The following is a 72,089-nucleotide window of genomic DNA, read 5'->3' on the forward strand; positions in this document are numbered from 1 at the left end:
GATCAAGGGCAGCAAAGTATCCACCTTCGAGGGGCTCCTCGACCTCATTGCCTACGAACATTTGTCCCTGAATTGCTTTGTGGAACTCCGACAGCACCTCCTGGACAGCAACTTGGCTGACCCCTGGAAGCTGGCCGTCGAGGCCGATCGCTGGGTGAGCTCCAGAGTCCCCCGGGGGCCGGGGGAGATTCTGGCCGAAATGAACAGGGATCGTCCCGCCAGAGGGGAGGGGGAATCAGAATAGACAGAGGGGTTCCCAGGTAGGGTCCCCGCGTAGTCCCCCCACAGCGCGCGCAGGGTTTCCCCCAGCTAAGCCAGGGCCCGAGTCAGCCAAGCCTGCTACCATTGCCAGAAACCCGGGCACTATGCCAATGACCCCCGCTGCCCCTTGTTTCAGAAGCCTGCCGCTGCAGGGCTCCCAGTGCGCCACATTACCTCAGTAGCTCTAGAAGAGGAGGGGGAGGAAGAGTTCGAGGGAGCAGACCCCGCAGCTATGATGTTAGTCTCGATGGGTGATAGGGAGATGGTCCCCGGAGCTCCCCTACCCGACAACACAGAGAAATACCGACAGCAGGTGACTGTCAATGGCCATCACATAGGGGCGCTCCGAGACACTGGGGCCAGTATCACCGCCGTCAAACGGCACCTAGTCACCGAAGCCCAGATTGTTCCCCACATCTCCTGCAGGGTGATCGCAGCTGATAACTCCGTCCGCACCTGCTGGATAGCTCAAGTCCCGTTCGAATGGGGGGGCGTCTCTGGGGAGTTACGAGTGGCAGTCCGCTCCGACATGCCTGTGGACTGCCTGCTCGGCAACGATCTAGAGAGCTCCCCATGGCAGCGGGTTGAGAAAAGGACCCACTTAGAGATGGTGGGCCTACCCGAGTGGGCCTGTGTGAGTACCCAGGACCACCCCCGAAGGGGCGACCTTAGAGGCGGCACCGGCGACCCCCGAGGACCCCGAGGTCCCTGAATCCTTTGAGACCCCTGAGCTGTTCCCCAGGGAGAGCTTCCCCCCGATGCAGGTCCCCTCGGCCCTGGTGTCGAACCGACCCCGAGCTTGGACGACCTTCCTGAGCTGGCCCAATGGCGCCAGGAAGGGGAACCGTCCCGAGAAGAATTCTGCCTAGAGCAGACAGCATGTCCATCCTTGGTGGGCCGCGGCAGCAGGCCGCCGCCCAGGCCGCCGGTGACCAGTCTGGCTCCCACTTTGTCTATTGGGAAAACGGCCTCTTATACAGCGAGCAAAAGTCCGCCGAACTAGGGTCCGGCCGAGTGCTGGTGGTCCCCCTACACTTCCGCGGCTTTCTCCTGAACCTGGCCCATGACGTGCCCCTGGCGGGACACTTGGGACAAGACAAAACGTACCAGCGCCTGGTCACCCACGTCTACGGGCCGGGCATGCGCTCCGATGTGGAGGCCCACTGTAAGTCCTGCCCCACTTGTCAGTCCAGCGGAAAGAGCGGAGGGAAGTGCAAGGCTCCTCTCCAACCCTTCCCCGTGGTCAGTACCCCCTTTGAGACGGTGGGAATCGACATTGTGGGCCCCCTCGACCCCCGGACCTCCTTGGGGCACCGCTTTATCCTTGTCTTGGTGGACCATGCCACCCGATACCCCGAAGCCATTCCCATCCGAACGGTGACCGCCCCCGTAGTGGGGCGGGCCCTCAAGGCCATCTTCTCCCGGGTGGGATTCCCTCGAGAAGTCGTCAGCGACCGAGGGACCAACTTCATCTCGAAATACATGAAGTCCCTTTGGCAACAATGTGGGGTGACGTACAAGTTCACCACCCCATATCACCCCCAGGGTAACGGTCTGGTGGAACGCTTCAACCGGACCCTCAAAGGAATGATCATGGGACTCGAAGAGCCCCTGAGGCGTAAGTGGGACGTCCTCCTTCCCTGTCTCCTCTTCGCATACCGTGAAGTCCCCCAGAAGTCCCTGGGGTTTGCCCCTTCGAGCTGCTCTACGGGCACCCCGTCTGGGGACCCCTCACCCTGGTCAAGGAAGGGAGGGAGACGGCGGCCCCAGAGCCCCCTCCCGATGTGTTTCGATACATTTTGGCCCTCCGGAACCAGACGAGAAAGTTCCGAGAGCTGGCCGAGGCAAACCTCGAGGCCAGCCAAGAAGAAATGAAACGGTGGTATGACCAAAATGCCACTCTGGTCGAGTTTCAGCCCGGACAGCGGGTCTGGGTGATGGCCCCCGTGGAGCCCTGTGCCCTGCAAGACAAGTGGACAGGGCCCTTCAAGGTGGTAGAACGCAAGAGTCAGGTGACTTATCTCATCGACGTGGAGTCCCCCCGGAACCCCTTGCGGGTCCTTCACGTAAACCGCCTCAAACCCCACTTCGCCCGATCCGAGATGAGCTTACTCCTCGCCACGGACGATGGGGAAGAAGAAGAAATGGAGCCTCTCCCCGATCTCCTGTCCACAAAAGAAAAAGATGGCTCTGTAGAGGGGGTGAGTCTCTCCTCCTCCCTCTCTCCCGAGCAGCGCGAGGACTGTCGCCAGTTACTGGGACAATTCTCGGACCTTTTCTCCCTCACCCCCGGCGTCACCAACTGGTGCGTCCACGACGTGGACACCGGGGACAGCCCACTGGTACGGCACAGAGCCTACCGCGTCCCTGACCGAGTCCGGGCCTGCATCAAGGCCGAGGTATCGAAGATGTTAGCTCTCGGGGTGGTCGAAGCCTCTGACAGCCCATGGGCTAGCCCCGTGGTCCTGGTTCCGAAGGCAGCCGCCCCCGGTGCTGTTCCCGAGCTGAGGTTCTGCGTTGACTACCGCGGGCTCAACGCAGTCACCAGAACCGATGCTCATCCCATCCCCCGAGCCGACGAGCTTATTGATCGCCTCGGGCTGCTCGTCTCCTCAGCACATTCGACCTGACCAGTGGGTACTGGCAGATCGCCCTCACCGAGGGAGCAAAGGAAAGATCCACTTTCTCCACCCCGGATGGTCACTACCATTTCCGGGTGATGCCCTTCGGAATGAAGAACGCCCCCGCCACCTTCCAGCGACTGGTGAACCAGGTCCTGGCGGGGTTGGAAGAGTTCAGCGCTGCGTTTCTGGACGATATCGCAGTGTACAGTTCCCACTGGCCTGAGCACCTCCAGCACCTCTGGGTGGTGCTGACCGCCCTGAGGAGGGCGGGTCTCACCATTAAGGCAAGCAAGTGCCAGATCGGACAAGGGTCCGTAGTCTACCTCGGGCACCAGGTTGGAAGCGGCCTCGTAGCCCCCCTCCAGCCCAAGATCGATGCCATCGTGGCCTAGGAGGCCACCACGACCCAGACAGAAGTGCGGGCGTTTCTAGGGCTCACGGGGTACTACCGCCGGTTCATCAAGAGTTACGGCAGCATCGTAGCCCCCCTCACGGAGTTAACCTCCAAAAACCAGCCGAAGAAAGTCAGCTGGACCTCCGCCTACCAAGAGGCGATCGAAACGTTGAAAGACGCCATGTGCACCGCCCCCATCCTACAGGCCCCCGACTACTCACGAGAGTTTGTAGTCCAGACGGACGCGTCCGAGCATGGCATCGGAGCTGTCCTGTCCCAGGTGAATGAGAACGGCCTAGACCAACCAGTGGCATTAATTAGCCGGAGGCTACTCCCTCGAAAACAAAGGTGGAGCACCATCGAGCGGGAGGCCTTTGCGGTGGTTTGGGCCCTGAAGAAGCTGAGGCCCTACCTGTTCGGTACTCACTTCCGGGTCCAGACCGACCACCGACCTCTCCGGTGGCTAATGCAGATGAGAGGGGAGAACCCCAAATTGCTGCGCTGGTCCATCTCCCTCCAGGGGATGGACTTCACTGTTGAACACCGGCCTGGCTCTGACCACGCCAACGCAGACGGCCTGTCCAGATTCTTCCGCCTCAGCGAAGAGAACGCCCAAGAGGATGGGTAGTTCTCCCCGCCTTCAGCTGGTGGGGACGCGTGTTGGACCCGGCCTCGTGGCGTGGTTCGCCTCTGTCCCTCCACACCCTGTGAGCGTAGGCCTGTACCCCGAGTCCCCTGCGCAGCCTCCCCGTTAGGGTAGCCGGCAACCCGAGCCTGGTCGTCCTACCCCAGTTAAGCCTAGATCCCCCTGGGACCTCGACCAGGCCTGCCTTCCCCGCTCCACTCCCGGCTCCGAGCGCCTAACCTTGCATGCCCCACAAGGCCCGGATGTCATCTTCCCTTCCCGACATCCCTGTCTCCCTGGGCCTAGCGTGACCCCGGCCCCCGCGAAACCCAGACTCCAAAGGCGCGCCAGTCCCGGCTGGGGGGTAAAAAGCTCCCGAGTGAGATAAGCCAGGGAGTTTCGATGGCACCTCCGGCCTCCCCTGAGGGGCTGGTTTCTGTCACACCTTTGTCCCTCCCCTGTGGGCCAGTTTCGATCACCCCTCTGGCCTCCCCGAGGGCTGGCTCCAGACCCGCTGGGCGTCTGGGAATTGCCGGACCCATCTTTCAAAGGGATCAAAGAGCCAACCGCCGGACCTCGCCAACGACCAGCCCCCAGGGCCTGAGACCTCCGCCTGCGAGGGTCCGGAGATCACAGAGCGGAAGGACTATAACTGGGGCGGCCCGACAACTAGCGGGCAGTTGTATCTTGGACCTGAAGCCCTGCTGATCTGATCGCGGCTGACCCTAAGAAGACTCATCCTGAACCTCTGAGCCCTGCTGACGCAGTCACGGCTCAAGCTGAACTTGTAACCATCGGAGCCCTGCTGACGCTGTCGCGGCTCAAGCTGAACCTGCAACCATCAGAGCCCTGCTGACGCTGTCGCGGCTCAAGCTGAACTTGCAACCATCGGAGCCCTGCTGACGCTGTCGCGGCTCGAGCTCTATGACCATCGGAGCCCTGCTGACGCTGTCGCGGCTCAAGCGGAACCTGCAACCATCGGAACCCTGATGACGCTGTCGCGGCTCAAGCTGAACCTGCAACCATCGGAGCCCTGCTGACGCTGTCGCGGCTCAAGCTGAACTTGCAACCATCGGAGCCCTGCTGACGCTGTCGCGGCTCGACCTCTAAGACCATCGGAGCCCTGCTGACGCTGTCGCGGCTCTCACGAACCTCTCCAGATCGAGCCCTGCTGACCTCGTCGCGGCTCGAGGAGTACTCTGGCCCGGCTGGACCATCGAGACCACCATCACGACCGAGCCGACTCGACGGAGGTGAGGCAGCTAGTACGACCATCATCCCGTACCCCCTGGCTCGAGGATTGAGAGCTGTGCATAGGGTACGCCGCGTACTGACCCAGAGACTAAAAGACTGTCCCGCTTCCCCCTTCCCGAATCCTCCAAGACTTTGTGGTCCCTTGACCACTGTGTATACAAGAGTGCTTCCTTCGTTATTTGCTATATAAAGAACTTGTTACTAGAATCCAACGGTGTGGTGTCTGTTCGTAGTGTGGTGTGAGCTCAGTGTGTACGATCCTAGACCCGAAGTCCTCCCCGGTGGGGACCTCCCAATCAAGACTCGGCAAGTTCTGTGGGAGAGGTGGATCTTGGGGTGACCAGGTGAGCACAACCTGGCCCTCGGAGATCGGCCCTTCCAACACTTTCCATTTGTGTATTTCATGTATAGCAAAAGAGAATAACTTATTATAAGACATTTTCAAATGTAAGGGGCCTGGTATACTGTGAAATGCCAGCAGCCAGATAAGCAAAGGACACTTCAAAAGGACTTTACAACTGCATTGGCAGGTGGTAGGAACTGATAAAAAGTGGAATATGGCCTGTGCTCACATCTGCTTTTTTAGTTCCTGCTTTCACCTCAGGCTCTAAACACAAAGGCAACACTAAGGTAATTATAAAGTTAAAGCAAAAACACTGGCACCGAAGGGAACTACCTGGTGAAAGGAAGTGTTCTTTCTGAAAGAGCAAAATGCAGTCACTCAAGATAACATTTACTAGTGGCTGAATGCTGCCTCATGCTATATGCTTGAGTGGGCAGAAACAAAATGTGAATAATGCAAGAGCATATCAATGGAAAAGAGCGGGGGCTGAAAGCCCCTTTAAGTGACTATATTACAAATATAATTTTAGTAAAATCCAAAGATCTTGTCTAACGCCACATAACAGACTAAAATAAGCGAAAGGAACCATACACAGGTTAAAGTGTAAACAAACAAATGAGGATACAATATCTGTTAGATTCTGTTAGTCAGAATGTCTAAAATCCATTTTAACACCAACTCTTTGAAAACAAGCTCACCAAGTTTAGATGTTAAGACCTGATAGCCTATAGTTTCAAATACTGTTGACAGCTCTAATAGTAATACATCTGCAGTTGAGCCTTCTTTTAAAAGACAGCACGGTTCTTCTAACTCTGCCACAAGAACTGTCCATCAGTCCTAGAACTCGAACGTAAATCTGCTTGCATGGAATATAATATTCCTTGCAGAAGATCTGTCAGGCCATAAAAGGCTTTTATTAAGTTTAGCCGGTAGAACACTTGCTGAAAAATCGTTGGGTTTGCTTTTATCCACAAGCTGGGCAAAACATTGTTACAAGCACAGAGAAATGTAATGGAGTACCAATAATTGCAAACAAAGAAAAATAACACTTACACTTAGGTGTCCAATGATGCCTGTAAGTTGCTAAAGTGGTTACGTTATATGTTATTTTATGTGTGGCTACTTAACCATTGTAACCCATGTAATTAGTGACATGCTCATGATGTAGTCATATGTATCTTCAGTTCAGCTCCTCCCAATGCACATTGATGTCTTGCTTTTCTCTACCCTATTGTTATTTGGTGGGGGGGAGGTAAGGTTTCCTGCCACTTGCATCAATTTCAGGCCTGTGCAAAACTGATTATTTTTGTGAAAGTTCACAACATGTCATAAAAAGTTTGCATGTTCATATGTATGGCACAAAACTTATTTTGCAGGTATGGCACATAAAATGGTTACACCAGTGCATAGCTCATGTACTAAAATCATGCGACTTAGTACATTTTTTGTTTGCTCAAATCAATCTCTTGCAAGATAAAACAGATGCAAAGCTGCGTAATGCAACGTTTTGTGAACTGTAAATTTTGTATTATGCAACATTTTTTTTAAATCGTACCTGTTGTCAATGCAATTAAAAGGTTGCATTGACCTACTCAATTTCCACATCTACCACACTGATTCACCTTCAGTGTCCCTGCAGAAAAATGTGGTTTCTACACTAACAACATTGAAGCCTGTGACTGCACTCCACAACTGGGTCGTCACAACACGATGAAAACCGAGCAAATCCCAGGTCCGTTCTGGTACAGTTGCAGGTATGAAGAATTATGGACGCCTTAGACTGCTAACCGCAACCAAGACTGAATCAGTGCAAATGCAGTGGCAGCCTTGGGGCATCCCTGAATGATACTAGTTGAAAGTTATCTTTTGTAACGTACTCTGTATCAGCATCATCTGCATAAACTCTCAGCATAATACAGTAAACAGAACATCGCATACATCCAGAAGTCAATGTAGTTGGCTATTACTGTGCTTACAAAAGTATGCGTCTATAGTCTTGTGACAGAAGCATAACATCCAAAGGAACACACATCTAAAAAGGCACAGACATTTAATGTAGTTAGATACCATTGGCCCAGAGCTGCCTAGCGGGACACAGGACGAACTATCCTATAACAGGACAGATTAAGACTAAACTACCAGCACACATACAACACACATCAGATGTGCCATTTAGGGCTAAAGTGTGTTCCAGCATCACTCATTAGCACAGAAATACATGTATGCCGGACATTGGGAAGTCCTACTGCCCTGAAAATGTGAGATCAATTTAGTTTAGTGCACCGGTTTTACCAGTTTGGCCATATGCAAATCTGAACTGGGGTGGCTTGGTGAGCAAAATAACGATGCATTAAAGCCAGATCTGTGACTGGGGGTGAATGTTTTGCCTTTGTGCAACATTCCGTCCATCATCTTGTATGTTTTGCTGTTCACCCTATGTGGGAAGGGTATGCCCAGACGTGGGTTCTGTGCTCACTAAGCCACTGGAGTCAAGCTATCCTGGCTGAAGACGGCTGATAGCCAGAAACCGGTTCTAGGATGCTTGATTCCAGTCCAGGGAAAACATGGTTCGGCAGTTTGGGCTGGACTGTTACCATTAGGCACAGGGTCAAGACTGATTTGCATATGGCCATGTCTGAACTGGGGGGACTTGGTGAGCAAAATAACGATGGATTAAACCCAGATCTGTGACTGGGGGTGAATGTTTTGCCATTGTGCAACATTCCGTCAATCATCTTGTGTGATTTGCTGTTCACCCTATGTGGGAAGGGTATGCCCATACGTGGGTCCCTTGCTCACTAAGCCACTGGAGTCAAGCTATCCTGGCTGAAGGCAGCTGATAGCCAGAAACCGGTACTAGGATGCTTGATTCCGGTCCAGGGAAAACATGGCTTGGCAGTTCTGGCGGGACTGTTCCCATGAGGCACAGGGTCAAGACTGATTTGCATATGGCGATGTCTGAACTGGGGTGGCTTGGTGAGCAAAATAACGATGGATTAAACCCAGATCTGTGACTGGGGGTGAATGTTTTGCCATTGTGCAACATTCCGTCCATCATCTTGTGTGTTTTGCTGTTCACCCTATGTGGGAAGGGTATGCCCAGACATGGGTTCAGTGCTCACTAAGCCAATAGATTCAAGCTCTCCTGGCTGAAGACGGCTGATAGCCAGAAATGGGTCCTAGGATGCTTGATTCCGGTCCAGGGAAGACATGGCTTGGCAGTTCGGGCTGGACTGTTCCCATGAGGCACAGGGTCAAGGCTGATTTGCATATGGCCATGTCTGAACTGGGGAGGCTAGGTGAGCAAAATAACGAAGGATTAAACCCAGATCTGTGAATGGGGGTGAATGTTTTGCCATTGTGCATCATTTCATCTATCATCTTGTGTGTTTTGCTGTTCACCCTATGTGGGAAGGGTATGCCCAGACGTGGGTCCCGTGCTCACTAAGCCACTGGAGTCAAGCTATCCTGGCTGAAGACGGCTGATAGCCAGAAACCGGTCCTAGGATGCTTGATTCCGGTCCAGGGTAGACATGGCTTGGCAGTTCGGGCTGGACTGTTCCCATGAGGCACAGGGTCAAGACTGATTTGCATATGGCCATGTCTGAACTGGGGTGGCTTGGTGAGAAAAATAACGATGGATTAAACCCAGATCTGTGACTGGGGGTGAATGTTTTGCCATTGTGCAACATTCCATCCATCATCTTGTGTGTTTTGCTGTTCACCCTATGTGGGAAGGGTGTGCCCAGACGTGGGTCCCGTGCTCACTAAGCCACTGGAGTCAAGCTACCCTGGCTGAAGACGGCTGATAGCCAGAAACCGGTCCTAGGATGCTTGATTCCGGTCCAGGGAAGACATGGCTTGGCAGTTCGGGCTGGACTGTTCCCATGAGGCACATGGTCAAGACTGATTTGCATATGGCCATGTCTGAACTGGGGTAGCTTGGTGAGCAAAATAACGATGGATTAAACCCAGATCTGTGACTGGGGGGGAATGTTTTGCCATTGTGCAACATTCCGTCCATCATCTTGTCTGTTTTGGATGACACAAATGGTTGTCATGCCCATTTTCTTAATTCCACGCCTGGGTTTAAATCAAGCAGACCTGATCCCCAAATACTCCCAGTCAACACATTCTAGTATTATTACCACCTATTCGGTGGGAAAGTTATGTCAGCAGTGGTTGGAACATTCCACACTGTCTGCAGTGAAACAACATCTTTCTCTCCTGTCTGAGGACATGAATTTATCAGATTTTCTTTTAGGTCCCAGATCCCCAAGGTCTAAAAGATTTTTATATGCAAATTACAATGACATTTGGAAACTGTCCCAAATGGATACTGCTGTACGTTTAGGACAAATTGACCAAGATCATTTCGGTAAAGTTCCAGCTTTTGTTGTTAATAGCATTATTACATTGTCATCTCATATTTACAACTGTTCCAGTTTATCTGCAATAGATGCTACTTTTGCGGGCGCTCTGGAGCTGGTACTGCTCCAACACTACCGTAAGCATATGCTTCAAATCTTTGGAAGATTACTACTGCAGGAACTGCACCTTGATTGATCCCTAACATTTCTCCTGCCTGGTTTACCTGTGTGCAACATGGGTTCCACTGTATCATCTAAGGGGCACTTGACATATGCCTGGCTTTGAAGACACCTGCTACTTTGGACATTGAACTACTAATGAGACCCTTAGTGAACCATTTTCAAATGTTTTCCTTCGGTTTGCAGCTTCTTCACAATGTGACGTTAGAGCCACTAGATTACAAGGCAATAGGTGAATCAGCACATGCATCACTGGACACAGGCTTTGCTAACTTGGATGCAGGTTGCCCGGTAACTGTCTCAGCATCAGCTGTGACTGGAGATCATGTCTGTTCCCTGGAGCTCGTGACTTTGGCAGTTGACCAATCATCATGTGTGGACTCAGATTCCTTTATGAAGTCTCTAGCCTTTGAGATGATGAGTGTCGCAATGGATTCCTCCAAAGCAACCTAATTTGACTATTTTTCCAAAATTACATTTCCTTCTATTCACTTTCAGTAGCTGCCATTTTTAAACTATAGTTTGAGTATGTTTACCTTCTGATTACATGTATTTAATGCTATTATCCTGGCCTAAGGGAGGGTGTCATTCACGTGTTTCCTGCATGGCCCATTGCAGTTTTCACTATGTTAGCCTAATGGTGCTTGTTGTAGGCCACATTTTCATTTGCACGTGTTACTTTATAAACATACTTGCTTTGTGCTACGCTGTACTTTCACACAGAACCTGCATATGTTTTCACGTTCTGTTCTTTTCCTGGGATTCAGTTTGAACACCCTAGACAAGGTCAAACAATTATGCCCCTTTTTATTCTATCTGGTCAGACACGAGCACCTAGATACAACACGAGAATGCAGCTGTTGTTAATGAACACACGTCTTGTCATATAGCTGAGCACACGTGTTTAAGAAAATACATTGAGTGAGAGTTCTGAGACAAGATCACTGCAGCAATTGAGATGTAGAGTGGCCATCTGTGTGTGCTAAGGCACGGAGTCCACAACTAATTCCAGAGATCTCTGATATATAATCATTTAGCTTCAGTTGAAAAAAAGGAAAGGAGGGAGTTTCAGGCTAAATCTGTCTTTTAGTATGACAGTGCTTTTTATAGTATATGGTTCATTAGCCATGGTAACAGTATTTTTAACATGCAGTTGGTTTCTAATTGTGGCACAAAAACTACATTTTAGGACAAAATAGTTTCAATAAATATTCTTAAATTTCTTTGTGTCTTTTGTTTGTTTTATTGTGGACAAGTGCGAGTGAGAAGTGCCAATGTTTGTGTTCTGTTACTGCAATCCCTAAGAGGGTCGAGAGTGTTGTGTTCTGGGGTGTCAATTCACTTGTTCCTCTTATAAGGTTAGAAGGATAAGTGAGGCACTGTAGCTAGTTGGACAAAGGCTCTTAGGCACTGAGGTAGCATGGTGACTCAATCACTATATGCCGATGTTCTATGATTCCAAGCGTAGTTTTGTTCCTGAGCAGAATCCCTGGCAGGGAACCCTCCCGATAATCCAGAGGCTCTACTGCAAGTGCAGGACTGGAGTACAGTTACAGGAGGATAATCAAGGTTAGGCAAGTTTAAAATGGAGGTGGGTTGTGGGGACAGCCATGCAAGGATGGCTAGCTGAGACTCTATCAGTTTAAGTCTTTCCGTTAGTGGATACAAATTAGCTAGAAAGAGCGATTTACATTTTACAAATTAACCTTCCATAACGTGTTCAATGCAAGACTGGCTGGAACTCAAATCCCCCAGGATAACCACCAAAGAAAAATGGGAAACGTAGGTAACACTGTGGAAGGGGGGACCTTACATGCAAAGCTCGAGGCCATAGTCTGACTATCCTGATGAATATGGCTAGATGATGCTCCATGCCTAACACAAGTTCCCTGCCTGACCTTCTTGCTGGTGTTGGCATAGGTAAAGGGCTACCGATATCATTCCTCGCTACAATTGGTGGGTTAAGAGTACAAGCAGCTCTCTCAATAGGTATGTGAAATGCGGAGGACAAGCCAGATGACGGGTCCATGAACAAGTCAATAATAGCCTCATTGAGGGGGAGACTGAGGCAAACCTCAAGCTCAATGAAATCTGTCTTTCAATCAAAGCAATATCAGTGAAAATGACCTCCATAGTCCTCTCCAGTAGCATCCTATCAATTGAGGTGCCATTTGTTGGAGAAGGTAAGATGGGTTGACCGCCAAAAGGGTTTTTCATTCCCATAATGTTGGGCAAGGGAAGTCACAGACTTAAAAGAAATTAGAAGAAATTAGACAAAAGATATATTTTAAGGAAAATCCAAGAGGAGTGGCCTAGTTGCCTCTGGGATCGGATGGTCATGGATGGACTTACCCTTAGTCTGGGCTTTGCCCGGGCGCAGCCCTTGTTCATCCCATGCAGCGAGAGATTAGAGGTGCTTTGTAGCACTAGAGATGCTCCTCCTCAGCATTGACGCTCAGGGTGCAATGATCACTGGGGCTTATGGTTCCTCCCCGCAGAGCAGTAGATTTGAGTGGCGTTCATGAATGGAGGCACTTTGTAGACCTGGAGAGGCTCCTCCACCTCTCCTTCATGTTGGTGCTCAGGCCACAATGACCACTGCGGTTTTTTGTCCCCCCCACAGGGCAGCAAATTTGTCTGGCATCCAGCACTGCTGGTGATTGGAGACACTTTGTAGTGCTAGAGAGGCTCCTCCTCGGCGTTGGTGCTCATGAAGCAATGACCACTGGGGCTTGTAGTACCCCCAGAAGGACAGAAATGTGCATGGCATCCCACACAGTGGAATATTGGAGTCACCTTGTAGCTCTGGAGAGACTCCTCCTCCGCCGCCTTAGCATTGGCGCACAGGTGGCGATAATTACAGAGGCTTGTAGTCCCCCCTACAGGGCAGGAAAGTTGTGTGGAGTCACGTGCAGTGGAAGATTGATGGCGCTTTGTGGCACTGGAGAGGCTTCTCCTCCTCAGAATTGACACTCAGGGCTTGATAATCACTGGGGCTTGCATTCCCCCACACAGGGGCAGCAAAGTTGCGTGATGTTGTACTGTATTAAATAAATAGCACTCAATACTATGCAATAAGTTGCAAATATACACATGATGGCAGGTGGAAATACCTATTATGACACACTTCTAATAGTTTAGACGAGTAGTGAGCCTGAACCATAAAACCAAAATAACCCTACATCTAGTGGACAAAATATAATGTGGTGTATTTACCAAAGGAAAGCCTGCTGGGTTTGTCAGAGTGTTGTCACCTATATTAACAAAAGCAAAAATGCATCATCATAATAAGCCAATGCAACACCTTTACACCCTCTAAGGATGAGACCATCTTACAATTACATTCATTAGGGCATGCAATTATTTAATGTTAACTACCTTGCATTTTCAGTTATGAATTTCAGTGGCCTTTATTAATACATGCAATATTTCACTTTTATCTTTAGCATTATCACTAAAGTATTTTTAAAAAATGTTTGCATGAGCTTTTTCTACTTTTACATATGCTATAAAGAAGCCTTAAGACCCACCAATAGGAATGTGTGTAGTCCAGAGTGTTTAGGTTAAAACTCAAGCTCCAAGATTGCTTGTAAATCATGGGGCAGACTACTCAAGTCATGTATCCTTGACCTGCGAGACTTAGGGTAACCAGCCTGAATTTTATGTTGGGCTACTTTGAAAGCTGCTCCATATCCTTGCAGCCCCAGAATAACTTTGGTAATGTTGGTGGTGCCTCTGTCCCTTCTGGGGCACCACTTCAAGTAAGATGCAAACGTATTGTGCTCCCCAAAAGGACTATCTTTTTCTTTACTTTGGTCAGCTGCCTCATGATTCAACAAGAATATTTTATTGTAGATCTGGCCTCGTGCTGTGTCTTTTTTCCTTAGTTACGTGGATGCTGTGCCTTCTCTGGGGCATCCAGGATAAAGCAGTCCTTGAGTCATGTAAGGGCCTAATCTCATGTGACCCAGCTGGCTGCTTCCCGTTTCCCTTCTTGTGTCCATGCAGTGAATGTAGTGTGCTCTCTGCTGCTCCCAGACAGGGGCAAGGCAAATGGAGAAGACATTACATGGTGCTCCCAAGTCCTGGGATCCCCTAGCAGCAATTCTTCAGGAATACAGTGGCACTCCAATAACCTCGTTTGGCTCTTGAAAACTGGAACCCACAGGATACCACAATGGTGGTGTGCAATGGTGCTTGTTCTTCACTTTGCTTTGCATCTTGAGATGGCCCTCTTCTTTTTTGTCTCCAGGGAATGGGGGTTCATGCGGACAGCAAACAAAATATAAGGTGAGGACACCACAAACGCCATGCTGACCATTTGTCTCCTTGAACTTTGGCCCTCCCCGTGAAATATTTGAAATAGGAGGGAGCCCCATGAATCCAATCCCAGCCGGTTCCTGGGGGAAAAACTCTTTCTCCTACTAGAAGACTTTTTTCACAGGCACCCTGGCCTTTAATATATTCTTGCCTTCTAGGAGCTATGCTTATTCTTTGCCCCCCTCCATTAAGTGCGACCTTAGGGCCGCCCTCCTGCCTCTTCACACCTGGCCCAGAGTCTGACCTTTTTCCAGTGTCTAGTGTGCCCCTTAGCCTGGGTCATCTCCAGAAGCACCTCTCAGCCCTCAAGACAGAATATCCTTAATGCCTGAACATTTTAGGTTCCATAGCCTAGTTTAGCCACTTGCAGGGCATCCATGTGGCAGCAGAAGTCAATGGCTGAATCTCTGATAAAGGTTACCCCTCTGCAGACCCAGTCCTCAGAACATTCAGGGGACCACTTCTCCTCACATTACCAAGCAGGTGCCCTGACTTCCATAGGTCACTGGTTCCTTCACTATAAAATTTCAACGGGGGCTACTCCTTTGATACACATCAAGGGGCCGATTCCGAACCGGTAAAATCACCATCCGTACGACTCGCATCCGGAGCCGTTTCCGTACGACTCGTACAGACGCCGTACGACCTGACGAGTATGATCCCGACCGGGGAACCAGGACGCGAGTCGTACGGTCCACGTTAGGTAAGGGCGCGTACACCCCATGATCGCAGGGGTACGCACCGTACACCCAGCGTACATGGGGTACGCGCCGTACCCCAGCGTACATGGGGTACGCGCCGCACCCCCAGCGTACATGGGGTACCCCTTGTACGCTGGGTGTACGGTGCGTACCCCATGTACGCTGGGGTACGCGCCGTACCCCATGTACGCTGGGTGTACGGCGTGTACCCCATGTACGCTGGGTACGGCGCATACCCCATGTACGCTGGACGTACGGCACGTACCCCTGCGATCATGGGATGTACGCGCCGTACCCAGGGGGGGCCGTTCCGTACCTGTTTCGGGGCAAACTCTGCTTTTACGGCAGTTTCCTGCTCCCGTAGAAAAAGGGTCGTACGGAGCGGACCCAACACGGATCATACTTGCCGGGTCGTAAAAAGCAGCCGCGAACCGTACAAACGTCGTGTGCAGCGGGTTCCGAGGGCGATTCGTATGGGAATTCTTTTCGTACGGTCCCTGGTACGATTTGTACGGATAGCTGCATTGGGTGTGGATCGTACTACGTCGTTCGTACGGGGACGGTTACGGGTATGAATCATACGGAAAAAATGCTCCAAGCGACGATTCGGAACGCTTTTTACCGGATCGGAATCGACCCCCAAGAGTCTGGCCTTCTCCCCTTTGTTTTCTGTGGGAGGCTTCCAATGCCAGGTGCAGTGTAAAATGTATTTAGCACAATCAAATTCTGTCCCCACTATTTTCTCACCCAAGAGAAGGTCTAATTACTGTCAAATTGCCTTCTCATGTGGGGAGGCTTTTGGCCCTTCATCTGGCTAGCAGAGTAATTAACTTGGTCTAGCATGTGGAACAAAAAAACAGGTGTTAGAAACTGGGCTTCATTGCAGGCAGCACCATATTTGTTGCCCCATTAGAACTGCTAGATGCTGATTATTTACTCTGATAGTGCACTGGGACCTGCTAACAAGGACCCAGTACCCATGCTCTCTCCCCTAATAGTAATGTGAAATGGTTCACCCAATTGGCAAGGGAATTTTCCCTCATATAATTCCCTAGTATATGGTAATAGTAATTCCCCGGGGAAGGTTGATAAAGGGGTTACCAGGGCTGCAGCACTGTACTGTGCCACCTTGTGTGACCCAAGTTAAAGTGTGCAAGTCTAACATTGCAGCCCTGTATTAGCAGCCTGTATGCTCAACTGTGAATCTACACACAATAGGTGCTGCAGAGCAACAACACTACCTTAATGTAAGAAAGTCACTCTTAAGGTTGTCCTCCTAAGCCCAGGAGGTAGAGTGCATTATATCAAAGGTGTGGATATAAATGTTTATACATATATATTCCTACAGTAACCATTTAAGGCAAGATTTGACTGTAAGTGTCTGGCAGTCCATAGAGTAACATGGGCTCGCTACTAAGGAAACCTGAGATAGCTAGTACCGTTATGGAATGATTAAATTATGTTGTGTTTGTTGTTAAACACTGTGCTTTTTCAGCCCCCACATGTGTTGTGTTCAGGGTGAGCTGCTTGCACAGCGGTGCCACCTTGAATGGGTACCCCCCTAGGTCCCAGTGACCCAGTGCCTTGGCAGGCTTCCATGAACTGTTTGATGCTAAGAAAAAAGTCTGCCCTCCTAGTGGGATGTGCTAGCACTTCTTCAGGATGGAGAGAAAGGTTTGGGCAGGAAAGAGGTCACACCTCCTCTCTCCCAGGATGGCTATGTGTACAGTCATCAAGGCGGTGATCCTCAAAGGTTTTCACTGCCCTTGAAGTGAGATGGCTTGACCGCCACTCGAGAACAAACCTCTTCCCCAACCTGTCCAGCCTGGCAGGTGGGAAAATGAGTTATTCAGGAGGTGTACACATCCAAAAGGCTAGCCACACCTTTAAGGTGGGCTTAGAGGTCTCTACAGCCAAGGAAATGTACTACCATGTTGGAAGACCCTAAATTAGAGCACAATGGGTAGAAAGGTAACTTATACCTACAGGATGTTGTCACCTCAGGGGCTTTGTTAGCGGATGTATGACACTACAACGCATGCTTTTACCACGCATGCTGTTACAACGCAGTTTTTACAACGCATGCTGTTACAATGCATAGCGCTTTGGGGTGCTGGATAGTGAATAGTTAATTTTACTATTCCAACTCCAGTCCCCGTGGATAGTAGGGAAGGTGTTGGATAGTAAATTAAATCTATTCCCTATCCTAGAGCGCCCCCCAGCGCAATGCGTTGTAATGGTTTTTGTTGTAAAACCTGCGTTGTAATAGCACTGCGTTGTAAAAGTTTCATTGTAAAGGATGTTTCCCTTTGTTAGCCCCCAGGACTAGTATCTCATTGGCCACTGTCCTTCATACCCCTAGCACCCCCTAAACTAGGATTTAAGGGGCTATCCTGTCAACAGAACCTCAGATCTGACTTTGAATCTGAGAGGAGGCACAAAGGACATGCTGTCACTGACAACAGGACCCTGGACTCTGCCGCAATGCAAAGATAGGACACTGCCTTGAAGAGAACTTATACTGGAACCATGTGTTTGTCATATGTCTTTGTACAAAGCTAGTTGCTCCCAGCAAAGAGGGACTCCCATGGACACCAGACACCAAGCAGACTCCCTTGGATTGCTGTGACTTGCCCCCTCAAATTGCAGGAAAATCGACGTGCTGCGTCACAAGAATTGCAAACTGCTGGGCCTGTTGAGGGTAAGCCCCTGGAGAAGAGGTGTCCTGCAAGGCAGGAGTGGTAGCTAAGTTTTCACTAAGTTTCAAGCCGCATTTGACTCCTGTCGGCCTCCAGAGGCCAAAGTAAATGCTGACTACATTTGCTGCAATCAAGGCTTGATGATTGCCAGTCGAGTGATCAACGACTCCTTGAGTGACAAATCACCCAGCGACCGATATCAGCAACAACCCCGCTGCTGTGTTCCTGCATCCTGAAGTTGTTGTTGTCAAGTGTGTTGGAAAGCATCCTTGGCGCAACCTGCCCCGGTGATGGACACCCGGAGCTGCAGAGCATGGTAGAAGAAATCCAGCTGTTGAACCCAGGTCCTAGGTCCCCAAAGGCCTTTACTCTCCAAAGGTAGAGTGGAACTCCATCTCCAAGTGTGGTTTTGTCAAGTGCTGCCAGTTTGACAACTTCTGTGGCTCCAGTTCAGTACCAAGGATAGCCATGGGTAAGGTAACGAAGTAACGACTGCTGGAACTTGGTCTAAGGACCCACATGACCTTATCCACAAGAGGGTTCATTTGAAGTCACACTGCAAGTGACGGAGTGCCACCTGGGTATTCCCCCATTCATTTCAATGCGACCAATTTAACAGAAGTAATGCATCTATTTTTTAACTATTTAAAAATCCATAACTCCCCCAGGGTCACAATGACCATTTAGGACTGGGAGGTCACATATTTGTTCTGTGCAATCATTGTGTGATCAGTGTTTCCATTATACATGTACAACATCATGGTAAATTTGAGCTCTCACTGGATAAGGTCTTGTTCAGCACATCTTCTGAACTGAGGCATTTAACCTGCTGCTTATTTATGAATATGATAAATGAAGAAGGGAGCTGACATTCAGTATTTGGCTAGGATCATAGATTGTGGTAAAGTATAGAAGCTTGGATGGTAGCCTCCTACACTGGATTTACCCTGTGCAGTTAAGCCACCAGATGTATACATTTGACTTCCTCTACATCCACATTCGTAGCCCATAACCCCTCTACAAACACAACCCAACTGGCATCAGTGTGACCCTCATCCACATTAATTTCCATACATCTTGGGCTCTGGGATTATGCTGGAGAGTTTTCATGTCATGGACTTACAATCCAGTTGTGGCTACTCCACTTAATATGGCACAATACAGCCTATTATGTATGTACTGCACTCACTTGCCATACATTTAGAATCATCCTTTGACTAGCCAACATGGTGTGATATGGCATGCTGTAATTCAGCATATGTGGGCATATTGAGACGAGGGACAACAGTGATGTTAGAGACACATATCATACTTCAAACATTGACTCCACATTTTATGAGCATGATCAGGTGCATCATTCTTGGGTTTACTTACCAGGGTCCCCCATCCGCCCTGTTTATGGTTCCTGACCAGATGTCATAGCCCACATTGTACCAGGTCTAGCACTGTTGATGGACTAAATGTAACATGCCCATGGGTTGTCTGCTAACAATGTAGGCTTTTGGACCATCACCTACCCACATTTCTTTACCAGTTTGTGACGGTGGGATGGATTGTTGTGGCTCATATTGTTGCCTCCCAGCAGATGAAGGGACCCCTGCTACAGTGGATGACTATACTCTGGCTGTATGTGGCAATAGAGGAGAGCAGAGAAAAACAAGCAATCAATAATTATACATGGTCAATGTGTCACAAATGTCACGATTGCATCTACATGCTAACAGTAATGCTAAGTGCAAAGAGCACTTTGTCTATTGCCATTTAACAGTGTTAAGTAAATACACCGCAAGCCTGGGCCCCTGATGGGGACTGAGGAATTGGGATGTGCTATTTCTGTCACAAAGGAATTTGGGACTAGTAGCACATTGTATGAAAGGAGACACATGAGGCTCTGACTCACCATGCTCTTTACACAAAGTTGTAACAACTTCCATAGTGACAATTTTGGTGCAACACAGACAGATATTTTATATCAATGTTATTGTCATCACATCAACCTGGCAACACATTGCGGACATCACTCTCAGGAAGCCTATGGAGCATGTGTGGGGGCATGTTGTTGAGTACATCCTCCTCTAGTGGGGTGAGATGGGGGTGAGGTCCAGATTGTAAACCAGGGAAATCTCTGGCCACCTCTATCCTGGCATACTTCTCCTTCACCCGCCTCAGCTCATCCTGCCACTTCTTCTTAATGTCAATTACAGTGCGGGCGTCCTCCCCAATGCTGTGACTGCAGTGGCTAAATGCTGCCATTGGGCTGCCTTCTGCATGCCACTGGTGGTGTAGGGAGGAGACCATGGAGCCTTTTAGTTTGAAATCCTTTGATTGAGTTATAAACAAACAAGATGCAGTGACAAATGAGGCCTAGGTCATAGGCCGGAGCCTGTCGTATTGCTTTGCAGAGCATCAAAATAACACCAGAATGAACTTCCTCCCCCCTCCTTGTCCCCACCCGCTCCTCCCCCCACCTGTCTCCTGCCCCGTTTAATATGTCAAGACAGAAAAGAAAAAGGCAGACCCAGCACTCCAGTGCGCTGAATAGTGAAGTTTAGTTTGCACTTTGGCTCAACTCGGGAAGGTGTAGCAGCCATAAACATCTAGGGCAGGACAGCTCCTGGAATTTAGTGCACAGCAAAGAGACAAAGGACCGCCACACATCAGTGAAAGAAGCCCCATCTCCTTGAAGCGAGAAGGAGATGTGTGCAATGCCAAGAACATACCACAATCGAAGTAACCATCCTTGCACTGTTGGTGTTCTGTCTGTGCCCCAGTGTGATAATATATTCTGTAGTGCCGCCCCTAAAGCTATACCTAGTTGTTTACCTTTACGAGACTTGAGGGGAAAGGTAAGTCTATTGGACAATGCCAGGACCACAAATGCAGGAAAGCCTAATAGCATAGAGTTGAAGTGACTATCAATCTCGTCTAGCACCTGTGTCCAGTAGGTAGTGAGAGTAGGGCACTCCCACAATAGGTGCAAGAGTGTGCCTTCAGCGTTGCACCCCCTCCAGCAAGTAGGGGAACGGTCAGGGTGGCTCTTGTTGAGTCGGGAGGGTGTAAGATTCCAATATATCATGACTTTATTGGCCGTTTTAATGCTAGATATATTACGCGCTGAATGTCGGGCTCTGTAATAAACGTCGGTCCATTCTTTATGGGCCAAGGTCCGACTGAGCTCAGCCTCCCACCATCTTTTTCCTGCTGACTTAACCACCTGTTCTGGGGTACGCAGGATGTGGTAGAGTTCTGTGATAAGTCGCTTTGTGGAATACTTCGAGAGAAACCAGCACTCATACCAAGTGAGGGACCTCTCTGCTTCAGGGCGGATTTGGTGTTGCATGACCCAGTGTCATATTATCAAGTAATGGTAGCGTTTGTTTCGGGTATAGGAAAGTTAGACTTAAAATCCTCGAAGGATCGAGGGCCTTCGATATCAAACAAATGCCCTATAGACCTGTGCCCAGCTGCATCCAACTGACTAAATACCTCCCAATCAAGGCCCAGGGAGAAATCTGGATTTTCCGTAATAGGAGTGGGGGGCGAAGGGAAAGTTGTCAGATCATTACAGAGAGCTGTAGCATCCCAAGCTTTCAGTGTGGCTTGAGCCACAGGGGAGCCAAACATCCCAGAGGGCTTAGAGGCCTTGCGAAGTAATGGAACTTTCCAGAAAGCCATTTTGCTGGCACTCGCTCTATAAAGAGCCAACACTTCTCAGATTCCGGTTTAGCTCATTCTAATAGAGTCCGCAGCTGCGTTGCTTTAGAATAGCGGTCAAGATCGGGGAACGCCAGCCCACCTCCTTGTGGGGTCTAAAACCAAGGTCCCTATTTATTCGCGGTCTCTTGTCCGCCCAGACAAATGCGTTAGATTTGGATTGTAACTGTTTTAAAGCACCCGCAGGAGGTTCTACCGGGAGGGTTTGGAAGAGGTATAGAACTCTGGGGAGTATGCTCACCTTGAGGGCTGCTACTCTGCCCAGCCACAAGAGATTAAATGGCCACCATCGATAGAGCTCCTGCCTTGTCTGATGCAGTAGCAGAGAGTAGTTCAGGGATGTCGTCTCAGTGGTGGACAAGGACAGTGTAATACCTAGGTAGGGCATAACCTTTTGATCCCACCAAATAGGGCATGCCTGGGCCAGAACCATGATGGTGGTCTGCTTCAGTGAGAAGCCCAATGCTTGGGACTTGGCCACATTGACCTTGAATCCAGAAAACTGCTGCAAATGCCTCTAATTTTGCCAAAACCCCAGAACTGAGGTATGAGAGGACTCCAGCGTGGTGACAACATCGCCCGCATAAAGGCTAATGGTATAGTGCTCTCGCCCAAAAACGATCCCCTGAATCTGCTGGTTCTCCCGGACCTGGTGAGCAGGCAGCCCTGACGCGTTCCCCTGGTTATATTAAAGGGTGCAGAGGTAAAGACGTTTACTCTGAGTGTGACTGAAGGGCAGCTGTAGCCGCTAAAAACCCATTGGTGAAAGTGGCGCCCAAATCCAAACCTCTCCAAAACAGTGTCCAGTAAGGGCCAGTGGACCCTATCAAACGCCTTTTCTGCGTCTATTGATAGGAAGATGCGCTCCTCCGACTGTCGGTAGGACTTGTCCAAGAGATGTAGTAGCCTTCTAGTATTATCGCCACACTGCTTAGTCACAACAAATCCGGTTTGGTCCGGGTCAATTAATCCCGGCATCATAGGCCCCAGTCGAGCCACAAGAATCCCTGTGAAGATCTTGAAGTTGATGTTCCGAGAGATATCGGCGTATATGAGGCGCAATATCTATTGTCTTTGCCGGGCTTCAGCATGACTGCCACTGACGCCAAAAGCATTTTGGATGGAAGCCCCCTGGTGTCATTGATGGCATTGAAAAGCTGTGTCAATATTGGGGCTACAAGTGAACAAAATTTTTGTAAAAAAGTGCGGTAACTCCATCTGGGCTGGGGGAATTAAGGAGTTTAAGTCAAGCTATGGCTGAGATAACTTCTACGACTGTGATGGGACTATCTAGGGCCGCTTCCTGGTCAGCTGTCAGCTTGGAGTGTGTTATCCCTTGACAATATCTGGATGGGTTCTTGTCAGGTAAAGACTGTGCGGTGTACAACTTTGCATAGAAATCTTGGAAAATGTTTGCTATAGCCTCACCCTGCGTGTTCTCAATGCCCTAGTCAGTTAGAATGAGTGGGACTATCACTGCCTGTCTTTGCATGCACAATTTATGGGCCAATAAGCAGCCACACTTGTCCCCCCCAGTATGAAATGTGTGTTTCAAATGAAGAGCAGCATATTCCATGCTTTCAAGATCTAGGCTGGCCAGGGGTGCCCTGGCGGCTTTTAGTTTTCTCCAAATTTGAGGGGCCCCGTTCTCTTATGGATCCCTTCTAATTCAAGTACTTGCTTGGAAAGTTCATCCCTCTTCTCTCTGCGCAGCCTATTATCAGCAGCCGATGTAGCTATGAAGTCGCCCCTAGCTACTAATTTGAGGGTTTCCCAAAGGGAGACAATTGAGGTGTCTGGCGTGTCATTCATAGCTAAGAAGTCTTACAACGTCGGGCGATGACTTCAGGACGGTGGAGGAGTGTATCCCTAAGTCTCCAGGAATATGATGGTCTAGAGGTAGGGGGGAACAGAAGAGTTGTGGTCAGGGCCTCATGAGGCGAGAGTGCCTGGGGCTCAATGACTGAGGTCTGCGATACCTGTAGGAGAGAACAGGTCATTAGGAAGTAGTCCAGTCGGGCACAAGTCCCCTGTGCATGAGAATAAAAAGTGTAATCGAGTGTGTGAGGATGAAAATGCCGCCATAGACCCACTAGTCCCAGGTCATGCAGCCATTGGGGGTTTATGTCAGAGAGAGCCCCCATCATTCCCTACCTCTGTGCAGAACGATCACGTTGACCATCAAACACAATGTTCAGGTCGCCCCCAATGAGGATTTGTCGATCGAGTGTGGCGGTTAAGTCGCCTATCGCCTTGTGTAAAACGGTCTCCTGACCCTCGTTCGGGACGTATTTAATGGCCAGTATTAGGGTGTGTCCCCCTATGGTCACCAAATGTGCCAAGATCCTCCCTTTAATCTCCAATACCTTGGCCCCCACCCTCCCAGGAAACATATGCACAACTAGGATCGCTACCCCGGTCTTCTTGGTAGGGAGGGAAGAGTAGTACAGTTGCAGGAAATTCTTCAAGCGCATTCTATGGGTATCGCTGGGCATCAAATGGGTCTCTTGCAGTAAACAGATACGGGCCCCAGAATTTTCTAAATAAAACAGGATAGCCCTACATTTAATTGGGTTGTTAAGCCCTTTTACGTTTAATGTTGGGATCTTAACACTCAGCTACAGTAAATGTTGGGGACGCCATGCGCTGCAGATGTCTAGAGGCCAGTCGAGCCGTAATTGTCCGAGAGCCGAGGTAGCCCAGGTAGAAGTCGCTGATAATATGCATGGGTAACTGCCCTGCGCGCACACGAGAGAGACTCAGCAGGGGGGAGGAGACACCAACATTGAAAAAAAGAAACCCCCATAAAGAACAAAAACATAAGGTGATGCGAGAACTCGGAGTCAATGTCCAGAGGGTTCTGCTCTTAGAAAAGAGAGAGAAAGTTACTCATGGCCCATAGCTCCCCACTCCCATCAGTTGGGCCCACAAAAATGTATCAACACCATCGGCTGGAAGGGAGGATGATCTTTCAGAGTACCAAAAGGCAAGTAGTGGAGGTTTCACCTCATTCTGAAGATGCCCCAACGAGGGATAACAGCACTGCTTGCAGTTCAGTGGCCATAGTGTGCGGATCAGGGTGCGCTGTGGAGCTCGGTTGCTTAATGGTGGTCCAGTCATGGCCGCTTGGGTGTCTGCGAAGATGCGAGTTCTGGCTCGATTGGTCCTGTGTGGGTTCATCACTGCCCAAGAGTTTATAGGCCGCTGGGAGTGAACAGATTTGCCTTAGCTCCCCTTTGTAGGAGAAAATCAACCTGAATGGATGCCCCAGGAGTATTTTATGCCAGAGTCCCGGAGGTCAAGCGTGATCGGCTGTAAAGACTTGCGCTTGAGCAACGTGGACCAGCTGAGCCCTAGAATAAAGTGGGTATCTGTCCCTGATATGTGAAGTCTGGATTCCACTGAGACTCATGGAGAATCCTCTTCTTTAGTTGGTAGTCGTGGACAGAGGTTAAGGTGTCTGCTGGAGGCACAGGGGCTGCCCTGCATGGGCCCACCTTGTGGGTGCGTTCCAGCTTGACCAGGAACTCCGGGGATTCCACTAAGATGAAGTGAAAAGGCCTGCCACAAGGGCCTTCACGTCGCTGTCATTGTGCACCATAACTAGGATGCGGATGTTATTCCGTCAGGAGCAGTTTTCTAAGTCCTTGGTTTGGGCCTGAAAGTTCAGGTTCTGCTTCTGCAACCGGAGGACTGCTTGTTGGACGTTCTCAATTTCCTCATCCCTTCCAGCTTCATGCTCCTCAAGCGTTTGGACTCACTTTCCCAGAGAGTCCACATTTCAGGTCCGCCTGAAGTTCGTGCTTCATGGTAGCCAGATCTTCTCCAAGAGAGCAAAAGAGGGACTCCAAGAATGAGCGGCTGACCTGGGCCTCCGGGCCCTCTCTCCCGTCAGTTTTGTCCGCGCACCCCAGACTCGTCTGATGTCCCGGCTGTTGAGTGGACTTGAGCGGTAGCCCCTTTACGGACAAGTCTTTCTTGTCTTTAGGGGCAGCTATGGCTTCTGTGCATGTTGGACCCACTGCCGGAGTGATGGCAAGGTGTACAGAGGTCCACTGGTGAGGGAGGCCATGAAAAAGCGGTGGAGAATAATGTCAGGACCACAGCCGCACGTCCTCTCATTCAAGCCCCCCCCCCGGTCACCCCACAGGAGACAGCACAGAAAAAGTGTGGTAGGTGTCTGAGGCGTACTTCTGGGGCCTTGCCTTCTTAGCGCTGTCGCGATGGCGCTGTCTTCACAGCTAGGGCATCCAGAGCTGCGCTCTTCCGTTCCGTGGACCCTACCGCTAACAAGGGTTGCTGACAGCAGCAACTGAGGTCCCAGGAATCTCTGTGGTAGGGGCGATATGTGGAGGCGTTCCGCTGTGTCCCCCACCGGGTCGATGTGTAGGAGGGCCCAGCCAGATTCCCCCGCTGTGAGCGCTCACCTCTGGGCCCTATAGATGTCCAGGCCAGGTCTCAGGGCCTCTCGAGTCTGCTGTGTCCACGTGCATACTCCTTTCCACCAATTCCTTCCGGGGCTGCACCGACTCCAAGCGGGGCTGTCAAGCCAGCATCCAGAGGCTCCCCACTGGGCCCTTCTGGAAAGAGGCAGTGTAGGTGGTGCGAGGATCTTCCCCCACTAAGACCTCATGGATGGGGCCTTCTCTCACTGATGGCACCAGGGCCTTGCGTGATTGTCGCAGCCCGGGTTCTTTCATGCAGAGCTAGGCAAGGTCGGCAACAGCTCCGCCGTGAAGAATCCCCCTCAGGAGATGCGCTGCAGCAGCTCCCCAGGGCACATGGGGGACTGCCGCATGAGGTATGACACTCGCCTTCCCTGCCAGGATCCTCGTGGGCACCTCTGAGTGCCCGGCAGCTCCACAGGGTGTTCCTGCTGCGGCCGTATGGTGTCGCACCAGAGCGTTGGCGCCGCCGCTGCACCTCCTCCATGGGACAGTACTGCTCAGGAGGGGCTCTCCGCCAGGATCAGCACCCACGTCCCGCCCAGATTCCTGCAGAGACCCCAGTGGGAGCGGAGAGCTCTGGATGTGCGTCCTACCAAGAAGCCATCTTGGCCACGCCACCATGGAGCCTTTTGTGGTGCCTAACAATGAACTCCATGATCATGGTGGTCTCCTCCTCAGTATAGTTTTTCTTCATCCTCTAGAGTAGCATTTTTTGAGGCAGGGCAGGCATGCATGAACTCTGTGTGGCCAAACCTAGGCCTTGTTTGCGTGCTCCTTTTATTTGTTTTATAGTGCAGGTCTTGTAGGTGGTGTGAATTGACTTCAGATGTAGGTGATTACACTTCATCTGGCCTGGGCTGGGGATTCCACCCGAACTGTGGCGATTCTGCCCTGACTGGGGAGATTCGGGGTGCGGAGATTCTGTCCTGACTTCAGACGTAAAGATACAACTGATAAATGACCATTGTTAATACCCAAAAAAAGTTCGACTTTTGTCTTAGATTGCCTTTGTGAATCAGGCCCTATATTTATTAATAACTTGATAGCTTTAATAAAACAATAACTGAAAATTATACAAATCTGATACTTGATTCCACTATATTTTGGAAAAAAATATTTTAAATGTTGATATTGTTGTAAAATCTTATAAAATTACACTTGCTATACCCTAGTTTGATATTTTGTTCTCACAATATTTTGACCACGAATATAAAGAAACAAAAATATGCTAAAGTTGATATTTAGGATCTGCACCCTGAGTAGTGACTATCAGTAACAGGTTATATTTTAGATAAGGATGCCTCCAAACCTGAAAAGGAAGCTAGTCTGAGTTTCAGAAATGCCACATCATCCCTTGACATGAAATAAGTTGAAATTCCTAGCTAAATGACTGAGCAGACAATAATCATTGTTGCTATTTAAGTTGCTAAGAAATGCAGATGACTTTCTTTTGAGTGGTGGCAGAAAAGACCTGTTAAACTCTGACAAAAATGAATGATGGAGCTGTGCCACTATCACAAATGTAAATGCCTGGAATGTCCAATATTCAGATTCAGTTACGACTAGTGACATTCATATTTATTTATGCTTGGCACATAGCTATGCCTCTTATTTAATCTAATATATACAATGAATTGGCAAGCGTGTATAGATTTTGTGATATACAATTATTATAATCAGAGATTGATAAAATAAAATCAATGTATGAGAGATTTATTTTTCTCCTCTAAAATCATGTCCTATCCTTGGAGAAAGGTATTCATCCCGGTGTACAGGACATTGTGATTATTCGCACCAATTGATCAGCAGTACATCGATAAGGTTATGATAGATTGCCTAGGTTTTTGGACATGTTCAACATAGTGTCTCATTTATTCAAAACTATGCACTGATACATTTAAATCAAAATGTTATTTAAACCTCACCTAAAATCTACCGAGCATAAGCCAAATTTGGAATTCGTGATAGAATACGTTTTAGCTCTTGGTATGAAAAGAAAATTCCACTATGATCTGTAATACTTAAATTATTGGTGCGAACAGATCTCAAATGTGTTAACATAGTCCATTTCACAGTATTACTTAACCTTGTACTGCTTGCAATAAACAGTGATTTAATGAGTTTGTTCATAAAGTACACTTGTTCGTCCATACAATGATCTTTTGGCACAATACGATGTCACATATGTTAACGCAGTCCAAATCACAGTAATCCTTAAGAATTGTATTACTCTTCAATGAAATAATGCAATTTCAGTTACATTAAAATCCACGGTGATTGTTAATCTTAGAATCACTTTCTCAAGTCATAACACTTTCCAATGCTTTTTTTCTAGTGAAATCGCATTACCAAAACGTGTCAGAATATGTATTGCACTCACCTTAGTGGCTTGAAACTTTTGAACACCAAAGGGTGTTGCAATCATTTCTGTTAAAACAGAGCACAATATATCACTCGCTTTCACATTTTCTGACTACAAGACGAACAAAGGAACCAACCTGATAAAAACAAGAATTTGCAATGCAATAGGTCTCACATTTGTGAGACTTAGAGCTATTGGCGTTGTAAATGAAAATTTCTTTAATTTATGTGGTTTGGTTTGGAGTGTATGTGAATTTTAATTAGGTGAGTTGTATTGGAAATGTTTGTTGTGCAATTGTGTTGGGTGGAATTGTGTGGAGTGTATTTGTGTCATGGAATTATGTGGCATAGTGGTAAATGACTTTGGCATCTCTGTGAATGGGGTGTGAAAGCAAAGAAAGAATATTTAACTATATTTGAAAAGGGGATTTGGTGCAGCTGCCTCAAGTGCGTGGACATCGTTAAAGAATGCTGCGCTTTAAAAAAAGTTACTGAACCAACATTATATAAGTGGAAAGGCGTCCATTTGTTAATTCTAGGTTAATCACGTTTTTAATTAGGAATAAACTGATGATTTAATTTTTATATTTTACAGAAATGTGAGCTAAGTAGTGTTACACTTTTTACCTTAGTGCACATTTAATTATGCTTACATACCGTATGAGTCATCACAATGTGGACTTAGGAAAAGCACTGCTAAGTATGCTACAGGAAAATGTATAATCATCATCATTATTGGACATACCAGACATTAACACAAAAGCACAGTAAAGGCTGCAGAGGAGTAAATGGATTATTCAACATTTTTAGGCATTTTCGTTTGCATATACTCATCTGTGAAGTCTGCAACAATGAGTTTCAGTCAAGACACCTTAACAATGAAGTCACACAAAATGTTCACACTATTTATGCGCAATGGTCACATCAAAAAATAGAAGTCTGGATTCAAATATGTAATGCCACGTGAAATCTTGTTGAATCAAATGTATTGCTTTGATGTTTTCTCTTTTAAGTTCAAAAGAATTTTATTAACCAAGTAAAGGTGTCAATACAATATATAAAGGTGATACAAAGATAGGAGTAATAATATTCAATTAAAGCATTGCATCAATGAAAGAATTAAAATGGGCTGTGGAGATACAAATGAGGCTATACAATAAAAAGATGATAAATAAACAGTAAGAAAATATGGTAAAAATAAAGTACATAGGAACAATAAGGTTAATTAAGGGGGTTTAGAGGCTTATTGCTGAGTGGGAGATAAGTGAAATGATCATTTAGCACAGACATCAAGATATAACGTTATAGGAAGCCACAAATTATTATGCTTTGTTGCCATATGAAGAGGAAAAACAAAGGCTGTGTCCAGTCTATGATTATGACAAACATTATACCACCATGCTTTGAGTGAGATATATGTAAAATGTTTCCAATTAACAGTAATTTGTTGGAATGCAACAGCTATCAGCAAGTAAATGATCTGAACATTAAAAGTAACGTGATCCCAACAGGGAGAAAGACTCCCTAAAAAAATGTGAATAAAAGAAAAGGGAATTTGAGTATGAAAGATATCATTGATTTGGGACCAAATTTGTTTCCAGAAGGTATGAATGACAGTGCAAGAAAAAAGCATGTGGAAAAGAGCTCCATTCGGTGAAGAGCAGGACCAACAAAGATCAGGGACTGAAGAGAACTTTTTACTTAGCGTGTGTGGTGTAAAAAGAAGTCTGTTATAAATAAAAAAAGTGTCTGTGTTAGAGTGGCAGCTCTAGAGGATTTGCGAAGTTTGGTCAATAACTTATCCCATAGAGAAAAGGCCAGGAAGTGGCAAAGTCGCATTCCCATTGTTCCTCAACCTTAGATCTGGGACGAGGCGAAGGTGTTGCGCGGAGGAATTTGTAAATAAGTGAAGCTTTGGATGTGGTAGATAACAAGGAGTGGAGTTGTGAGGTTTGGTTAGGAGACGAAGGGCGAGTGTGAGAGTGCAGGAGACGGGTATACGCAGACAAAACCGCTTCTTTAAGTATGAGGTATTTACGGGTAAAAGAAGCGGGAAGAATAAAAGTTTGGCTGAGTGTTGAAAAAGGTAAGAAGGTAGAGTTAGAGAAAAGTTGGGAAACCCAAATGAAACCCTTCTGTCTCCCAGACTTCCAATAAAAGGGCTTATCTTTGATAAGGAGACTCCTGTTATGCCAAATGGAAGTGGTTAAAAAATCAGCAACCGAGGAGGGAGGGATAAGAGAGGAGGATAAGAGTAACTTGGTAGTAAATCTGTGTATGGGAGTGGATAATAATTGTGGTTTAAGAGGAAAAAAAAGAAATTCAGCAAAAGTAAAAGGGGAAAGTGAGAGACGTTCTACTGTAACCCATAAAGGGCACGTATCATCTGGGTCTCGTAACCAAAAAGAAGCTTGACGCAAAAGGAAAGCCTTGTGGTATGCTGGAAAGTCTGGAAAGTTGACTCCACCTTCTGATTTGGGACGTGTTAACCTAAGAAGAGACAAGCAGGGTTTTTTGCCCAACCAAAGAAAGGAAGAAAGAATGGTGTTAATTTTCCTAAAAAACTTCGTGGGAATAGGAATTGGGATATTGGAAATAGTATACAGAACGATAGGGGATAACATCATTTTAATGGTGTCAAGGCGCCTCCACCATGAAAGATAGAGGGGATGCCACTTAGTGGTGAGATCGGAAAGTTTCTGGGTACATTTATTAAGACAGAGTGAGACAGTGTCTACATTGGAGTGGGTGACATTTAATCCCAAGTATTTGATATGAGAGGGACTCCAAGTGAAGTTGGAAGCAGCAAAGTCAGGTTTGAAAGTATATTTTGTTAAAGGTAGAATTTCGCATTTGTCATCATTTAGTTTATATTCAGATATCTGCGAGTATTCACGGACTTCAGCAAGGAAGGCGGGAATGGAGTCAGTAGGGTTGGATATAAAGAGCAAAATGTCATCTGCATAAGCAGCAAGTTTGATGTGGGAATGTGAAGTCTGGAAACCATGTATGTTAGAATTTTGCCGGAGCTTGGAGAGAAAGGGTTCTAAAGCTGAGTTAAAGAGAAAAGGGGATAGGGGACAACCTTGCCGGACTCCCCTGCCCAAATCGAAAAAAGAGGAGACCAAACCATTCGCACAGACCGCTGCTCTAGATTGGAGTAAAGAAGGGAAATTAAGTAAATATATTTAGGGCCAAAACCGAACCATTTGAGGGTAGAAAAAAGATAAGTCCATTCCACTCTATCAAATGCTTTCTCCTCGTCTAAGGCAATAGCCGCCAGGGAATTTTGAAAGCGTGGGCATTTGGACAAAACATTAAATAAAAGCCTAGTGTTGTCAGTAATAAAGCGTCCCTTAACAAACCCAGATTGCTCAGGTCCCAGTAAGTCAGGCAAAAAGGGGTCTAACCGTGAAGCGAGTGATTTAGCATATATCTTATAATCAATGTTAACCAGGGAAATTGGTCTGTAATTTTTACAGTATCGGGTGTCTTTCCCTTCCTTAGGTATAATACAGATGCGAGCATCGGAAAAGGTACCAGAAGAGCTGCCACGGGTAACAAATGAATCTATGAGGGCGATGTAATTTAGGTATTAGCAATTTGGAAAAGTGAAGGTAGAATTCAACAGTGAATCCATCAGGTCCAGGGGCTTTGTCTTTCTTGAGAAGAGCGAAGGGCAGAAAGTAATTCTTGTTGGGACATGTCCGATTCCAAAGAGGTTAAGTCAACGGGGAACTGGTGTGGTTGTTGGATAGAAGAGACGAAATTAGAGAGAGAGTGGGCAGTAGGTTGAGTCTAAGAGGAATAAAGGGTAGTGTAAAAATGGGAGAATTCATCTAAGATATCATCATCCGTATGTTTAAGAACAGAATTTGCATCAAAAACAGATTCAATATTTAACTTATTGTGTTTGATTTTCAAGTAATTAGCCAGAATTTTCCCCGCTTTATTCTTCCCACCATAAAATTTCGAAGTAGATTTCAATAGATATAAAGAAGCATCTTCTGTGGATTTTTTGTTGAATTTCATCTTGGCGTCAATAAGGGCTGTCAAGCTTTCCTGTGAATGAGAGGTGTAATAGGAGTGTTCCAAACCCTTGATTTTTTGGAGAAGATCACTAGTGTACTTACGGGCAATCTTTCGTTTCTTAGCCACGTAATTGATGATGAAATCTCTAGCTGTGGCCTTGAATGCATCCCAAATAGTGTGTTTGGGGACAGAAGGGGTATCGTTGATAGCAAAATATTCGTTAAAAAAATCAATAAAAGAGGCAGTAAATTTAGGATCTAAAAGCAAAGTATTATTAAAACGCCACCTCTTAGGCCCAGTAAGTTTAGGCAAGATATCAATGTTAATTGAGACTGGAGCGTGTCGGATAATAAAAAAAGGCCAATTTCTGCGCGAGTGAGAGTCTGGGAGATGTGATGGGAAACAAAAATGTAATTAATTCGTGATTGGGAATGATGAGAAGGAGAATAAAAGGTGAACTCTTTAGTTGTTGGATTACATAAACGCCAAGCATCGACAAGTTTATGCTGTGACATTGCTTTGGATAAAAGGTTTGAGGTTTGTTGGGAATGAAAGAGGCCTTAGAGTGTCGATCCAGAAAAGGATCAAGAGGCTGGTTACAATCCCCTGCCATAAGAAAGTTAACATCAATGAATTTGGTGATGCGGGTGGTCATCTCACGCCAAAAGGTTGGGTCACCGCCTGTGGGAGCATAAACATTTAGAAGAGAGAGTGGGACACCCCTCAAGGAAAGCTTGACATATAACCATCTACCATCAGAATCTGATTCGGTGGCTAGCAGAGAGTGAGAGAGAGATTTACGAATTAGAATAACCACACCATTGCGCTTACCATCACCAGGAGCAAAAAAGACATCACCCACCCAACCTCTTTTAAGCTTGACAGATTTAGCTTCAGACAAATGAGTTTCTTGCAAGAAAGCAAAGTCTACATTCAATTTGGCAAGGTGAGTTAGAACTCTTTGTCTCTTAATGGGAGAATTAAGACCTATAACGTTCCATGAAACAATGCGTACTGACATTAAAGGCAATAGAAAATATGATAACAAATGGTAACGAAACAATAAAGGAAAGCCTCAGGAAGAATAAGATTGAAGAATGATGAAAGGAGGAAAAGTAGAAATAGGAAATTAGAAAAGGTACTTGTATTAGAGGACATCATTAACAAAAAAGAATATGAGAGTCAGAGAAAAAAGGAAAAATATTAATTAGACTAGAAGGAAAGTAAAGAAGTAGTGAGCCATGTCTACAGCACAAAGAGAAGCAATGGAGTAAGGAGAGCAATGAAAAGGAAGAGAAGATAGAAGAAGAAACGACACCTGACTGAAAAGGAAGTGAAAAAGGACAGGAAACGGAAAAACAGAACCAAGAAAGAGGTAAGAGATAAAACATTGGAGAAAAAGACATACTTACAAACGGGGTAGGATGGGGGAGGATGACCAGGAACAATACCAGGAGAAAAAAGAGGGAGGGATGGAACCACATCGGGCAGGGCAAGCTTTCAGGGCAGCAAGCGGATGACCAGGAGAACACCACGGAACAGAGGGTAGAATCTACGGATGGTTCAAGGAGAAAGGATATCAGTTAAAACAGAAGACAAGGGACGGATGGAGAAAAATGAACAACAGTAAAAATTGTAACAAGTACGAACTAATAAACGCGTGAACCACAAACAATGAACATAAGAAACCATCAGCAATCAAAAACAGGGAAGGGAAGAGGAACAAGGAAATTCAGAACAATAATCTCAAAAAGAGAGTGGAAGGCCATAGTGTTCAAGTAGGAAGTGAAGATAAAGGCCCAGAAAAGTCCATATCAGAAGATCTACAGGAGTTTAGGAAACTTCTTAGGCGGAGGGATCTTCATAAGCCGTCGTTTTGTTATTATGAGTGACTTTAAAAAGACACGGATGAAAGAGACCATATCGGGCCCCAATAGAACGGAGTTCAGCTCACATGTCTAGGAAAGCTTTATGGCGAGTAGCAGTGGCCTTGGCGTAGTCCTGCGCGAAGAATAAAGATGATCCTGACCAGGCAAGACGAGTAGAAGCTCTAGATGCTGACAAGACCTTCAGTAGATCCGTATACTCCAAGAAATAGATGATAACTCCTCTCGGTCTGGATGAAGTTGAGGTGGAGGAGGAAGGGCGACCAAGTCTATGAGCACGTTGAATATTGAGCACTGTGCCTTCTGGAAGTTGCAAGATCTTGGGGAGAAATGATTTGAAAAAGGCAATGGTGTCAGCCCCCTCGCTACCTTCCACCAGGCCGTAGATGCGCAGATTATTGCGTTGATTGCGGTTTTCAAGGTCTTCGACTTGACGCTGGAGAGAGGAGACTTGCGACGACAAATGAGAAACCTTGGCAGATGACTCTTGAAGAGATAAGACACTTTGCTCCACTGAGGTGACTCTTGCGTCCATGCTTGACCAAGTATCCGTTAATACTTGAAGTTTGGCATTGGTTTCCTCGAGAAAAGGACGAAGAGCTCTGATTTCCTCCAGTAATATTTCCACAGACACCGGAGTCAGGTCTTGGGCGGGGATGGAGGGTCTTTTTTCAGCCTCTTGGCGTTGAGTTTCCCTGTGTTCGTACCAGGCTGCTCCATCGTGGACAAAGGATCTTGAACAGTAGGGAGGGGGGAGGCTTCGTACTTGGCAAGAGTAGAGAATAATTTTGAATTTTTGAGCAAGGTGTGCGATGAGGTATTAGAGCTGGAGGACTGCCTGTTACTGCCCATGGAGTAGAAAAAGTGATAGGAGAAAAAAAATCAAGGAGCAGGAGCACAAAAATGCAAAGATAACATTCAAAAACTCCCAAAATGGCCAAAAGAGACAGTAGAAGCGTAAAAATGTAGCAATGAGGAGAGAGAAAAGAAGCTCCGGTGCACAAAATGGCCGCCACTGCTGAGGTGAGGTAAATTCCTGCAGTTGTCATAAAAGCTTGAGAGGGGCAGCAGTGCAGCAGGGTAACAAACGGTGGGCCAAAGTGGAAGAGAAAGTCATTATTCGGCCATTAGAAATGGGAGAAGAATAGGGGAAAGTCCATAGGCAGGGAGCAAAGCAAAGTCATTCGCTGACATAAGGAGGCAGAAAAAACAAAATGGCGGTTGTGGCCGCTAAAGAGCCGCGACCGAACTTACGCCACTAAATTCGGAGTCAAAACTGCCTCAAAAGGTGTTGAAATGAGCCTCAATGTGTGTCTGCCACCATCCGACCACACGCCATGCCATCCGTGAAAAAAAACGCTATCGCAAAACCGCGGATCTCGCTGCCGTCCTCGGAGCGCTCACCCTTCAGCTGCCATCCCCGTCCGGCGCCAAGCCACGCCCCGCTTTGACGATTTCTGCCATGAACATTTTTTGTTGTTGCTTGTAACATGATACAACATAAACTCATAAGTAATGCTACCTAGGTTAACACGCTGCTGATTAGTGATGACATATCACCTCTCCTGCTGGTGTTTATGTTTATAAAACCATTGCAATCATTAGCTGGGTATGAACATGTCTGGAAACGAAAGGAAAGGAGAGCATAACCTTAAGATTAATAGAGACACTTTCAAATATATTGGATGGGTTGTCAAGCTTGCATTGCATTGAATATATGCCCATCTACTCTTAATTTGATGTTGATGACTAAGGCTTACATTTACTCAGGGCCGGCCTGGGAACCGAAAACGGACTTGGCAAACAGCTCAGCCGGCCCCCTGGGGTCAAGGTGTTTGCTAGGGCCGGTTTCAGATGATTTTGTTACAGGTTGCCGATATTGCGGGTTCCCGGAAACAAAAGTGGCCCCCCAGTGGCCCAAAACCGGCCCCTAACCTGGCAGCCCACCGAGAAAACACCCGGTGCCCGCTACGGCTAGTCCGGCCCTGCATTTATTCGCTCTGGTAAAGACTATCTTCTCCCATACAACAAATGCTCTGAATGAATAAGGAAAATGATAAACTATGTTCTCTGTTACGTGGATTTCAAGAAGTGCAGACACAAGTACTGCGCAGCACTGCAGGGCTGCATGCTCAGAGTCATCCTGGTAGGATAGACAGGCAGGACACTGGACATTGGCGGGCTCCATAATGAATGGCAACTCCAGCCAAGCTAGCGCCCATCTGAATCCACTGTGTGGCGTGCAGTGTAAAAACAAAAGCAAGGAGCAGGCCACATATTAAAAGAATAAAGCGTGGAGTACAGCAATTAGAAAAAAGAAGTGGGAGTCACCTTAGCAGCAAAGACAAGCAGGACTCTGGCGGGTCCCCATTGAAGACCACCCGGCTATTAATGCTGGCAACGTGAGAAAAAGCTCACACCCTGCTGTATCTAGGACACTGGACACTGGCAGGCTCCAATAAAGAATGGCAGCACGAGTAAAGCTTGAGCCCTGTTATATTCACTGTGTGGCATGCTCTGTAAAAACAAAAGCAAGGAGCTGTGATCACTGTGAGGCGCGCCCTGTAAAAACAAAAGCAAGGAGATGCCGCCACATTAAAACAATAAAGCGTGGCATATTGGTATAGCAATCAGAAAATAAAAGCAGGAGTCATCTTGCCAGCAAAGATGAGCAGCATAGTGGACGCTAGTGGGCCTACATTGAAGGCCACCCTGCTGTTATGGCAACTTGCTATATCTACTGTTTGGCGTGTGTTGGAAATGGCCCTTTTTGCAGGGTTACCCCAACTTTTTGCTTCTTCCTCTTATTTTTTCCTGACCTGTTTGTGTTGGTTGTAGGACTCTGGGCACGTTAACACTGCTAATCAGTGCTAAAGTGCATATGCTCTCTGTGTAAATTGTGTTATGGATTGGTGTTTCCATGATTGGATATTTGATTTACTTGTTAGTCCCTAGTAAAGTGCATGAGTGTGCCAGGTTCCGTAAATCAAATGCTACTAGTGGGCCAGCAGCACTGATTGTGCCACCCACGTGAGTAGCCCTAAAAAGGTAACTCAGATCTGCCATTGCAAAGTTTGCACGCAGTTTGTGACTGCCATGGCGACTTGCCCAGTGCACACACTTGCCGGTCCCTAACCTTACCTTTTCTACATGATAGTCCCATAAGGTAGGCCCAAGGTACCCATGTGGGCAGGGTGCAGTGTATGTGAAAGGTAGGACATGATCTGGTATGTTTGGCATGTCCTGATAGTGATTTACAGCCCATTTCGTTTTTCACTATTACAAGGCTACCTGTTCCCCATAGGACAGAATCAGAAGTTTTTTTATAACATCTTATAAACATAAATTGCCCTGGGAACAAGGTGGGAAAATAAAGTTTAGTATGCCTGAACTCAGAATATAATATGCATATTTTAGGGAAGGTGATTTTTACATTCTGTGTTTGAAAATACCACTGTTAGAAAGTAGGTATTTTCTTGCTCAGTCATCCCGTGTGCCTCTGCTGGAATGTGGATTGCCTGTCTGGGTTTTGGATGACAGAAGACTTGGGAGCAGGAGTGGCTCCAGATAGTCTAGGTAGGGTCAGGAAAGGGCTGAATAGACCTGGGCTGCCACAGGGGAAGGGAGAGGAGATTTCCTTGCACCTCAAAGAGCCTGGTCTGCCTCTGACAATGCCGTCTCCACCTCCTGCCAGGAAATCACACCAGAGAAGGCAGAACTGGTTCTGGCTAGGCACAGACACTCTCTGCCTAAGAGATCAAATGATTTTGGGATATAAATATCGGGGCCCAGACCCCTGAACTGTAGAACTCTTTTGGATCAAGAAGACTGCCAAGAAGAAGAGCTGGAGAAGCTGTGAGGAGTGACTTCCCCTTTGCTGTGCACTTTGCTGTGTCGGCCTGCAGTGGCTGCTTCTGTCTTGGGCAGTGAAAGGACTGGACTGAACTTTCTGCAATCTACTTTTGTGAGTTTCTCTAAGGGCTTGAGGTAGAGCTTGCCCCCTGTTCAAGAAGTCTCAGGAACAGCAAAGACTTCAAGCTCTTCTGCCCTCAGCACTCTGGACTGTGTTTTGTGCTGCAACAATAGAAAAGCAACTCGACGACGTCTACGATGATGCTGCCGACTCCGTGTCTTGAAGGCACAGCAGAGGGCACCACCGCACCGCAACCCTGGTCTTACCGACGACGCCTTCTGATGTCACCAACGAGCCGCTGCTCACACCGTGACCTGTGGGCACCGCACTCCGCACCGATTTGCGACGACGCCTTGGCACCTCAGAGGGCACTGCAAAAATGCTGCACCACAACCCTGGTCTCACCATTGATGCCTGGTGATGCTGCCACCGTGCCGTTGCTCACACTGCGACCTGTGGGCACCACAGTCCACACCGTCTCACTTCACGATGACACCCTGGTATCCCCGAAGACCCCGCTCCACGCCGAAATCGACGCCGCTGCTTGCACTGTGATACGAGGGCAACGCTCGTAAAGTTACATGACACATCGCCCTCATCCCTCACTACAGCGTTGGCCTACCGACGCCATTGACTCCAGTTCCTCAGTCGACGACAACGCTTCAGCAATGACAACGACGCTGCTTGCACTGTGACCTGCCAGCACCGTGACAAGCACCGCCTTGATCTTGCACCGTGATCCTGGTTTCACCGACGACGCCATCTGATGCCGACACTGAGCCGCTGCTCGCCCCGCAGCCTGAGGGCACCACACGCCACACCACTGCACTTCGCACGGCAGCACCGCCAGCGCTCCTGACTCCATCAGAGAGGAGATCGATCTGCAATGCGTGTGACTTCAAGGGCCCGATGACTCCTGCACCGACCTCTGGAACCGACTCCTGCGGATGCCGTGTTTTCGGAAGCTCATCATGAGGTCTTGGACGCGCTGCATTTCTAAAAGGTACTGTTTGCGGGTCTTCCCGACACCATAGCTGGCCTGCGACGCTGCGGTCAGCCAGAACTGTTTAGATTTGTTTGCCCACGATGCCGTGATAGCCCTGGACTGAGGTATCGACATCAAGGAACTGTTTTGAAAGTGGATTTTTAAGTACTGTATTGTGGATTTTTATCGTTTTTGGTCTTAAGTATATATAAATATTGGATATTTTTCTAATGTGGTGTGGTGTCCTATTGTAGTGCTTACACTGTATTACTGTTGGTTATGTGCAAATGCTTTACATACTGCCTCTAAGATAAGCCTGCCTGCTCGTGCAAAGCTACCAAGGGGGTGAACAGGGGTTATTTTAGTAGTGTAACTCCCTTATCCTGACTAGAGTGGTAGTTTCTGCCTGGCTTTGGCACATGCCCTAGCACGCCAAAAATCCCATTTCTAAACAGCATGCCATGTGAATAAAAAGCAAGGAGCGGCCACCATATTGAAAGAATAAAGTGTGGTGTACCACAGTACAGCAATTAGAAAAAAGTGGTCCCTAGAAAACATAAATAATGACTTTAGAAAAAACAGTTCTGCCTAGACACATAAAGAAAAGAAGCTGAAAGACATTGTAGATAGGCGGTGGTCTTCTACAGAAAAACAGAAGTGAGGTATTGCTCCATGAACTAATTAGGAAGTAGCAAAAAGAGCAATACTGCATTGATCCAATGGTAAGGCCTCAGGCGGGAGCAAAGTCCTACATTGCACACAGCAGGTCTTCCAAACAGCGCATGCACACTGCTTAGGCTTGACCTAATGATGCACTTCACTACCTATAAAGATACACTTGCATTTCTTTAATATGTGCACTGAATATTTCATTAGTGTGTGTTTGTATATGCAACCTATATGTGCGTATTCCTCTATTTAACAATATTCTAAACAATTGTACCATATAATTTTTAACAAAGAGAAAACAATTATACTTCATGCTCCATGGTGAAAACATCCACAATTTCTAGGTGGCATGAGACACCAGCATACAATTCATTTACTTATGTCAATCTACATATATGTGATATGATATGTTTGCTCTGAAGAAATATCCTTGTGCATAATGCTGTGCATGAGGAATACCTGCTTCTGGAAGGTAACTTTGTGCTTCTTGTGCAGTTAGCAAAGTGCAGCACATGTGTATTAAATATAGTTATATATGTGTACACAACTTATCAGTGCATCATTATTGCTAGTTTTGCTAACTCTCAATAATCGATTTTGTTGCTTGTTGAACTTCCTATGCATCTATTACTGCCTTCCTTGGCCTCCAGACTTGTGCTTATTATATCTCTCACTCAACTAGATCGCAAACAATCAAGAACAAAAATGATTTTGTTCAGAGACAAGCTTTCGGTCTCTGCAAGGCATCCAGAAATAGGCATCAGCTTAAAAATAAATAGTGGGCTTGTTTCTGGGACCTTATCATTAAGATTTTGGGGCAAATTATGATGTTGTTTGGAGATTCTTCCGACCGAAGCGGCTTCAGAATCGTTTCCAACCGACTCGGGTTCTGCAAGTCCAACTAACTGATTACGATGCTCCGAACATTGTTCGGTCGGACTCGCATTGACTTCAATGGGAGCCTGTGTTCCAAACAAGAACACAGGGTCCCATTGAAAAAAGGGGTGGTTGGGGGAAAACATGCACCCTGTGAAGGGCACCCCATGGTGCCTGCCACACTGTGCATGGTTTAACTAGGGGTCCCTTGGGTACCCCCATGGACCCCAACCAGTGAAGGGTGAAGGTGGGCCAGCTACGGGCCCCCAAAGTCCGATTCTGGCAGCCATTTCTTGTTTGGAAGACCGAATCAGAACAGCTGTTCAAATCAGTCATCGTAATTGCTCATTCAGAAACTGTGTCCATAGAGCTGCACAAATCGGCTCTAATCGACTTGGGCTATCTGAATGCCGTTCGGAACTGATTCAGACAGCCTGAACCGTTTATTTGCATCGTAATTGGTCATTTGGAAAGGTGTTCAATCCGGTCGGAAACATAGGTTCCGAATTGGAGTGCTAAATCCGAATCCTGTTCGGATCCTTTCTTTTCTGGGGTTGGACTGATATATACACGACCAGGCAGTGTGGAAGGGCTGGTCTGACAGGTCAGTGTGTAGGCTGACATGTTGGCTGTTTGTGGGTCTGTTTTATGGGCTGGGGGCCAGTTTTTGCTGATGATTCCCCTGATATTACCACAAACATTGTCTGTGGCAAACACATGTAGTCTTCCACACCTTATACACCGTGTCTTTACAAGTTTAGAAATGCCCCAAATTACAAATATGCGCCCCCTTTTTAGATATCTGATTTGCTAATGGGGGTTGGGGTAGGACTTTTAATGTGATGTCCGGGTAAATCTTCTATCCCAGTCTGCCTCTGAATATAGCTAGGGCTATAATTTCAGCTAAGATCTGGAAGGCACTGTAGCCCAGTTCTAGAAATGTTGTCAAACGGCATAGAGAAAATGGAAGTTTTAGGTTATATACAAAAAAAACCATCTCAAATTTTCTTGTGTCTGATCATCATTCTTCCAGCTGCTGATCAACCCCCACACATTCAGTCCAATATTCAGAAGACTCTGGGGCCTATTCACAGAACTAATCTGAGACAAAATTTTAAACTTACTACTTTTGGTATTCACAGAAGGCACTTACAATTTTTGGTATTCACAGAATGCAATTACGACTCCTATCTTTACGTGCGCACAATTTGCGCTCCCCTTAGTGTTGATTGTAGTGTTGATACCATAGTCAACACTGAGGGGGGCGCAAATTGTGCACTGCATGTACCATGATGCAAAGGAGAAAACGTATCTGCTCAAACTGTTTTTCATGACCTCCTCTACCATTTCTCACACATTCCTAATGTTCCTTTTTGTAAAAATTGCATTCCAGCCCATTGATTACACTTCATCCGGCCAGAGCCAGAGAGTATGGCCCGAGCCGGAGAGTACGGCTTGCGTGCAGAGATTCTGGCCCGGCTGCGGATGTAAAGATACGACTGTGAATACCAAAAGTCGTAAATGACTTCTGTGAATATCAAAAGTCATAAAGTTAGACTATTGTTTCAGATACCCTTTGTGAATCGGCCCCATTGTCATTTACAATGCCAATACGTCTAACTCTCACAAATGCAAGACCAATTTGCAGTGCAGATGTTTGATTTGCTCGAGTGTCTAGTGATACATTAGTTGTGTCCACATCTACAATGTACCAATGTATCACGTACCATGGTTTTTTGTAATGGCTGATGGATAATGTGGACTAGCCTATGTAATGTCAGCAAGACTAATGGTTAAAATCTGATAGCTACAATGGAAGCAGCAAAAATGTGCAATGTGCAGAAGCCTAATGCGTGTCTCTCATCCTCCCTGATACTTATCTGGCTCCAAAGAAGGGTCATCTTGACATAAGCTTCTAACCTGACTAGTGGAGTAATGCTGGTTTCATGTTTAATCTTCCAGAGGTGCTCTTGCATCAAACTCTAGAGTGAAATTGCAGTCTGTGTCATGTGTCAGGCACCCATTGGCATCTAGTGTTTATTCTCTGTTGGAAACTGATCCAAGATATACCATGTCTTTGTGTGCCTTTGTACAGCAACTCATAAAACTGCTCAGCGCTCAGATGAGAAACTAATATTGTTTCTGTTTGTTATGCATGTCGTCTTGATGACATGCCATCTCTATATGGCATTTTATTTTTCCCTTGAGGAAAGAGGCTACTGTGATTTCAGCCAAATGAAAACAACAACGAAGTATGTTCGTGTATAACTAAATTTTATCCATGCAATTTTCCGATGAAGTGAACTGCAATATCCATTTTTACAGTGCTTACAGAACTGTGATTCCAGAATAAAGTACTTGAGAATAAAATACCTCTCACTCGGTACAGTTATTTAGACTTCTAACAGTCCAAATATTAATGACATATATACGTGTATATGTTTGTGCTGCAAGTTTTCATTGTAAAAAGAAAAAGTTTTACTTTACATAGCAGACCTCACGAGGATATTTCTAATACAAATATGACACTATAATTGGCTTCCATCACTGACGCATTAGTGAGTTTTTGGCTACAATATAAATGAAAATATCCATCTTGGGATGTAAATGCATGTTTTCAGCTTATCCAGATATGTAGGCCCTAATTTAATATTGCCTGCTTAGCCGTAATATTTCATAAAAATACAGGATTATAAATAAAACACAAATCCCAGTCCCCTTACCAATGAAACATCAATCAAGCTAACGATTTTCACAACTTCTTAGCCAAATGACCATCTAATAAAAGGGAAATACTTGTTTTGCATGTCAGTACTTCCAGCTACCAGTAAATAGCTAGTTATGTTAGATGGACAAGATTTCCTATGATTACCAAATTTAGTAGGATTGGGAAGCTTTTTAAGCGAAATCCCATGAGACATTTTAGAGAAAGTAAGTCCTACACTGATAATTAAGAAGGAGAACGAAACTTTCTCTCATATGCAGTGAACTAGAAGAGATGATCAGGATGTCTGGGTTGTCAAGAACTTAAGGTCCATCTCCTATGAAAAATGAGACGAAATGGCTGTTTTAATGTTTGATATTTGCAGGGTATTCTTAGGAAGAATTGATTGAATCCATGTAAGCCATGCTTTGTGTGATTTCTATGGGTTTCTAGCTTTTTTAATTTGCTGGGCTCCTTGGATATTCCTGGGTACTAACCAAGTTCAAACTAAACGTATTGCTGCCACTCTCATATGAAGTTCTTAAAACCCACACAGTAGCACAGAACCCAAGAACCCTCTGGGGACCCAATCTTTCAATGGACTGTAAATACCACGGTTTTGTTGTTATGTAATGCTTTGTTTTTTGTATAGCACACAACTAACCTGGGAGGGTATCTTGGCGCTGAAGCAGGAGCTGTATGAGCCATGCAAGGTTTGCGGCTAGGTGAAGAGAAAGGCCTTAAGTGTTTTGTGGAATTCAAGAACTGAGGTAGAGGCTTTGATGTGCAGCGGCAGGTCATTCCAGGCTTTAGAAGTAATGCAGCAGAAGGCATGACTGCGTATGGGGGGCTGTGTGCTAGTAGGAGTACAGATGAGAGGGGGTGCCTGGAAGTTTTTGCGGTTTGAGAGGTACTTGGTGACAATGTTGTCTAAGGCTGTGAATGTTTGTCTGTGTGTGAGGAATTTGAAGAGAGCTCTTTTGTGGGTTGAGATTCCTTGGGTCTCTTTGAAGTGTGGCATGATGTGAGTGCTTGGTGGGAGGTTCAGAGTGATATAATAACCTGAGGGGACCTGGAGCCAATATTTAAACAGGTCTTGCACCCGTTCTCCAGAGTAACTTGATTAATCACAGAAGGATGCAGTTCCTAGGATCGTGAAAGAGGATGTCTTTTCCAATAGTGCGCTCACACACACGAAGGATGTCATGCTTCATCATCAGGCGTGCTCCTCGTCGGGCTAACGCTGCAATGCCCGATGGGCACCCCAAATCGGCTCTTTAGCAGAGATCTTTTGGTGATGAAGCTGGTGGGTGAGTGGGGTTGTGTGGGCTGGATGGTGCAGTGGGAGTGAAGAGTAAAATAGGTGTAGGAGAACTCTAACTTAATTTGTTTATTATCACTGGACCCTAGCCTAACTAAAAGTATGTCCCCTAGCCGCTGCGCCTGGATTAGAGTGAGGACGCTTTGAGCAGAGGGACTGCAAGTCCCAGGGGGCCATTGTTACTGCCCGCACCTGAGCCTGCTTCAGCTGCTACCGGAGCTCTCATTACCTCTTGCCGATCCCGCTTCGCAGGAGCCGCTGCGCCTGGATTCGAGTGAGGATGCTTTGAGAAGAGGGACTGCAAGTCCCAGGGGGCCATTATTACTTCCCCCACCTGAGCCTGCTTCTGCTGCTACTTAACACATCATTGCCCCCGCTTCGTGGAACGTGCGTGGGCACTCGCCGGGCGAAGCCCGGGCCAAGGGCAGGCCCGTTTGAGCCCGTTAGAGGCCGGGAGAGGCTGGGCTGGGCCCCCCCCTCTAACTTCTGTATCTGTTCAGGTTAGTGGTAATTTACGTACATCTGGCTTACTGCTGTTCATCATCAAGGGTATTCTTCTCCTCCTGTCTATCTGTTTCTTCCTTCCTTGCTGTGGACGTGTTTTTATTATAATGAGCACTCGCGAGGGGAAGAGTAAATCTGTGTTCCCTGGCGGGAGCGTCACGGGGACCTTAGATCAATTTCTGATTAGAGCTAACTCGATTTTAGCCCATTACAAATAGTACTGACCGAGCGTCGCCTCTCTCTAGATCTCTCACAAGGTAAACGCTCATCGCTGGGCGGCTTGAAATCTGCACGTACGCCAGAGCATTTACCGGCACTTGAAATTGAGCCTTATGATCCAGCGAGAGGTGCTACCCAGTTGCCATTGATCCCCTTGGACCTGTCAATAATAACTGAGGACTCAGTTAGTCCATTGGCCACGGAGAATGCTCATGAAGGTGCACCTAGTGGTAAAGCCTCACATATTGCCACGAGATCTGCACCTAAACATAATCCTCCATCTATGGATTTGACATCGCCAGTGCCCAAAAAAAGGAAAAGGGGAGGGGGCCCGCAGAGGCAGAACAGTTCAAAAAGGCCAACGTCTAACAGGAATGGTGGGACTGGATCTCCTTTGTCATCAATCCCCCTGCCCGCAAGCCTCGGCAACGTTGTTCATAATCAAGATCCAAATGGTGTTTTGCCTCCTGAACCTTATGAGGCTTTGCTGACCAAATTGGGGGCCATAATATTGTCATCTTTGACCCCCGATCCTGGAGAGACTTACGCTGATTGAGGAAAGACTAACAAACTTCGAACTGCAAATTGTACCTGATATCTGTTCTATTAAGGACACCTTAGGAAAAATGTATCGGCCCATAACACCTGTCCCGAGTGTCTTGTGTAATCCAGCTAACCAAAATCTAGTTGTACAAACCCCCTATCATCTAATACAATCCCCTTACCATCTGGTACTAATGACGGAGAGAGAATAGTCCCTGTTGTTGATCCAGTCCCCCCGGGTGGCCAAGTGGGTGATTGAGAGAACATGTCTAGTGAGTTTGCTCAGCTCTTCCCACGCACCCCTATGGAGGAGGGCAGCAGGGTCAGGGGTGGGACATTTAGTAACCCAATGCGACAACATCTTAATTACGGGATAGGTAACCAATCTATCACTGCCCATGGCCCCATAGATTGTGATTACCCAGCAGTGTATAATCCCCTGTCCTGTAGCATAGATGCAAATGGACCGAAAGCCCTACATCTTCCACCAGTCGCTGCCCCTCTGGTAGTGGTCTTAAATAATGTTTCAATCCTACAAGAAGGGCAGATGGAATCCGCAGAACAGCTAATGGGCAAAACAATGCACTGGCTTACTGCGCAATTGAAGGCTGATGGGATACGTGGCTGGGATATGTGTAATCAAATGATTATGGCTGGACGCGCCCCATGGGTTGGACACCTCAAAAAGGAAGGGTGGGGTGACTGCATTGTAGCTAACTTCAACAACGGACATGTTGTCAGATTCTTATTGGAGCATTTGGGGAGTAGGAACCTAGGATATCATACAGGGAAAATGTCTTTGTTGCCATTGGGGTTCTTTTATAGACCACACCATCACATCCCGCAAGGGAGGGGGAACCGACCTACACTAAAAAGACAGTCTTATTGATTTTAACCACACCAACAGGTTTGCTCCCTTGTCGGGCTTAGAAGCATGTGATTGACTGTCTGCTGAACCCTTATCGGTGGTAGTGGATTCTATTATCCAGCCAATTGTCTCTCTTGTGACTACCTCATGCCCACAGATAAGTTCCCGGGGGGAGATACAGCTATTATTAGCGATATAAGTCGTGCGCCCCCATTAATTATGCCTGTACCAATATTGCCGTCTATAATGGAGGACAAGTCCTTGGGAATAAGTACAGAGGAAACTCTGGAGTACAATGGTTATGTAAAAGAAATAGGGGAATGTAATGTTATGTTTTGGAACATTGCTGGCTTGAAATCAAAGGTGACAAATAGCTTGTGGGAAGGGTTTATCCGGAAGTTTGATTTTGTAAGTTTGCAGGAAACATGGGTGGTTGATCCGATCCATATTTCCGGCTATAAAACCCTACACACACCTGTAATAACCTCTTTACATGGCAGGGCTAAAGGGGGGCTCTGCACTTATGTTTTTAATTTAGTAAATTTTAAAATTGATATGCTATTTGAGGATTGCTTTTATCGGAATATTATATTAAGGGTAAATGGAAGTTGCACAGCAATATTGGTGAATTATTATAATAATGTCCCGCTTAATCAAATTGAAGGGATTGTAAGAGCTATAAGTGCCCACTTGCAATACCTACAAGATGTAGGGAGTAAAGATCGGATCATAGTCTGGCGGGTGACTTCAACACCTCTCTGTCATTATGTTGACACAAGGAACTGTGGAATCACATATGTTATTGAGACTACTTTTTCTCATTTCCCGCACTCAAGGTATGGCGATAGTTTAAATGAAACAATATATCAACTAGATTTGGGCTTCGCCAATACCCTAAGTACCCCACCTGTTCCTTTTTGCCCTACATTTAATGGTCGCGGAACCTTTTCTATAATAGACTTTATTCTGGTGTCAAACCGGTACAGTTCAAGTATTGTAGAGTTTCATAATAACCGGATTGCACTGAGTGATCATTTTGCACAGAGTGTGGGTATCCTGCTTTTCAATCAGGAGAAGAGTAAGATTGATAGTCATAATCCTATAATGGAGAACATAATATTATCTAGGCAAAATGGTTACTCCTTAAGCTGGGACAAGGTGGAACCCAAAGATTTTATGGCTGATGTTGTAAAAAACTGTTATGTCAATATCACGGCCTGCTTGGATGAGACCACTTCACCAAAAGGAGTTGTCGATGGTTTTATTCACATCACAGATTACATAAAGCGGGCTCTAACCGTCAATGCAAATAACAGGAAAAAGAACCAAAGGAAAAAAGGGTCGTTTGACGGATAGGAACGAGATCAGAGAGGCCCGGAGGGAATATAAATGTGCCCTAAAAGAGACATGATAAGAGCAGATGCATGGATAACCCTGCGTGAAGCCTCCAGCTTAAGAGATTCCAGTGCATTCTGGAAGGCAGTCAACGCACCTTTTTGTAGGGACAAAAATGCTGCGACAATTGAGGTGGCAATTCCAGAACACCAGTGGTTAGAGCACTTTTCTAAGTTGCATGATGAGCTATGCTCGGGGTCACAGGACAGTACAATTACTGTGGCGGAGCCAGGTAATTCCCTTATGGATCAAGTAAATTTGCTCCACTTTGAGCTAAACCAGGTAAATTCAGCCATTGCTTCGAGTACGGGTGGGAAGGCAGCAGGGCCTGATGGTGTCCCTGTTGATATCTTTAAAGCTAATACCACCTTATGGGGCCCATTGCTGACACAAGTGTTTAATGCCTGTAGCTCTGCCGGCCATGTCTCGACATGGTATGAGTCCATTCTGGTACCAATTTTTAAAAAAGGGGATATGTCTGACCCGGCCTGTTATTGTCCGATATCTTTGTTGGACTCAACTGTGAAAATTATGGTCCGGGTCATATTACATAGACTCCAGAATTGGGTGGAGGACAGGTTTGTGATAAGTGATCTGCAGTTTGGCTTCCGCCAGAAACTAGGCACTGTTGAGCAAGGTCTGAATTTAGATATTATACTGAATAAAAACATTAAAGCAAAAAAGGGAGCCCTGTATTTGGCATTTGTCCAATTATCATCAGCTTTTGACTGCGTGAGGTACAATAAATTGTGGTTGATTCTAGAGGAGGTGGGTGTCGAAGAAGTTTTCATTTCTTTTTTAAGAGAGTTATATTTAGGTGCAAAGGCTAGAGTACGATTTGGGGTGGGCAGGGAATGCACAGGTCCTCTTAATGTAAGACGTGGTGTGCGGCAAGATTGCGTCCTCGGCCAGTTCCTCTTTACCTTATATATAAACAACCTGAAAAGGTTTTGGTGAAACAATGTAACGACCTGCCTGTGGCAGGTAAACGCCCTATTCCCCATTGTTATATGCTGACGATGCGGTCCTAATGGCCCGCACACCACTAGGAATGCAAAGAGTGGTATCCAACTTTGGAAAGTTTATGACTGAAAGGGGTCTTACTATTAATTCAACCAAAACATTTATTATGAATTGTGGAGCTGGATGACTTAAGACCAGATCAATTTTTATTGAGGGAAACCGGATCGAAAATACTAAGATATTCTCTTCCTTAGGAATGTTATTTGATCGTACGGGGTCATGGGTGCAGGCAGTAGAAACAAGGAGATTACTGTATATAAAAACTCTATCTGCACTCGCAAATTTTAGTAGGAAACTAGGTAGACCCCCCACGATGAAACTACTGAATATTTATAAGGCAAAAAGTGTTACTGTAGCTTTAAATGGAGCGGGTATTTGGGGGTATGCGGATGCAAGCTCCCTTCAGGTAGCTGAAAATACGTTTTAGAGATTTTTATTAATGGTCCCTAATGGTACCTCTTCTTTCATATGCCACACAGAACTAGGTTTGCCATATTTGGAAGACATATTAAAAATTCAGCCGGTTCTGTTGTGGCATAGGATATGGACAACAGAGGAAACAAAGTTTAATCGTGGGATCCAATCAGATTGTGCGGGCCTAGATGGAGTGGCGAATATTAGATGGCTGTCCTATGTTAAAATGTTATTTTACAATTTAGGCCATCGAGAATTTTATGATGATCCGCCCACTATGGCAATGCACTCTAGGAAAGATCTTAAGAACGAATGCTTGCGCTATCTGTGCGAACAGAGACTTACCCCCAGATTCATCAAAGTCATGTTTTGCGAGTCCTTTATAGCGAATTTTAAGGATTCGCTATTAAAGACTCGCAAAACGGGATGCATGTAGGAATCGCAATATTTTTTGCGATTTCTACTGATTCTTTATTTGCGATTCGCTAATTCGAATCGCAAATAAGGAATGGCTTTCCCATTCATTCCTATGGGCCTATAGGCCCATAGGAATGAATGGGGAGTCATTCCTTATTTGCGATTCGCAATTAGCGAATCGCAAATAAGGAAGCAATTTCAAGGCTGCCAGGGTGTCCAAAAGACACCCTGTTGCACCCCTGAAATTGATATGTGCACATATGTTGCGCACGCACATGCCCTTAGGGCATGTGTGTGCACAACATGGAACTATGAAAAATGCACTTTAGTGCATTTTTTAGAGTTTTTGCAAATTACCACGAAGTTGTACTTCATGATAATTTGCGTGCCCTATTAGCGAATTCGCTATTTTAGAAACTTTCATGCATTGCATTTAAGGAATCTCAAATTGAGATTCCTTAAATGCAAATAATCGCAATTTAGTGGTTTCTAAAATTGCGATTTTTGCATTTGGGATGATGCATCCTAAATGTAAAAATACCGCTCGCAAAGGGCCAGATTCTCAGAATCTGGCCCTTTGCGAGCGGATTTTGGTTTGATGAATCTAGCCCTAAATGCTGAAATGAGTAAGATTATGGTACAAGCACACAACCTTACATTAACTATTTTTAAAATACAGCTGTACCTATGCCTTATAACTAACGACTATGATAGATTCTTATTGATGCGCTTTCACATTGGGACTCTGTATAGATCCCTAAGTTTCCCAACTATTAATGACTGGTCAAAACAGCTATGTAAATGCCCATGTGACGACATTTCTTATCAGTCCACCATACATGTTCTATTTTTCTATACATTTTACTCTGTACAAAGAAAAAGGTGGATTGTTCAAGTCTTAAAAACACTTGGTATAAGGTCGTGTCGCCCAGCTTTTGTGGCTCTCCAACAATTAGATACAGTATTTGTTGTAGCTTCTGTTTCCGCTTTAAACAAAATGTTTTTAGATTTAGGAAAACGATTGTGATGTGAAAATTACGACTATGAAATCTATGCTGTGTGTGAAGAACGGTGTTAATTTGTGTAAATACTGATATCTGCCCTGTATATTTCAACAATGTTTTTTATTGTGTGCTTTTATGGTTATTTATGTGTAACCAAATAAAGTTTTTAATGATTGATTGATGTTCCCTAGCTGGAAATTATGATCCTATAGGGCTAATGTGGTGTATAAGGCAAACATGTTTCGTGCCTGGCAGTCACTAACAGGTCAAATGGCACGTCATCAGGACCAAAGTGCATAGAAAATGTTCTCTTAGCACTATAGCATTACTGGTTTGCCATTTGGCCAATTAATAACCAGATGTGGATAATGCCCCAGGCCACCTGCCACTGTCAACTGCAGTACATAGGTAGGATCATGCGCCCTGTAAAAAGCAAAATGACAGAGCATAGAAGCAACATCAGGTGCAACAAAAACTAACACCAAAATGTGCACCCACTTCTTGGAACACAATCACACCCACAACGACTTCCAATGGTAGCACTGGCCCAAATAGGAGCACACCCGATGATGAAGCATGACATCCTTCGGGGTGTGTGAGGGCACTATAGGAAAAGACCTCCCCTTCGCAGATCCTAGGAACTGCACACCTTTGTGATTAATCAGGCTCAGAGTGTGCCTGGCAGCTACAAATATGACGCATTACAACAAGAGTCATTACATCGTGCGGCATTACAACACGTTTGTTACAACGACTGCGTTGTTACCACGCAATGCCATTACTACTCAAGTCATTACATGGACTTGCAGTAGATCACGCGTTGACATTAGAAATGTATGAATTACTATTCCAACTTCAGCCTACGTAACAGTAGAGAAGGTGTTGGAATAGTAAAGTATACTATTCCTAATACTAGTGTGCCATCTACTCTAAGTCGATGACTTACTTATGCCGGTAGGCTCTGTTTTTGCAAGCTAAAATTTAAGCAAAACTTGACGCATACGTCTTCTTGGATGCATTAAAACAGTTTTTTAAAATATGTTATGTATTTTAATATGCTATGGATGATTATTATGCACCCTATTTGCATGCTGCTTGTCCGTGACACCAATGCACTTTATATATGTCTTTTGCTGTATCTGGACATTGGGATTATTGTTTTCTTTTTCCCAGCTGTCAGCAATGTTTATTGGTTTTTATATTGTACTTTTATGGTTTCCGGACGAAATAAAGGTTTTAGTACTACTAGTACAGTTTATGGTAGTGAACTGCAGAATTCTGTGAAGATGTAGTATTGTTTTTTTCCCGTATTCATCATTTGCAGGGCATTAAAAGTAAGCAGAGCTTCTGCAATGCATTTGAAACATACTTAATTACATTTTCCCGCATCTCTACTTTTCCAAAACGTTCGATATTAGGTTTTCCCTAGGTACAAAAGCAGTACCACTTCTCAAATTTTAATGAGAAACAATGCATCGGAAATTCTCGAGGCAAGGATGCAGGATCTGTCTGTCATTCTCTCCTGTGGTCTGACCACTGTGGCACATAATGTCTTATCACGAAGAAGCAACAATACACTGGAAAAACTAGAAACTGTGATTTATTTCTTATAGCAGATGATTTCGTGAATATTTAATTTCCAGTTACAAATGTTATTCTTCCAAAGTCTCTGAGGTATAGTCAAAGGTTCTGGTAAAGTCAGAATTATTCCTATTCTCTCTTTATGTTTCTTGTACTACCTTCATATTGTTTAGGACTTATATTCCATTCCCCTGTATAAAGAAACACACGAGACCATAAATATCATTCTTCTATGTCCCACCAAACATCTAGACCGATGAAGACAGCTGTTTATATAGAGCTCCTGGCTCACTGAGACCTCCTCCTTTCACACTCTCCCTGTTGCTATTGGTCTCTAGTAAGGCAAGTTTCTCATTTCCTTCTGCTGGCTGAATATGATGAGATAGTGAAGTGAAACACAGGCTTCTTAGCTACCCGCCCCGCCTTAAAACCTGGTTCCTCTCCTTTTGTGTTAGTGTCATGTGCTGGATTTAGCCAGAGGAAAATGGACAAAATAGATAAAAATATCAGTAAGGGTGATGCATGGGAGTTGAGGCTGATGGACTGACTTTCTCCACATCCACCATATCCTACCTGATGTGACATGGTATTCAGTTTCGAATTACGCAAAAATGCCAGCAGGTAGGTATAGAGGTGTTTTCTGCCCTTATAACTCTACCACTGGTTGTATCCTTCGTTTCATTCTCAATCCTTAGTTTGTATGTTTTTACGACTTCAGGAAAGTGGTAGGGATGTGTAAAATACTTGCACTGAAGCAACGTAATCTGGCCAACTGATATCAGATGTAGTTTTAGCTGATGTTCTGTGACACCCACACACAATGTGGTCTCATTTTACGAGCATATAGCTTGTATAGATGAAAGATGATGGAGTCACCCCAAATCTGTTCTACTAGAGGAGCTGAAATACCGACGATCAATGATGCTCAAAGAGATGGAAGTCATGTGCCAGGAAGCCAGCTCTCTACTAATTTTGCACTTTTTGTTTCACATAAAAATAACACTGGTGTCTAGGGCCCATTTCAGACAAGCAGATCGGTGTTAACGCCTCTCTGAATCTGCTTCCATTGAGAGATGAAATTCAGATGTTGGGTACAGGTCAGAGCGGTAAGCACCATGTTTAGGAAGCCCAGCTCTGGGTTCCGCTTTAATTTTCATTTCACAAAACTCAAGCGCTTGTGCCCATATCGCCATTCAACATTAACTCAAGGGTACATATATGGAGAAGGGAAGTGTAAAACACAAATCGTCACACATTGATGGGTTCTGAAATGCAGAGAATGGGTAAAGGTCAGAGACAGTAAGAACTTTTTCCATGAAGCCAGACTATCAACATAGATTTGTTTCACAACTAATAGTTTCTGATATCCAGGGACATCTTGGAATCCTTAAATTGTGTATCAGTGGCTCTCAACAACTAAATGCCCTACCATTGGAGTTCAAAGGCAGATAGGGGTAAGAGGTCCGACAGATGCGCACCTTGTGCCGGGAAGTTTGGCTGCACCCAAGATTCTATTTTTCATCTGTTTTCAGAGATCATTTAAGGTGCCCTCAAAGAGATGATTGGGAAGTAACTTTCATCATCCGCTCCTCCGCAGGATCTACAAACCAAATGGTAGGTAAGCAGCAAAAAGATTGATGCCATGTGCCATGGAACCGGTGCCTTCAAATCTAGGTCCCGACTTTTGTTCAATTTACTTAACTATAAACGTTTTTCAGTTTCTCACTCTTTTTCCATCTTTTCCATTCATTAAAAAAGTCTGTGATGCTGTGATGGTCTGTCATCTTCTGTTCCCAGAAGATGACAAACCAGGAGAAACACTGTCCCCCAGGAGAGCTGAAATGAAGATAATAGAAGCAAGTGGAGGACATAGAGGACAAGTAGTGTGGTATTGCTAGCACCCACAGGACTTCAGGTCCCTAGGGTCAGAGTCCACAACATAATACATTCAAACTGCTTCCGCCGAGGAACTTAAATACAGATGGTGGTCAAAGGCCTTTTCGAAGCACATCTTATATCAGGATGATATTTGCTTATTTTCTATTTTTTTGTTTCATTAACAATAATCCTTTGTGTGCATATAGAATGTCAGGTCTCTAGAGATAGGCAAAATTATAGATATAATCCTCAGCCTGGACCCCCTTGTGTCTGGATGCCCTACTATACACTCCATTTCTACTCAATGATCACAAAATGTGCACCCTGATATTCATGGACCATTTTAGGTTACATGTTGTGAGCAGATAAGTAGGTTATAAAAGTCCGTAGTAGGTAGAGGCCAGGGATAGCAACATCTTGTGTCAAGAAGTCTAGCAACTTGCTCACTTTCCATTATATTTTTACAAAATGGATCCAGGCATCTAGGTGCATTCAAGCCCTTCATGGAGAATAGTGAATAACACAGTGAATATGCTCCAGGTGATCTGAAATGACAATTCTCACTCTATTTCCTAATTGTGTTGCTTGAAACAACTGCCCCTCTTAACCAGGGGAAATTTCAGGTACCAGATGGGTATGATGGCGTGGTAATTCGTGGGTGGAGGTCAGAGAGAGGAATACCTTGTCCAAGACAAAGTCAAGCAACCCATTATGTTTCTATAAATACTTTCTTTCCAAAAAATGATCCATGATGTCCAGGGGTCATTTCAGGCCCCCTTTTTTGTGTCGGATCAGCAGTTAACACCATTAATATGCTCAACACAGGGAGCTGAAATGCAGGTGGAGAGTAGAGACCAGAGATGCAGGAACCCCAACTCCTCACACGGAAGGAGCAGGTTGACAAATATTTTGCATTGACTTACTGCTGATATATTCTTTTGTAATGCGTGAGTAAGCAAGGAGTAGTACAAGAGTAATTCACACATATTCAGGCACCCATCTTTGTGAATTAGGTCTCGTTTTTATTTTCAAATTGACCAAAATAAACTTGGGTTCTTTTTCGATCCCTGACAGGGGCACATCAGGGGAGCTGAAATCTATATTGTAAGTAAAGGTCAGACAGGGACATTACTTGCAACATGAGAAAAACTCAACTTGCATCAAATGTGGATTTATCTCTTGGGTGTGGAGATTTGAGGAATATTCTGCCCTCTATCTGAAGATAAATTAGCACCACTACTAAATTATTTTAAAGATAAATGGATTGCCCATCTAAGCGGGTCAGGTCATAGGAGGGGACCAAGATATCCCATTAAATGATGGAAGTGTTACATGACCTGTTAAAGGGAGGTGCAAAGTCTAACCATGCCATTGAGGGATTGCAAAATTACTTCAGCACATCAATTGGCAAACTTCACTTAAACCTATATATTTATTTCGAAATTTTGAAGAAGGAACAGAGGGCCTGATTATGATGGCCTTTGTCCGACCGCCATCCTGTTGGGGATGGGACTACCCGAGTAGCTGTCGCCGGTCCCGCCATAGGGATTACAGTAGGTGGTTGCAACGTTCATGTTTTGTATTACGGCGTGTGCTGCTGGCTGCAAACACATGCCGCAGTATAAACAATACACATTTAGCATATCTCTGCACCAGAAGCCAATGCTGGGAGCATGGGATGGTGGGGCCCACTAGCGGCCCCCAAAGTCCCTTTCTGCCTGACTTTTCATGGCAGGTTAACGGCCATGAAGTGGCCAGCGGAAAGAGACATTGTAATCCCTACAGCAGTGCCTGAGCAGGTGCAGCCACAGTTGCAGAAATTCAAGTCCTCCAGACGCACCAACGGGCTCCTTGAGCCAGTCGGATGCGTGGTGAACAGTCTCTCTGACTGCCAACCATCCACCTGCCATTCTAATGCTGCGGGCGGACCTCCATGGTCCGATAGCAGTGGGACCACCACAGATGGACTGATGGTGCCTGTCCCACTCTGATCATAATCAGGCCCAAAGTTTCCAAGAAACAAGATTTGCACAATCACAGTCAGGTAGCCTGAACCACGTACATACAAAAAGTGTAAAGAAAAGTCTGAGAGTCTATTGGGTCAAATTCGACAATTTTTGTTGATGGTGACTTCAGACTATCTGGACAGTACTGCATGCATATTACATTTCTAATACTAACTAATATTTCCTTAAGGTACATGCCTGTTTTAACAATTCTATACAATACTCGGCATTTTCTTTTTTAGTTTAAAGGACGTTTATTTGATATAAACATAAGATATAATGCAATAAACAAAAATTACACTTGTGCATTGAATAACTTTGTAAAAATCAGGAAGGAGAAAGAGAAAGAGGTAAAGAAAGAAAAAACAGAGGGAGAGAAAGAGAAAAGGGGGATAAACATCCATTTTATGCTTGATATATTAAAAAAAACATACATTTTGCATAAAAATCGCTACAAACATCAAAATCTTGTTATGACCATAAGATAACATTTTTAATTAAAACAATAGTTACCGCAAATTCAAGGGTGTTTAGGTACTTCTTCAATGCAGGGGTTATGCAGTAGTAATTTTTTTGCGGAATTATTTAAGAATTCAGTAACGGACATCCAAAGAGCCTCTCTGCTGATAGCAAGCGAGATTGGGTGTACATAAGCTCTATCTAACCTATGATTGTAGAAAACGCCATACCACCATGCTTGAAAAGATACTGCAGAAGCATCTTTCCATGATTTAGTGATCTGTTGAAATGTGACAGCTATGAGTAAGTCAATATTAAGAAAAGAGGGTGACCAAAATTCAGAGACACTACCTAGGAAAATATGTGAAAAAGAAAAAGGAATGTGGGAATGACAAATTATGTTAATCTGCCGCCAGACCTGGGTCCAAAAAGTATGGATTGCCGGACTCTCAAAAAGCATATTTTGAAATCTGCCAACGGGGATTTACATGTAAAACAGGACGAGGAAATGTTGGGGGTCAATCTAATGTAGTTTAGCTGGAGTGATGAGAAGTCTATTGTAAATCAATAATAAAGTTTGAGTAGTATTAGCTGTCTAGAAGATCTCCTTACTTTAGCCCAGATTTTATTCCATAATGGAATAGCGAAAGATGAACCCAAATCAGATTCCCAACTACATTCAACGTCAGATTTATTACGAGAAACCGGAATATCCATTACTTTTTTATATATTAGGGATGCCGAAGGAGAGTTACTTAAAAATGACGTGGTAATAGGAGTTGAATTAATAGGAGGAGGAGAAGAGGAAAAAGAATTATAAGAGGCCTGAACAACCACCACTAAATATATATATTTAGAGTGAAATGAAGAGGAAAGAGAAAAGAGAGATTGCAATACCGAAAATGGAATACAAGTGCCATCTTGAAAAAGTAGGTAAGTCCATTTGAGATCATAGGATAACCAATCTTTCCCCAAAAATATTTATTGTTGAGTTAAAAGTGGTTGGAACAGTTCCCAAGCATTTTTAAGAATAGGGGGAGAAAAAGATGAAGGAACATGAGAAAGAGAAACAAATTCTTCAAATGAAAAAGGATGAAAAAAGGCTCTCTCAATGTCAACCCACAATGGGGAAAGGTGAGAATCAGTCTCACTCTCAGACAATAAGAAAGAGGAATTTCTAAGAATAAATGAGGAGTGATATGAGTAAAAGCCTGGAAAATTAACCCAACCCATGTGCTTAGGATTTTTAAACTTACTAAGAGATATCCTAGGGGGTACATTATGCCACATAAATTTAGAAAGAATGGAATATATAGATTTGTAAAAAGACAGGAATATTAATGGGTATATTTGATAGGTAAAACAATATCACTGGAACCAGCATCATTTTTATAGAATATAATAAACCCCACCAGGATAAAAATAAAGGATGCCAGCGAGAAGTAGAAGAGTGTAAAGTAGTTTGTAATTCTTTTAAGTTTAAATCAACATTATCTTTAATAGAGAAGGTAAACCAAATTCCAAGATATTTTATTTTAACTGTGTTCCAATGAAAAGAAGAAGATACAAAGTCAGCATGAAAACAAAGCATGTTCAGAGAGAGGATCTCACACTTATCATCACTGAGTTTATAACCTGAAACAAGGGCAAAGTCAGTTACCTCTAATAAGAAGAAGGCTGGTAAAGAGGATTTCAGATTTGAAATTAATAATAAAATGTAATCTGCATATGCTGAAAGTTTTAACTGATTAACTCCATAAGAGAAACCAGTAATGTTTGTGTTTGACCTAATTTTTATTAAAAAAGGCTCTAGGGAAAGGATAAATAAAAGTGGAGATAAAGGACAACCTTGCCGAACTCCTCGAAGAAGGGGGGAGGAAGGAGATATAAGTCCATTAGCTGAAATAAAGGACATGGGAGAGGAATAAAGCAAAGAGAAATAATTAATTCATTTTGATCCAAAACAAAACCAAGCAAGTGAAGAAAAGATAAAGGACCAACTGACCCTATCAAAGGCTTTTTCAGCATCTAATGAGATAACTGCTAAGGATTGTGTATATGATTTAGATTTGCTTAGAACGTTAAAAAACAATCTAGTGTTATCTGATAAATGACTTCCTTTAATGAAACCACATTGTTCCTTTCCAATAAACTGAGGCAAAAAAGAATCTAAACCAAGGGCAAGGATTTTTGAAAAGATGTTGTAGTCGTATAGAATGTGTGATCCTTGTTTTCTTTTGGGAGTAGAAAGATCAGCGCTTCTTGGAAAGAACCTTCTGATTTTTTAATGGAAATGAAATATGTAAATAACTGGTGTAATTTGGGAAGAAGAAAGGGGGAGAAGTGTAAATAGAATTCAATGGTTAACCCATCCGGGCCAGGTGCTTTGCCTTTCTTAATAGCTTGAATAGCGGTAAGAATGTCAGTAGCTTGAATATCTTCATCCAAAGTGAAAAAATATACTTTGAGGGATGACAGTGGAGGGATACAGGATAGATAACAAGAAATATCAGTCTGCTTAGAAGGAGATTCAGAGGTATAAAGATGTTGATAAAAATTGGAAGATTCAAAAAGAATATCTTCTTTTTTGTGGACTTTAGTTTTGGTTAAAGTTAAAATAGATTCAATCTTATTGCGCTCTTTTTTGATTGTAAGATAATTGGAAAGACGATTGCCAGCTGTATTTTGTGCGCTATAATATTTAGCAGTAGATTTAAGTGAATATAAATTAGCAGATTCAGGGGAGAATTTGTGAAAGGTAAACTTGGCATCGATAAGTTCAGTCAAGTCAGATGGGGTTTTTGTGGCATAATAAGAGTGCTCTAGTTGTTTAATACGTGAAGTAAGCGAATTCATGACCTGGGCGGATGTTTTCCTCTTTTGAGCTACTAATAAATAGAAATAATGAAATCTCTAGAAGTAGCTTTGATGGGGTCCCAGATTAGAGGGGGAGATTTATTTTCTAAAAAGAAAGTGTCTGTGAATTTCTGGAAAGCAAACGTAAATTTAGGATCTAATAGAAGAGCATTATTAAATCTCCATCACCTAGTACCTGCAGTGGGAGGGAGCAAATCTAAATCTAAGGATATAGGAGCATGATCTGAGATTAATATAGATCCTATGTCGGAGTGGGAAATATGCTGAGTAAGGGCTTTTGAGATAAATAAATAGTCTATACGATATTGGGAGGAATGAACAGGTGAAAAAAATGAGTATTCTTGGAGAGTAGGGTGACATAACCTCCAAGAATCAACTAGGGATCTTTGAGATATAGTAGACGTAAAATGAGTATGCATGGAAGAGGGTACACATTTAGATTTGGAGTGTCTATCTAGAAAGGGGTCTACAACCATATTACAATCTCCACCCAATACTAATTAATCATCAGTAGATAACATCAATTTAGATAACATCTGAGGCCAGAAGAGGTTGTCTGGGGAGGTGGGTGCATATACATTAAAAATAGTCAGAGGGATTTTATTAACAAGTAACGAAACTCAAACCCATCTGCCTTCAGATTCAGCCTCTTGATACAAAATTTGAACATCTAAACACTTATGACAAAGAATAGCTACACCATTCTGTTTACCTGAACCCAATGATGCATAAATGTGACCCACCCATTGACGTTGAACTTCGGAAATGTCTTTGCTTGTTACATGAATTTCTTATAGTTAAACTATATCACCTTTTAGACCAGCAATATGCGATAAAACCCACCGACGCTTGATGGGTGACCCCAAACCTTTAACATTCCAGGATATCACTTTTAACAACATTTATACAAGCAAAAACTTTAAATAAAACTTAATATGAAATGCTACCAGTAAAATACCATAGCACATCATAAATACATGTCAAAAAAAAAAGAAAAGTATTATGCATGGGAGAGATACAAAGGGAAATAAGAAATGAGTAATGATGAGAAGAGAAGGAGAAGACCAGCAAATAAAATGGCAAGAGAGAAATGGATGAGAGGAAGAGTGTGGAAACTGAGAAAAGAGATGAAAACAAAAGATAGAAAATTAAGGAGAAAGGAAGAACACAATAGTAGGAAAAAGAACCAGGAGAAAAATATATAGTCAAAAAGAAAGACCAAAAGAGGATAGGAAGAAGGAAAAATAAAATAAAAAGACATACCACAAACATACAATGAAAAAATGGGGGTGGTGGAGACAATAAAGGTAGACGCCACAGCCACTCGAAGAACTCCAGGACGAGGACTGGGAACGGCAGGCACCACGTGGTGCCTGCTGCTTCGTGCACGCAAAGGCAGGGGGGTACCCTAGGTAGCCCCCATGTGCAACACCCACCCCCCTTCACCCAGGGGGGCCCGCAACGGGCCCCCAAACAAAAGACCGTATGCCTTTCCACTGCAGAAATGCTGCCGTGGAAAGGCATAGGACCGCAGCCATCCTAATGTGCCTGGCGGTGTCTGATAGACACCACCAGCCATGTTAGAGCTTTTCCGCCGCGGCGGAAGGCGACCGTGGCGGAAAAGCTGCGGACAGTAAAAATATCCCCCCACCATCTTAATCTGACGGGGGGTATTTCTTCAGTCCGCAGTGGATAATCCGCATCCTCTGGCCCGGCGGTGGCTTCCGCCGGCCCGGAGGATGCGGATTATCCGCTATCATAATCGGCCCCTAGATCAGGCATTCAAATGACGAAATGCAGCCCTCATATCCAGAAACTGCTTCCAACGATCTGCTGTGGCTTTTGCATAATCCTGAGCAAAAACAGGTTAGACCCTTGTCAAGAAATGTTACCTTTAAGTTTGGCTTCCTGTAACACCGTAAGTAAATCAGTATATTCTAAAAAGTACAAAATAACGCCTCTTGGTCTAGATGATGAGGAAGAAGTTTGCGGGACACGACCCAAACAGTGTGCTCTTGGATATTCAAAGGTGGAGAATCTGAAATATTGAGAAGCTTTGGGAGAAACGACCAAAGAAAACAAGAGGGTCGGAGCCTTCAATACCTTCCACAAGGCCATAAATGTGTATGTTATTACGTCTGTTTCTATTTTCCAAGTTTTCCAGTTGTTGTATTAGACGTGAGATTTCCTGATGCATGGAAGTGTCATACAGAGATAGGTATCACTAACCTTTTCAGCCGGATACAGTGGGTACGATGGTGAAGCTAATTAATCCCTTCCCCAGGATGGAACCACCCGTGAGTGATTTGTAAGACTGCAAGGATAATACCACCACAGGGGAAAAGGAAAAAAGGGACAAAAGAAACAATAAGGTTGCAGCTGGTTTGCCATGAAGTAAGGGATGTCGTCAGAAGCTGTGGACCTCACTCTCCTGAACTCTACCCATAAGCCCTGTAAGTGAAACACAAAACACACATAAGATCACACTCCCCAATGCATAGAACCCACAGAAAATGCTTATGTGTAATGTACTCACTTCAATAACAGCTGTAAGTCTTCCAACTTAAAACAGGCGCAAAAGAGAAAAAAAAGAAAAATAGATAACAAAAACAGTCTATGCCGAAGAAATGAGGTACTTATCTGGCTGAAGATAATCCTCTAGTGTTGAAAGTCACACAATCCTTTTGGTTACTTGTTTTTTCCTGGTATTCTCAATAGTAGTCACTCATAGCTTATGTGAAAGGCAGAAGCCGTAGATTCCCGAGTGCTGTGCTGCGGACGGACGCGAGCAAGCGAGCTAGAGGACGCCCTGGGAGGCTTTTGACCAGCTCCGATCACCTCGCTTCTCCCCCTCTGCAGCTCGGGTGAAGCGTCCTCTTGGCTGGTGTCTTGCCCCGTCCCCTGCTCTCCTGCGCCCCTGATACCCGTGGAGTAGGGTAGGGCAGGGCAGGGAAGGACGGGCATCGAGGTCCTTACAACAGCGGCACGGTCTACAGCCGCTCCAAACAAAAAGCACTCTAGCCGCGAAAAAATTCGGGAACCGCCCGGTAGCGGCGGGAGCCGCAGTGAGTCACCCTGTAGCGGCAGGAGCCGCGGGCACATTTTTGGCGGCATTTTGACGGCCCAGCAGGGGCTACAGCACCAGGCAGGACCTACCAGAGTCCACCAGAGTCCACCAGAGCCACCCGGTAGCGGCAGGAACCGCGGGAGCACTTTGGCGGCCCAGCAGTGGCAATCAGCACCAGGCAGGACCCACCAGAATCAACCAGAGTCCACCCAGTGGCGGAAGCAGCCATAGGATTTGGGGAGCTAGCGAGTAACAGCGAGTAACAGTGGACAGCCCGCCCAAGCGCTAGTTAAGCCCCTGCTTGATCCCCCAACCGGGTTTGGTTCAACAGGCTCAGCAGGCAGCAGGCAACTGTCGAACAGAGCATGGAGCATACTGCGGGTTACTGCGGGTAACTGTGGGTTAAACGGAGGGGAGCGGCTGCAGCAGATTCCACCAGCAATCGCACCGGCAAACGCACCTGAGGTGCCTGCAGCAGTGACCACGGAATCAGGGGCTGAGTGGCGGTCGGGTGAGCCACTAGAGCTGCAGGAGCTCCCTGTGTTTTCCCGTGAGGGTGCAGCTGTGGCTTTTCATTGCGGCAGGAGCCGCAGGACACTGTGTCAGTGCGGTGAGTGGTCATCTGTTGACATCTGTTGAAAACCTGCGCAGCAGGAACTGTGAGCTGGTCTTTTGTGGGACGGGACTGCTCTTAGCAAACTTAGCGACTTCAGCACCCAATCAAAGCATTGCCAGCACCGGCAATAGAAGTAGAAAGTAGGACAAAAGGCGCAAGGCGTAAGCGGCTCAAGCAGCATAATCCAGCATAACCTACAGCATCCTACAAAAGATTCTAAAACGCCTCTAATAACGGCCAAAGAAAAAGCAAGAAAAAGCAAACATCTTAAAATACCTTAAACAGCACAAATAGCACAACATAGCCCAAAAGCTTAAAATAATTCAAATAGACCGAAAAACCCACATAAAACTCAAAGCATGAGATCAGGACGCGTTAGTGGGGGACCCAAAGCCACTACGAGAACAAGTACGACTAGCAATAATACAAATCAAACAGCGGGGTAGAAAAGGAAGCTGAAAACTCCTGATGGCATAGAGGGAGAACCACAGGTTAAGACCAGACCAGCAACGCAGATGGACAACACCATAATTGAAATATTACAAGATTCCTTGAGGTTAAGCAACCCATCATCAGGGACTAAAACAGCAATATGCCATCTTTTCCAGCCTAAAATCGATACTAAATTCTGCTTTCTAAAAAACGCTGGTGACACCCTGCTTTCATGTCCTATGGCACCTGCGGGTCTACCAACACCCCTCCTTCCCTCCCGACAACAGGATCGACGTAAGGAGGAAGGGTTTGAAGGGCCAACCGCTCAAGGAGGAAAGAGGGAAAGGCCAGGGTCACTCAGCCTAACAACAACTCCATACGGCTCAGCAACTGTCGCAAATTGGAATTTAAAAACCCCGGAGTTAGAGCGCACTAAACTGCACACTGAGGATCCACCAACCTCTGCGCAGGGGAAACAAGACTGAGACCAATGGTGCAAGGGAAGAACAAGCATACAACATTGAAGCACTAAGCATAAACGACCGCAACCCTGCAAACGCACACAACATCACAATGGCCTCAACACCCAGGCCCACCAACCAACACAAAAAAATGGTGGAAATTGAGCATCAATAGAGTCACTAACCATCTGTGAGCTAGACAATTCAACTTCAATCACACGGTTGGGAAATAAGCCCGACCCTGTAGAGGGAATCCTGGACACAAACCCGGAAGACCTTAAGGTAGAAAGGGGACCACTTGAAAACACAAGGGACATGCAAGGCTCAGAAGATAGAGCACGTTATGTCTCAACGCACCGACAACGCGACCAAACGATGCCCCAATTCCGCATGCTGGATGACCCTGATGAACAGGATCAACACTCTCACCTTGACGAATGGGAGGCACTCCTGGCAGCCTGTCAGGGAGACACGCACAGGAGCCACTCTCCAGAAAATCCAAATAAGAAGGGGGAAAGGGGACAGCGGAGGTGCAGCATGATTCACCCACTTGCACACCTGGGAAACCTGGAACAAACCAAGGAGAGATACTAACAACAGACATAAGCGGCAAAATCAGCAACGAGGCCGGTGGCCCTAAAGTGGATATGCAAGGCAACGACCACGGCGATGCTTGGGCAAGCCTACTTAAAACTGTGAAACTCCTAGTGGAGTCTCTGCAATATCAGACTGATAAAATGGACTTGCAACTAACCCTATTGAATACGCTGGCTGTCTATGTTGTATCAATTGACGGCAAGCTGGGGAACCTGAACAAAACGCTGGAGAGCACTCTTGATCATATGTCAGTAGAGCAACGAACCTGCGGGTGTAGTCCAATTGTGGACAAACTAGCAACTCTCCCGACCATGCTGACGGACTTATGCTTACAAATCAAAAAGGCATCAAACAACGCCCATACTCGGCCCACTAAAGAGCAATCCCTCTCTGGTTACAGGGATGACACAGTAAGCAATCAGCCTGGGGAGACTGGTATGGATCACCTACCTCAGCCGACCAATTGGGAATTACCACCAAAAATAAAAACCACCCACAAGCAACAGCATATTCTCCTAGCCACAGCCACACGCTACCACAGGTAGAGGCACAACATTTTGAACTGAAATTAAATGCAAAACAAAGACGCACACAACAACGAAAAGGTCGGAAACATAAGCAAAGTCCTACTAGGAACGGTTTTCAAAGACTCTTTGGGGCATCTTCATTGCAAGGGGGGGATAAAGCAATATTCCACCGGGTCATTGGTTAACCCTTGAAGGGACAACGCAACAGAACACCCCATATCAGAAACAATCGCCATCAAGAGCACTGCAAGCATGTCTAGCGGCGCTCAAGTTTACTCCAGCGGAAAGAAAGAAAACTGCACACTCGAGGACACACGAGGGGAGGAGGGAGCCAAACCTTCCCAGCCCCATCGAGTCGGAAACCCTATTGCAAACCAAATCAATATCAGAATGGAAGAAGACATAGGGACAAGAGTCCACATTAAAACGACAAACCAGGATACTGGACACACCGACAACTCCCGAGCCCCACCTTCAAACAATAACAACGCCGCGGGAGGGAATACAAACCAGGGGAGTCTTAATATCCACCTCAGCAAACAAACAGCCAAAAGGGAAGATGAGAAAGCACAGAACAGTCAGCTTCTGCCCACAGACGCAGCAGCCACACAACCAATGGGCAAAAATCACCTGACACCTCAAAAACTAAACTTACTGATAACACAAGATCAAATTCAAATCAGCCAGTGTCCAAACTGGCAAGGAAACATATACCACACAGAAGGAATCCAAATGGCACTGGACATGGCTCAAAACCAGGCCAACAGGCCAATTCCGCAAAAACATCTCGCCGCCCCCAACTGGGCTGGGGCAAGGGACATGAACGCAATATGGTTCATACCTGAATACACCTCTAAAGGGAGGCATGACATCCTGAACCGAGGGAACATACTGCGGTTACTATCTCACATAACACCACTAGCGAATTTAAAAACAACAGACTTGGAGTCAATAGATTTTATTAACTCCGGTGATGCAAAGGTAGGCGAAATAACAAGAGCTACCTGGACCACTGTAATAACAGCACAAAATACTCTCAGAACGGGACATCCTAAAATCTTGGGGGATAACCATTGCACCGTACTACAAACCAGGATACCCGGATCTGCTAAACCCAGCTCCACCGAGAGGCACTGCGACAGTTGTATCTAGACCAACTACATCAGTACTGAGAGGAGCCTCAGGGCACTGCAACATGGACATGAGGCATCAAGAAGAGCAATTAAGGAGCTGCAACCATCCATTTTTACTGCAAGCGCGGGAAGAAGACACACGATGGTTCGCAAGAACCATCAACAACACAAAAGATTGACGCGATCCTCGCACGCTAGATGTGGGAATTGGAAAAAAAGATATAGTACGGATCTGTTCATGGAACATAAATAGCCTGGCCAACAAAGTAGCTGATCTCGACTTTGTCACCTACGTCAGGGTCTTCGACATTGTGTCATTACAAGAAACATGGGTAAAAGAACCTCCCCACCTCCAAGGTTTCTTGCGCTTCTATTCAAACGCCATCAGGGGGGCACAATATGGCCATCTGCAAGGAGGGCTAGTCATATATGTGGCGACCACAATTGCTCATTCTGTTCGCATTTTTGGCCCTCCATTGCAATCATCGCTAGCAGTTATCGTAACCGTCTCGCAACCATTTAAAAACAAAAAGGACACCAGCATCATGATAATAAACGCATATATTCAACCGAAATTTAAAACCAAACTAATTAAGGAAATGTGCAAATTTGCGGAAACATGCCTAAGAGAGGGTCCCACAACCGACCTCATCTTAACTGGGGACTTAAATCATTACCTGATGGGCTCCTCGTTGGAAGAAGAAGTGCTGTTGCTCAATGCAAACTGGAACATCCCGCTGCAGGGGAAACCGGAAACGTGTAAGCAAACCAAGATTTGACAAATTACCTTGGAGGTTTTAGAACATCTTAACCTAAGGGCTCTAAATGGCAGACTACCAGAAGATGATCCTCCTGTAGCTTCATTTATCTCCACAAAAACCAGCAAATTTCTGGACTACACCTTTGTTTCTCTAGGTCTCTTCCAGCAAATCATATATTTTCAGATGGGCAATAAAGGTGACAGTGATCATCGGCCCCAAGAAATAGCTCTGAAAACAGTGACTTCAACATTCAAACGCTGCCGGGAGCCTCAAGGATCAACAACCACCATCGACTTAAGACGAATCAAATTCAAAACAGCAGCAAGCAGCGAGATGCTGGAGACTGCTAAACAAAATTCGGAGACGGACAAGTCGAGAAATAGAAAAACGACTTATCTGCGATGGAATCATACACAACCAAGGTCAAGCCATCAAACCAGCAAAGATTTAGTGGTACAATGCCCATATCATACAAGGCAAAACAAGGAATTAAGTATGCAAAAAAAAGGATTAACCAACTCCTGAGATACCTTCGGGACAAACCCAGTGACAAAACTCAATTGAAAGTTTTACAGAATCAAAGGGCAGCCCTAAAAAAACTGAAAAGGGACGCGAAGAGCTATGGAGGAAGACCTCTGGGCCAAATTACACGCTGACGTTAAACACAACAGCTCCCGATTTTGGATGACTATAAATCAATTTATCAATAACAATCATGATGGAATCTGCTCCTACATCTCAGAGGAAGTATGGGCAAAATATCTCAGGTCCCATTTCCATCAAGGCAACGACCAGAGAGATCATGGTCAACTAGATCAAGACGAAGTATATCGCCAAACGACACCTAAGTCCTGTGCCGGAAACCATTCCGCCGACTCTGAGAACACAGTAACAGACATACAGACCGATGACTCCCAAACTACCTATACAGGTGCCATCAGACGGCAGATAGGAAAAGGGAGAAGAGAAGGCGCACCTGGCCCAAATGGGCTGCCACCAGCATTGTATAAACAGGAGGCAATCTTCTGGGCTGAAGCTCTGGTTCCACTCTTCAGAGAAATTAGAACGTTGAACATTTTGCCTCATTCATGGAGAGGTTCAATCATCTCCCCAATCTACAAATCCGGCGAGAAGTCGGATCCACAAAACTACAGATTAGTGGCACTACTGGACAATGAAGCTAAATATTTTGCTGGCTTTTTACTGGAGGAGCTTCAGGCATGGGCAGTAGAAAAATCCGTAATTCCCCTACAACAGACTGGCTTCATAAAATCGGTCGGTTCAACGACAAACATTCTAAGCATGGCTATGCTTATGGATAAGGCTGAGGCCACACGGTCATCTTTATATCTATGATTCATTGATTACAAAGCCGCCTTTGATCATGTCAACCGCACCAGACTTTGATCCAAACTAAACAGCTGGGGGCTTCCACAGCCTTTACTCAAACTAATAATGAATTTTCATATGAACACGTGGCTACAGGTGAAGCTGGGAAATGGAACGCATCTGTCAAGGCGCATACCCACGGAAAAAGGATTAAAACAGGGCTGTGTTTTAGCACCCACCCTTTTCAATCTGTACATTGCTGACTTAGTCCCGCTACTAACCAGCTGCAACTCACATGCCCCGAAATTAGGAGATATTTCACTACCTTGTCTCCTCTATGCAGAAGACATAGTCCTGATCAGTAAAACAAAAGTAGGGCTACAACATCTCTTAAACACGGCGCAGGATTTCTCCCAAGCAAATGATCTGACGATCAATCCTGGTAAAACAAGAACAATGATAGTCAGGAAAAAAAGGCGTCAAACTGCTGCCTGGTCCTGGGGTGAGACCAGAATAGAGGACACAAATGAATACAAATATCTAGGCGTGAAGCTGGATTCAAGCGGCCGGTTTGTGGCTCAGAAGAACAGCATAAGGCACAGAGGTCTAGCACTAGCAATTTCCCTAAAAACACTAAACTCTAAATTAACTGGCCCATCGATCCTACCACTCGTCGAGGTCGTTCGGGCAAAACTCCTGCCAACAATCACCTATGGCAGTGAGGCACAAAAAGGGAAGGACGCGAAAACACTCGATGCCACAGTAACAACGGCATATAGGGTCATCTTTGGGCTGCCGAAATACACTTCACCGCCCAAATCAGACTTGAGTTTGGCGTCCTGAAACAATCACTTGCTAGACAAGAGGCCTTTATCATCACTTGGGACAAAGTGTGAAGAGCAGAATGTGGTACACTAAATGAACAGATGTGGAAGGAGCTACAATCGTTCCCCAAATTACCATCCGCGGAATTTTTACATAGCAGACTGCATAATTTGGGGCTAAACCAGCTTTGGGAAACACTGACAACCACCCCTTCTTTCAAAAAATTTGTGTGGAAGACTGTGAAACTCCTTTCATGGCTGGAGGACAAAGAGGCACTATCAAAGAGATCCCACAGCTGGATGACCCTGAATACTTACACAAAGCCGGGCATACAAACCTACTTCAATTTGGGTTATGACAAAAACATAAAAATTGCTTTTATGAAATATAGGCTAGGACTGCTCCCTTGCGCCGAGCATCTCCCTCCCTGGCTTTGGATCCAAGCTGGCTCTGCGTGCCGTCTATGTGGATCGGCTCAGGAAGACATGCTGCACCTACTATGCTCCTGTAGAGAACTCACAATGGAACTGAAGAAATGTCTGAAACAACCTTTCAATCAACGAGGGATCAGGAGGCAAGCTCTGCTAGCATGTTTTGAACCAAGCGACCCACAATTGAACTGTAGAACAGTAAAATATCTGAGACTGTGCGGCAGCAAGATGCCAGAAATACCCACAATAGGAACCTAACCAGAAATAGCACTTGTATAAGTGCAAGAGGTCTGCGAACACTCTGAGTATATGATTTGGGAACACAGACTATATGTCTTTTTAAATACAAGAGTTTTAATTATGTACATGACAGTTTTTAAATGAGTATATTTTTTGTATTGCAATGGTTTTAATTAACTATGCAAATAAATTAAACTTGAAACATAGCTTATGTGATTACCAATGCTTGTTTGGGAAAGTCATATGCAATGTGTAAGAGAGCGCTCCCTAGCACTAATTCCTGTTGGCTCACCAAGTATCAAAAATATAAAGCATTCAATATACTGTAGCTCCCACGTGTATCGTAGCGAGGAGCCGGTACTTGTAGTTTTCAGCGAGTCCAAGCGCTTCCACAGCGAAAGTCCCAAGACATCAAATTATGCGGACTAGCTTCATACAGTACACAAGTGTTGAGCATAGAACAGCTTTCAAAGAAAGAAGTCCCATTTAAAAAGATGGAGCAAATTCATAACTGTTCTTAGTGTAACATCCCAAAATTGTCATGTATTAGGAATGCCAGACTGAAAAATAAAGGCACTCTTTCTCAAGAAAAAATATCAAAAAGTCCAATATTTCCAGTAGAACTCATCACCTTTATGGGAAAGTACATGAAGTTACACAATGAGGCACATTTAATATTTCCAGGACTCCAAAAGCATAGATTATTATGCAAAAATACCAGAAACAGCCAAAAAAGAGCCAAAAATGAGAAAAAACGGCAAGGAGGAGCAATAGCCAGCTATTAAATAAGGGGAGCGCACATTCTTCAATGTTAGCGGAACTGCCAGGTTTTAAAACCAAGAGTCGAGCGATAACGGCGCTCAAACTGCAAGACAAAATGGCGTCCCTGAGCTGAGCTGACTGGAACAAAGTCAGCTCGACAAACATTCTAAGCATGGCTATGCTTATGGATAAGGCTGAGGCCACACGGTCATCTTTATATCTATGCTTCATTGATTACAATTGATCCTGTCAACCGCACCAGACTTTGATCTACACAGCTGGGGGCTTCCACAGCCTTTACTCAAACTAATAATGAATTTACATATGAACATGTGGCTACAGGTGAAGCTGGGAAATGGAACGCATCTGTCAAGGCGCATACCCACGGAAAAAGGATTAAAACAGGGCTGTGTTTTAGCACCCACCCTTTTCAATCTGTACATTGCTGACTTAGTCCCGCTACTAACCAGCTGCAACTCACATGCCCCGAAATTAGGAGATATTTCACTACCTTGTCTCCTCTATGCAGACGACATAGTCCTGATCAGTAAAACAAAAGTAGGGCTACAACATCTCTTAAACACGGCGCAGGATTTCTCCCAAGCAAATGATCTGACGATCAATCCTGGTAAAACAAGAACAATGATAGTCAGGAAAAAAAGGCGTCAAACTGCTGCCTGGTCCTGGGGTGAGACCAGAATAGAGGACACAATTGAATACAAATATCTAGGCGTGAAGCTGGATTCAAGCGGCCGGTTTGTGGCTCAGAAGAACAGCATAAGGCAGAAAGGTCTAGCACTTGCAATTTCCCTAAAAACACTAAACTCTAAATTAACTGGCCCATCGATCCTACCACTCGTCGAGGTCGTTCGGGCAAAACTCCTGCCAACAATCACCTATGGCAGTGAGGCACAAAAAGGGAAGGACGCGAAAACACTCGATGCCACAGTAACAACGGCATATAGGGTCATCTTTGGGCTGCCGAAATACACTTCACCCGCCCAAATCAGACTTGAGTTTGGCGTCCTGAAACAATCACT

Source organism: Lissotriton helveticus, chromosome 2_2 (assembly GCF_964261635.1).
Source record: "Lissotriton helveticus chromosome 2_2, aLisHel1.1, whole genome shotgun sequence".
Classification (NCBI taxonomy): Eukaryota; Metazoa; Chordata; class Amphibia; order Caudata; family Salamandridae; genus Lissotriton; species Lissotriton helveticus.